Raw genomic sequence first — 72,089 nt, 5'->3', positions numbered from 1 at the left:
ACTTCAGGAAAAAATAAGAGCCTCGACATTAAATTGGAAGGCATGCTATCATTTTCAGAACAGGTAGTGTCTTATCACACACGTGGAATGGAAGGAACATCTGCAGGAAGGTTGATGATACTAAAGATGCAACCAAATGAATCCCATGTATAGGTTCTATAGAATATGGAATTAGTAACAAAAGAAGGGATGAAGGGCTAGACATACATGGGGTTGTAGAGAGCAATATAGAATCGATAAGAACAGGAAAAATGATGTCTGTCCCCTGAAATATTGCCCTCCACTGGTACAGCCTGAGATAGAGGCTCAGTTTTTGGCAACGTGTCCGGGTTCTCGGGCTGTTGATGAAAGCAACTGTGGCCATCATCCCAGCAGGCATTAGAGGGCACTAGCTTAGATAGAAAGTCACTTATTATGCTTTTCTGTTCTTATTTTTATTAGTATGTTTCCGTTGCTTATACTTACAGATTGCCCTGGATGTGTTGTTATAGAATCTCTTATTAAAAGACCATTCTATATGATGTAGAACTCTGGAAGCAGATACTGAGAGGAGTTACAGTGAAGTGACTCCACTAATTCTTTCACTTTTCTCAATGAAAGTTCATTCATTTGACCTGCCTGACCTCTGAGAGCTCTTAGTGTCTACTCACACTGAGATAGGATTTCTAGACTCTTCAATCCATCTGCATTCATTCGCGATTTTAATATGATACTTTTAGCCTTTGAAAATATCTTCCATGCATACAATATATTCTGATCATATATCTTTTAACCCAGTTTTACAAAAGTTTACAAACTTTGAGTTCACTGAATGTGGAACTGTGCTCTCGTCACCAGTTACAGAAATCAGCCACGGTAAAAATCAAAGTATCTAAAATTGTAGAATTGTGGACAATCTTGAAGTCATCACAACCTGGACTGATTTCCCACTCCTTTTTCTCCCCCCCCAGTCACCCTTAATGTAATTCACTCATTGCCCAGTGAGGTGTTTCTGTCTATCACATAATCCATGTGATGATGAGTTCTCTGATGAAGAAAACAAATTCTGCGCAGTTGTGCTCCGTGCTATGGATATGATTCTGTTAAGGACATGGTTTCTATTCTACACATGAAATTTCGAATTGCAACCCAGTTTTAAAGTGCCTGTGGGTGCTCTGAAGAGTGGAAAGGTTTTGTCATGTCTCTTCACGTGCTTGTATGGAATTCTACTGTCTGGCCCTGGATTTCAGAGAAATGAGGCTGTTAGTACTAGACAAAAAGATCTTTGTGAAACAGTGCAATTGTGACTGCAATTCCTATGAAAACAGGAAACAATGCACCCATGCCTTATATAGTCAGAATTGTAGGACTTCATTTGGAGTGGCTTTTCCTTATTTTCCCAGTAAGTTCTACTCAACTATTTGTTAGTGCCTAAACTTCCAGTGGGGCTATACACGGTCTCCACCTGTTTTAAAAACTCTGAGTTTCAATTACAAACTTAGGCTTGTGAAACACTAGAGTCTCTCAGTCCATGTTAATTCTAATGTTTAACTGTAAAACACATCAGTTAAATTTATCTTTCATATTGTATGTAATACCCCTGAGTGCTGGCACTTTTGGCTCTCATTAGCAGTAACTAGCATCCTAATTTTTCTTTTTCTTTCTTTCTTTCTTTTTTTTTAAAGTTCATTTTCTTTTTCAGTACCATGAAATACCAAACTGAATTTGATCCCAGACAGACTCTTGGTTTCAAACTGGATATGAAACAACTTTAAGAATCATGTATGAGTCAATTTCATGGAAAGCAAAGGGGTATATTTAAAATATTTAATCATTTCTGAAGTGTTCACATGCATCTAACTATTGGGTGTTGCATACTGGATAGTCACAGACCCAAGTAATCTGTGGAGCTATAAATTGAACACAACTATCCTGCAGTGTGTAATGTCCTTCCTAAAACACAGAATTATTCTATTTATAGCCACATTTATTGCCAAGCATATTGTTAAGCGGTCATATAGGTCACTGTCTCCCCACAGGTGTGTGTCTATTGTGGACATGCTCACAATTCATGAAGAAATACAATGTCTGGCTGGGTTTCTGGAGCTAGCAATGAAGTTGTACATGTGTTTTTATGTTACGATTTAAACTATATCAGGGTAACACAATACACCAGAGGAAAGGGGAAAGGTGGGCATGTGTAAGTAAAATTATGATCATGAAAAGCCAGGGAGCATTCCAGCTGAGGTGGTGGCTGCAGTGTTCAGAGCATGTGAACAGGGCAGTTGGCAGATCTAGTTTGCAACAGTTGCAATGGCAATGATGCAGGCTTCTATAACTTGGAGTTCAGAACGGCGTCTTTGAGAAAGTCTAGGATAGATGAGACAGGCTACAGAAGATTGGAGAATTATTTTAAGGTGATTACAATGTAAAATAAAATACATTTTATGCATAAGTATATATCTCCTTTCAGGTCTTTTGTAGACAGATGAATATTGCCTCATTGTAGAGCAATATTTTTAAAATACAAGTTAAATCAGTGGGTACCAATTCTTATTACCAACTTCCTTACAATTTTATAAAAGAACAAAATGAACTGGATCATTTTTAAGGTTTTCCTTTTTCAAGTACAAAGGAGGTATGTTCATCCATAAAACCAATGAAATCTCGTTATGTGTTAGTGTGTGGATGAATTTGGAAAATATCATGCTAAATGAAATAAGCCAGGACAAAAAGACAAGGTGTGTGTGTGTGTGTGTGTGTGTGTGTGTGTGTGTGTGTGTGTGTGTGTGTGCAGCTGCTTTCAAGGACCAAAGCAAGCTGTCAGATTACCTGAAACCCAGAGTTGTAGGGAGTTACTAGCTGCCTGATTTGGGTGCTGGGAACTGGAGTCCAGTCGTATACAAGAGCAGCAAAGCATTCTTAACGACTATACCATCAAATAAAAATAAGTAAAATAAAACACAGCATAGATTTAACACTTTGAAAAAATATTCTGTTACAAAAATTGAAAGCTTATATAGATCGGGCATCATAAAGAAGCTGTAAAATGGCCTCACAGCTAGGTGCTATCCTTCAGCTTTTGTTCACAACTCTAGAGATGGGTTGTACAGTAGTTTCTTTGTGTTTAAGCTGCCCATTTGCAGGTTTGAGACTTCAAGTTTGCTTTATACATTTTATCAAAAAAATGAGGCGTCTGAATATTTAAGGCAGACAAATATTTGGAAGCAACAGTTCACTAGCAAAGCAGTGGGAGCAGGGGCTGTCTCTGACTTTTATTTTTAACTGGATTTTGGGATCCTTTTGGGACCTTGGCAGTATTGGGTTGCCTTGTTCAGCCTTCAACTTGATATGCTAGGTTTGGTTAATATCCTTGGGACGCCTGCCCTCCTCTCAATGGAAACAGAGGAGTGGAGGGGGTGGTAGGGCAGAGGGGAGGCATGTGTGGGGGACTGGGAGAGAAGGAAGGGGGAAAATGGTTAGGCTGTAAAATGAATGAATGAATGAATGAATAAATAAAGATGTGCCCTGGAAGATAAACCCATGAAACCCTGCTGATATTGTTGAAGTCATTCAGTTACATTAAACACGATGAAACATAGGGCTACAAAAGTCATTGTTCCCTCTTGCAATGCCTAAAAATGCAGAGGGAGAAAACTAGAAAAGACTCTGTAGAAAATATCCAAGAGAAGGCAGAGTAGCCAAAGCCCTCAAATACAGCTGGTCAGAATATAAGATGGCGAAATTCTGTACCAAAATTTTGTAATGCAATTTGATATAAAAACCGACTCCCATGTAAAGGCTAAAATGAAAGAACATGTTCCTATAAAGCTTTGTAAATAAATGTTCATCCAGTTTTTTAATTTCTTTTTTCCTTTTTAAAAAATGATTTAAATTAGAAACAAACTTGCTTCACACATCAATCCCAGCTTTCTTCCCCCCAACCCCTCACCCAATCCCCACTCCACCCTCCAGGGAGGGTGAGGTCCTTCATGGGGGATCTCCAAAGTCTGTCATATTGTCTGGCACATGGCCTAGGCCCTGGCCCATGTGTCCAGGCTGAGAGAGTATCCCTCCATGTGGAATGGACTCCCAAATTTCATTTGTATGCCAAGGATAAATAGTGATCTACTACCCGAGGCCCTAAAGCTTGTCCAGGCCTCCTCACTGACACCCACATTCGGGGGGGGGTCTAGATCGGTCCCATGCTGTCCTCTCAGCCATTAATCTGGGGTCCATGATCTCCCCCTCGTTCAGGTCAGCTGTTCCCGTGGGTTTAACCCTCCCAGTCATGGCCCCTTTGATCATTACTCCTCCCTCTCTGTCACTGGGTTCCAGGAGTTCAGTTCAGTGTTTAGCTGTGGGTGTCTGCCTCTGCTTCCATCTGTCACTGGAAGAGGGCTCAAGGATGGCATCTAATGTAGATGTCAATATCATTATTGGGGAAGGTCATTTAAGGTAACCCCCCCACTATTGCTTAGATTGCCAGTTGGTATCATCCCTGTAGATCTTTGGGAATCTCATTAGTGCCAGATCTCTCCTCAAACCTATAATGACTCCCTCTATTATGGTATCTCTCACACTGCTCTCCTCTATTCTTCTCCTGACTCAAGTTTCCTGCTCCCCCATGTCCTCCTCTCCCCTTCTTTTCTCCCCCTCACTTTTCCCCATGCTCCCAATCCACTCAGGAGATCATGTCCCATTCCCCTTCTCTGGGGTACAATGCATATCTCTCTTAGGGCCCTCCCTGTTTCCCAGATTTTTTGACTGTGGGATTGTAGGCTGGCACTCCCCTACTTCATGTCTAAAATCCATATGTGAATTCAGTGTTAATACCATATAGGGTACATTCACTTTAAGTATTGCGCTATTTCATTAACTTACTTCAATCAAACTACCCGTTTTACATCTCTATATATCCAGGAAGAATCGAGATAGTACTTATATTGTTGTTTATTGGGAACAGTGACCCAGTTTCATAATATTAAATACTTCTGGATATTGGCTACCCAGAAATCTCCTTTCTTTTAGTATTTCAACTTGAAAATTAAGAGTGATGATTTATGCTAAATGTTTTTTATATATTTTGCCAACATGAAAAAGGAAAAGATTCTCCTTTGCAGCCATTGGCTGCCTGCAGATCTTCGACTAGAGAAGCCTGCTCATAGGCTACACCTAAACACATGTGTTTAATATTAACACTAAACAGCATTGTGTGTGTGTGTGTGTGTGTGTGTGTGTGTGAGAGAGAGAGAGAGAGAGAGAGAGAGAGAGAGAGAGAGAGAGAGAGAGAGAGAGAGAGAGAGAGAGAGAACAGGTTATGGATTTGAGAGTTGTATGGACATTATAAAGGATAGGAATGATGTAAATAGATTACATATGTATAAGATTCGTGAAAAATAAGAAAGGAAGGAAAACATGTAACTACAGACTAAGAGAATTTTAAACAATGGTATAGTACAGTAGAGAAGCTCTGCAGCAGTATGCAGAACCTGGAGATAGTGGATTCTGAGTGTTGCTGAGCTGCCCCCAGTCATTCCTTGGCAGTGCCTCTCAAGTCTCAAGCAACATGACTTTGTGAAACTGGTTCTTTGACTCAAATAGCCACATGTTAAGTTTTTCACCATTTTTTTCTCTGTTTGCTAATGAGGCCAATGCATCAGAAATCTGTTCTGCTTTTTATTCCCAGTAGTCAATCCCAAGTTTTTGATTTTAAGGGAGAACAGAACCAGGGTTGTCCTCAAGCATCAGAGGATCTTAAGCAAGGAACGGATCAGGATGGAGGTGGGGTGAGGGAGATAGGTTGGAAACCTGTAGGAAACAGGTGTAAAGAAAAGAGATTAATGTATGTTGCTTGGAACTTACCCTTCATGCTAGTCAAGGTCACCTGTAGAGGGAAGAGATCTGTAGTTGGAGCTATACAAAATTTACTTTCTCTGCTCAATTCTTCCTCTCCATGAACATATCTTTATTGTGGCTAATAACTACGAAACCAGTATATCGATTTCTTTTGTTTTAAGATTCATAATTCTGACCTTTATCCTTTATGTTTATGGCTATATGAATATTTCAAATTTCAAGAAAGGTTTATTAAAGTTCATAATTATAACAAGACTGTTGACTTGAGAGTACTGTGATTGTGAGAAAACAGAGTCCTGGTAGCCAGGGAAGTCCAAGCTACATTTTGAAGAAGGCCTGGGTTTATTATCTTGTGGCAAATTCCAGGACAAAGAGGTCCATGACTTGTTAATAAATGGCATCAATGACAGAACAAAACAAAACATATATAAATGCATGAACTAAAGAACACAAATCTATTGTGAGTTTTACTACCTACTAAATTAAATAATAAAACTCTAGGTTAATATTAGTTGGCTCCAGTTCTGCTGTCAATGCTATTTAAATACTGACATGCACTTCAGTACAACGTTACTCGTGTCTTTGATAACAAGTTACTGAGAGGGCATGAAGTTGGGAGAGAGATGGAGTGGGGGCCACTAGGCGTAGCTGGAGGGAGGTAATGGTGGGTAGGTATGTTCAAAATACATTGTATAAATGTATTAAATTTTCAAAATAAATATTCTCACAGATAATAATCATTTCTCAGCATTTCAAGTTTTGTGAACTGTACCATCTGATGGAGATAAAACAAAATAAAACAGATTGTGTGAATTTTCTCTACCGAAGATGTTTGCAGTCCATTCCCAGGGCATTATATATATATATATTCTTTCTGGGATTTTTTTGTGAGAATTTTTGCAAAATATATTGACTGACTGGATGTATGGTTTTACTTAAATACACTATGTGGTGTGAGTTTCTTTCTTTCTTTTTTTTTTTTTTTTTGGTTTTTCAAGACAGGGTTTCTCTGTATTGTTTTGCTGTCCTGGAACTCGCTCAGTAGACCAGGCTGGCCTCGAAATCACAGAGACCCGCCTGCCTCTGCCTCCCGAGTGCTGGGATTAAAGGCGTGTGCCACCAACACCCAGCTTTGAGTTTCTTTTTTTAGAGAACTTTTATATTTACTTTATGAGTGAGTGGGGGTGCATGTGTCACTACCCTTGTGTAGAGAGGTCAGAGGATAAATGGTAGGAGTAATTCTTTCTTTGTACCATGTGAGTTTCAGGGGATCAAAACCAGGTCCTCAGTGTTAGCAGCAATTACTCTTAATCACTGGGCAACCTCTCTTGCTTATGGTATGATATTTGAACACTTAAAAAACAAAAGCAATATAAATGTAACTTCTAGATGTTATATGATAGATTTATTTAGGCAAATATTTATTTGTATAAAATCCAAAAGTATTTTACTCTCCAAGACACATTTAAAAAAAATATCTTGACAAATTCCAGCAATGAAGTGAAGCTACAAATCTGACAATGTGTTTAACTCTATTTAAAAATTAATCATTACCATAATAAAGACATCATTATGGAATGATAATCTGAATGGTAATTAACATTTCTATTTTGTTGCTTCAGGGTCAACATGGTGGCCCAGACGCCTGTTCTTTCCTTTGCTTTGTGACAATCCATTTCTTCACGCTAAACATTCATAGCTAGATTGATTTGACTTTTGGCCTTTCTCTCTGAGCTGTATCTGAATACTCATGGTTAGAGTCAGGGCAATTAATGAGTCTATCCTTCTACCTCATTTTCTGCTCCTCTCTTTAAATGGTAATTATAGTGACAACACTCATTATTATGGGTAAGCATTTCCATTAGAAAACCAGTCTTTCTTCTATAAAAACAGTCTACAAATTTAAATTGGAAAAGAGAAAAACCAATAATGGAAATCTTAAGCTTGAGAACAGGGTTACCATGAGGTAGTATAGTATGAAATATACATGGAAAAAATTCTGGAAATGCCATTCCTGTACACTTGCTCATATGTAACCAGAGTTTTATAGTAAGAGCTCTTGTCTGAGGAGCCTAGGAGGCTAGGCTCAGCCACCTATGCCCAAATGCCAGTTAAAGAGATGAGTAAACATAAAAATCAGAGACTTGATCATTATGACCACATTGGGAAGAAAAGTTTATAAAGTTCTAAGTGACTGAGCTTAGAGAAATGAGTTATCCACACGCCATCAATGCAGATGGGGCATTATATAGATAAGTGAGGAGGCACCAGCTGATAGCATTCTTGTGTACAGAAATAAGCAGATACTCAAAATAAAGGGAGAAAAAGATCACAGTTCATTCCCTAGAAACTACAAGGTACTTAACAACCATGTAAAAATTCAACTTCATTGGATCTGATACCTTCTTCTGGCCTCCTCAGCATCCACAAACAATTTTATACACACACACACACACACACACACACACACACACACACACACATTAACCCATACCCAGGCACATATGGATAGAATTAACTTTATTTAGTAGGTTATAAGAAAAGACATCAAGTTGGGAGGGCTATGCTGGGGGGACTATTGGGACAGTTGGAGTAAGTGAGGAGTACACATAATCACACTTCATTCTATATCTGTATGAAACAATTAAAGTTTTTAAAACAGGTAAGTAGAGAGAAATTTGAGTCAGTATTGTTTAATGAATGCGCAAACAAGTAACAATAAAGTCAAGTAATGAAAAAGCAAGATAAATGTTTTTAAAAACTAAGGCAGATTGCTAGGATTTCATCTTTTAATTGCCACGAAGAGCAAAAGTTCTCAACCTTCTGATGCCGAGACCCTTTAATACAACTCCTCGTGTTGTGGTGACCCCCAACCATAAAATTATTTTGTTGCTCCTTCATAACTGTAATTTTGCTAAAGCTATGAATCTTAATATAAGTATATGTGTTTTCTGATGGTCTTTAGGGGACCTCTGTGAAAGGGTCACTCAACCCCCAAAGGGGTTATGACCCCCAGGTTGAGAACCACTTACGTAGGCCTAAGAGAAGACTTATGTTTTTTTTTTTTTTTGTTTTTTGTTTTTTTTTGTAAAAGTAGCTTCTAAGTACCTGCCACATAATCAATTTTCCACATTCTTTACAGGAGTAAGCCACTGAAACAGTCTAGAAATGAAATTACCTTTATGATAGGCTGAAGGTCAACCTATGGATGGACATTTTCTTTAGAAATATTAGTTAACACTTTAGATTGCTTTCAAGGACCATTTCTCTAAGGCAGTGATGGTTGGATTTGAAAGGTGAGATAGAAGATTCTATCAGCAATGTTGCAACAGCTGATGACAGAACAATGGAGAGGTCACAGTGAGTCCTCGGGGAGCGGTGAGAGTTCAGAAGGGAACTCTCTTTCCCCCTATGCTTCACTCCTGTGTTCGTAAACTCGTTACCTGGGCTTGCACATCTGACAACGTATGTCTATTGCTTTCAACTATTGGAGCTAATGAGATCTATATATTTAGAGACTAATTTTTCAAATAAGACAGATTGCCTACCGAACATGGTGCTGTCTGCTTCTCAGAACTTAATTTCTGAACATTTTTTTTTTAATTTAAGTTGGTCATGATGCGAGGTGTTCTGAATTTCTATACCACAGTAATAGTAAACATGCAGCTTTGGGTATACGTTGTTAATATAGATGATTTAATTTAGTTATGGTACGCATGTTATTGCATAGATGTGTCAAGGACAGCACTTTGTGTAGCTCACATCACCTCTACTAAATTTTTGTATTATTCATCATCATTTGAGTATATATATTGGATTCCCTGCTGAAAATGTTAGTAACTTTCCATTTGTTTTGCAGCTAGAAATAGCGCAGCTGAAAACAAAGACCATAACCCCATGGGCAGGGGAAGAGATAGTTTATGGCATAGTGAATTATGCCAAGGTCTCCAGGAAACTCCCAAACGGTCTTCTCTGGACAGCAGCTATGTAACACCCTAAATTCCTGGGAATGCTCTTTACTCTCTGAAATTCCTTGGGCAGAGAGTCCAGGGGTAGCTAAGAAAGAAGATGAAAATCAGGATTCCTTGCTTTTCTGAGGTCCTGGAGGCAGGGCTGTGTCTCAGCTTTCTTCATAGTTTCACTTGGGAGTTCTTCCAACATCTGCTGGTTGCCTGAGGAATGTTTCTGGAATAAATGAATAAATCTGTGTCTCTAAAAACATATTGTCTCGTTTTGACAATAGGTACCCTTGAATTTTTATTGCAACGAATATTTTTTGAGCTTCAGGAAGACTGACTGACATGATCAAGAGTACCTTTCTGATATCAGTTGGACATCTCTGAGTTGTCAGTATCTTGGGGGCCTCATTAAGTCACCTGGGATCAGCAATGCAGCTGTATCCAAATCTGTGAGGACAACAGGGGGTTGAGAAAAATGCCAAGTAACAGCTAATATTGCATGCTCCTAGTCCTGAGGGTGAGCCTTCTTTAGACTAAGTGAAAAAACATATTGGAAGAGATTCTGAATCTAAACCCATCAATCACCTAAATCTTATTCAGATGCAGAATCTATAGGGTAGATAGGCAGTGATATTTGTAACTGGCTTTGCATATCTAGTGATGTGGTTGATTAGGCTTTATGAACTTCACATTGAATATCAATAATGTAGAAAAAAACATACATTTAGAAAAATACCTATTACATCCAGAGCCCTGTCTCCAGTGAGGTGGGCATGTGTCTAGGAAATATAAGAGATGATGGAAGGAAGCAGAGTTGAACCTTGAACATTTGTATGTCTGCTTCCAAAAGTGTTTACTTTCATTTGTGTACATACGACGTATAAAAGTATCTGTATGTATTTTAGTGTGTTTGGTTTTCTACTAGTGGTGATTAACATTAAAAGAACCAAGTGAGGCATTAAGACAGTACTTGGGTAAAACACAGGCAGAGGCCACCAAGGGATCATCATCTCATTTTTTTTTTAGACAGTGAGATGCCATTGAGCTTTCTAGGGGCTGCAAACCTTTGGTATGAACACAGACCTTCTGACTCAGACACTGCTGGTCTTTCCTCTTCCATGTACCTAGGTCGTCTGGCTAGAGAACAAAGTCATAAAGCAATCCAGAGCACCACGGAGGAACCTCACCTACACAATTTCCTTCTGGCCTCTAACAAAACACACGCAGAAAAGGGGAGGCATAAAAAGTGGCTTGTCTTACACGAGCATCTCATTTGAGATGGAGCGTTTCTTGCTGCCAACCCATCGGCCCCCTTACCTCTACGCTTCCCCTCTGACTTCCTGTAACAGAACAACTACAGGCTGTTTGTGCCTGTACCGCAGCTCTCCAAAGCTCAGTTGGCGTCTTCAGAACTGTCTCACAGAGAGGCACAGGACACAAGTGAAGTCATCTGACGTGAGGCTGCAGTGCGTGTCTGAGCAGCGTGCAGACTCTTGAAGACCAGCAGAATGGCCGGTCTCCTCTCACCGTACCATGCCGGATGGATCCTTAAGTATGATCGGTGATGAGTTTGTGCTTGTGGATGAAGGAAGTTGCACACTCTGGAGGAACACTAAGCCTTGCTCATGAAGGTCTTGCTTGATTTGGTCACTCACAGATGAAAGGTTTAAACGAAACGAAGGGTGTGTGTGTGTATGTGTGTGTGTGTGTGTGTGTGTGTGTGTGTGTGTGTGTGTGAAACAGCGTCACAGCTCACATTCTCAGCTCACATTTAACTGTAAGAAATAAGCCTTATCCGGAATTTCCTGAGTCATGGTCACCAAAAGAGGTGGGAAAGACACAGAGTGCCATCCCCCCTACCTAGTGTCACTAGTTAGGTAGGGCAGCAGTCTGTCTGATGTAGTGCATAGTGGCATAGAAAGGAACCAATGACAGAGAGGTACTAGCTTGAGATCACGAGTTGTTTTTAGAATAATTTGGACAGGCTTAATGATCTTTTTGGACAGTGGAAAATTCTATAATTTAGGAAGACAAGTGATACTGACTGAGGATTGGGCTAGCTGTGTTACATACAGAGACAAAGTTGAACAAAGTTGTCTCTATATGTCCTTTTGTATACATACCTTATGCATGTACACAAAGTATATACATAACTTACCCATGTATACAAGTACCCATTTCACATGTATATGTATGCATATGAATATTGTATTATAGACCATAACTGAAGCTTTTGTATCCTAATCTGTCACTCCTCTGTCTCTTCCCCTCTTCATCTACTGAAATTCTCTATTTTGTTCTTGGATTCTGTGAATTTGACTCTTTAGATTCTGAGTTTAGGTGAGGTCATGTGGGGTTTTTCTTTCTGTGTTTGGATTATTTTACATGACACTATGTCCTCCAGGGTCATCTCCACTGGCTTCTAAGTTCGTTTATTTTGTTACAAGTGATTAAAATAAAAACAGAAACAATTATCTTAGAACATTTATATTCCCAAATATCAAACAATTAGATTCAAAGCTAGAAATTCTAAAACCTTATCCATGTGACCCTGAATCTGCTCACTAAGTGTTCTGAAGTGAACAGTGCTTCTGATATCCATTCCTTAGATAAAAGACATTAGGCTAAGTGATTAACTCCTTACCATTAAGATTCTGGATATATCGAACTGAGTTATTATTGCTGTTTCAAGTTTCCTTCATGGGAACTCTGTGCTTGTTTTCTTTGTGTATGGATGACATCTTAGACTCTGAATCATTTTATATACACAGCAGGAACATATCCATTTTCCTTAGCAGACAGACTTAAAATGAAGAACTATTAACTCAAACTCAGGTCAACAAATGATCTATGCCTTATCGGCAAAGGTTTGCATGTAAATTATCCTTTGGAGTCTCAGGGTCTCAGACAATTATGCTAATAACTCAGAAATCACATTTTATGGTGTCCAGAGGTGTAGCACGAAAAAATAAAAAGACCCAGAGGATACATATTTGGGTTCAAGATTCAAGCTGATGATCAGAGAAGCAAAGCAACCAGCCAGTAGCTCTTACCTCTACCTCAACTCAGACCTAGGAACAATCTTCAAACTTCTACTGACTTCACTGACTCTCAGATTCACTCAGACTGCTATGTTCTCCTCAATGTGGCTAGAGACTCTAATCAATGCCTTCCTATCCTCGATGTGACTGAAGAAAGAATACCAGCTCTGAGACCCTGTTCCTGTCTTAAATACCTCTCATGAATCCTGGGATTAAAGGGCGTGTGATCCCAAGTGCTGAGATCATCTTTGTGTGAGCTGTTCATCTTTAGGACTGGATATATTTTGTGTAGCTCAGTGTGACCTCGAACTAACAGAGATCCATCTACCTCTACCACCCAAGTGGTAGGATTAAAGGTATGTACCACCACTACCACCTGACTTCTATAGCTTGTGGCTGACTTTGCTTTCTGTACCCTCAGGCAAGCTTTAATCAATCATAAATAATGTATCACCACACAGAAGTGTGAGTGGTGTGTGTGTGTGTGTGTGTGTGTGTGTGTGTGTGTGTGTGTGTGTGCAGCCATATGCCTATCCCAACATTCCTGTGGAGTTCAGAAAACAATTTTTGGGAACATCTTGTTCAAGCATGGGCTCTTGTCTCTGATTGCTATGAACTCTATCCTTGTGTGTTAGCCTTCCATCTTACTGTAGGACTTCTGAGATTACAGTTGCATCCAACCACATCTGGCTTCTTACCCGAGTTCCAGGCATTAAACTCAGATTGTCAGGATCCCGCACTCTCTTCTACCAGATTCTGCATCCTTCCTGTGTAACAGTGCTTCTTCCTACCATCTTGAAATCATTTATTCTCTTATTTCCCACTCTAGTCTTCAGATTCCCCAAGGACAGGACATGCTGCTCTATTCTACTTACCGGCTATCAAAACCAACAATCAAGAAATAACAGAAGTGGTACTGCCTCGCACAATCTTATTCATCAAAAGGAATCAATCATTTGAGCTTCACTAAAAGACAAACTCATTGAAAGGCTGTCCGATATTTAAAGTATATATGGACTTACTTGATGTATGTGAAGCTTTATAATTTCCCCAACTGAGAAGTTGAGGAAATTCTTTGTGTGTGTGTATAAATTCTTCACCTTTGCCATTAGGTCTGGCATCCTACTCAGGGTTTTACTTTAGAGATGTAAAGAAACAAGAGTCAGGCTCAAGCCATTGCTGTCACAAAGATGATATGCCCCTGTAGTGGCTGTGTAGCCTCTTGACTTTACTGTCTTCTTCTGGAGAGTGTGGAAACACAGATCACCCTTAGTTACTTATGCCAAGACTGTGTGCAAAAGTGGTGTTTAGGTGCTGCAAGAATCAGGGATGCTTAACATAAAGCTTCACCACACAGCCTTGGGGAAACTCCATCTTTCAATTTTAGAATCTGGTATAACATGGTAAAACGAAAACTTTCCTTCTCTTCCCGCTTAAAAATTGTTGTAGTGCAATGCAGAAAATCACCGAAAGGAATACCTCTGCTGAGTGGACTCTCAGGCTCAAGACCTTCTGGAAGATGCTGCAAAGTAATCTGCTCTTATTTTGAGGGGACATTGGAAAATAATCATGAGTTTAGAATCAAGGAAAATAGCATTGTGTTCTGACCACGACTGTTCTACCACACCGCAGTACATATTTGATGAGGGTTGTAACATCTGGTTCTAAATGTCAGCCCGGACTCTGAGAAGATCATCACCCTTGTCATCGGACGTTGCATCATGGTGATGCATTTTCAGATACTTTCTTGTCATGGTAACAAGGTTTCTGCCACTGAAAGGCCCCAGTGACAATTGGATCTACAAACCACAGTTCATCAATTGATTGCAGGTGTTTCCCCTTGGAAAACAAAACGTGCATTGCATACTGAGAGGAGAAGGAAAATTGATTTTCAATGGCACACAATCTGGTGAGAACTGAAATGTGGCTTTGGGGTACAAATCCTCCAGCATTACCATATAAAATACATTGCATTTATAAAATGCCATACCAAAGATGCCAATACTAATAAGAATTTGTAAATTGAAAATTAATTTTAATATACTTAGAAAGGGCAGGGACAAACCCTTTTCCTAATTACTGGAAAATAAAATCTCCAACTATGTAGTCTTATCCAAACTTAACCTTATGGAAATCATTAATGGTCTCATTATACTTTGAAATTCTTTTTATAAAGTATTTCTTAACATCCATAAAAGAATGATCCGTTGAAAAACAAGCCTGTTTTCCATTTAGGAACCTACTGTTAACATACATAATCTTCCATTCCCCATGTTGAGAACATCATTCCATATCTCTATTGATTTCCTTTCTCATATTTGATGTTTGACACAGTTCTAGCCCGTTGGGAAGTCTTTTCAGGTCTGATTTTCTTCTTGGGCAGCATCGTTAGACTCTAGTGAAGGCCAACTCTGTTCCCTTCAGTAACCGTCTGCCTTCACTCTGCTCAGTGAGGTTTGCTCTGGAGGACTGCACTAACACAGGCTTCTCTCAACCTGTGCTCCATGCCTTAGGGTCTGAATCAGCCACTGTATATGGGAATCATCTCCAACCAAGTTGAAACAGGCTTTATCTGGTGTTATTTCTCTTTGTTTTTGTATTCTGAATGGCGTTTGAAGCTGGAAAGACTGTTGGCTCATTCTTACAAAACAGGGTTCTGTGCTACCAAGGCTACAAATGGGTTGACTGATTAATTGATTATTTGTATTTGTGTGTGTGTGTGTGTATAGTGTGCATGCCCATGTCCATGCATGTGTTTGCTTGTGAGAGTGCAAGGATGCATACTCCAAGTCATGTTTGTTGAAGTCAGAGGTCAGCCTTCATTCTCCATTATTGTCTTCTACGTTCTTGGAGACAGGAAGGGTTTTCTGGTTACTTCTGTATATAGCAGATTGGCTGATCCAAAAGTTTCTGAGGAGGGTTCTCTTGTCTTTACCTCTTTATCATGCCTAAGGAGTACTTGGATTACAGACATGTTCTGTTGTGTCTGGCTTTGCTGAGGTCCTGGGGATTCGAATTCAGGCTCTCATACTTGCCCAGGAATTGCTTTACCCACTGAGCCACATGCCCAGATCCTATACATTTTTAAAGTATACATGGGGAAAGATGCAAGTAATATCAAAAGTTTAAGGTAAAAATGTCCAGACGTGTGATCCTTACATGTTAAGGTCATTCTTCATGACTGCTCAACCCATCATTTCTGTGCCCTGATAAACTCAATTTAAAACTCATTCTTTCCACCATGACTTCTTGATGAAATTGACCCTCTTCCAGATTGAGTAACTCTTTCTCTGGAATTTTCTTCAGAGCCAGTTTATGAGTCATTCAAGGAAATAAGTCTCATTACTTTGTAATCACACCTCATTTCAACCCCAAATAGAATTACATAGCTTGATCACTCACTTAATTCACTAGCTTTGGCTCTAAAAGACTTCCATTATTTCCGAACATGAAAGCTGTCCTCTGAAGATGGAGACTCGTCAGCACTGACTATGTAGAGTAACTGTGACAGGCTCCGAAGAGGCTTCCAGCTTCTGGGTTTAGGGTAACCACATGAGGGCCTTGATACACCACTTGAATTGCTCTTGTTAAGGCACCAATGGCTGCCCTCTGGCTACACACAACAATAACTTTGTGGCCCCCGTACTTATCACCCATCTGACAGACGATAAAATAACTTGCCACCTTTTCCCTTTTTGGAGTATTTTAATTTTTTAATTTTTTAATTTAAATTAGAAACAAGCTTGCTTCACTTGTCAATCCCAACTCCCTCTCCCTCCCCTCCTTCCCCATCCCCCACTAACCCCCCCAGCCCTACACCCAATCCCCACCCTGTTCCCCTGGAGTGGATAGAGAAAATGTGGTACTTTTACACAATGAAGTACTACTCAGCGGGGGGTGGGGGGGTTTTAATCTTGAAATCTCTTCATTTTTTAACTTTGACTTTCTTCTGTCTTCATCCTTGTCTTCTTTCTCACCCACCACCTTTCATAGACAACAGGACAGGCGCTTATGCAGGGTCATCATTTATTCTGTAACCAAAGGGTTGTTCACTTATTCACTTGATTGCTAATTTCCGACTTGTCACACTGTGTAAGCATCGATTTCTTTTCCCTGCCATCTGAGCATTCTCAGTTGAATTTGAATTCTAGATTTCCATCTCAGGATTTTTTCTTTCCTCCTTGACTATCACCAACAAGGTACGACAAGCTCAGTAACTCAAAAATGAGCTCTTGACTCACTCTGCCGCGCCCAGATTTTCCTGTGGTTTTCCTTGCACACACAGATGGCAACCACATCTTTCCAAATGCCTTGGTCCCTATCCTTTACCTTTTCCCTCCCGCATGTTTCAGTTAATGGAACCTTGAATACTTTTCTTCTACGGCAGTTAATCCTCAGGACATCTGTTTTCACAAAATTCCCAGGACATGGATCCCTTCTTAATATTTTTAATGCCACCATCCCCTCCCAGAGCTACCTTTCTCTTGGAGCATTCTAAGGGCTTCATGACCTTCCCAACTTTTCTGTTAGCCCCTGGTACTAAGTTGTTATCGAGGTGTTCAGAGAGAATTTCCTCTCAAAATCTCTTTGGATAATATCCTCTCTCTTCTGCTTTAGTCTGCTTTATGTTGCTATGAGACTATACTGGTACCAGAGTCCTGCAAGGGAACATTCATGATGGCATCAGTAGTGCTGAAGCAGAAAGGGAATCCGCTGTACCTGGAAGCCGTCAAGGCATGAGGTTGTAAAAGGGTTTGGAGAGATGGCTCAGCAGTTAATACCACTGACTGCTCTTGTAAGAAATCCAGGCTTGATTCCTCAAACCAACATTTGTGATAAACAACTGTTGCAGAAGGTGAGATATACTTTTTAGCCTCCAAGGTCACCAGACAGGCAGATGGTGCGCAGACATACACACATGCAAGGCACTACCACACAGAACCATTTCAAAACCTACTGAAGAATTAACATTCTTATACAGTTTTAAAGGGACAGTGTGAGACTAGCCTGAATCTGCTTGCAAGGGGGGAGAGATTGCCTTTCACTAGGTATCATTTCTCAAAGATTCCAGACACCACCTTGTGCCTCTGGGCACATCATGAACATGGGAGCACATGAACATGGTAGACACACTCCAATGACGTCACCTTCTCAAACTTTCTCCCTCAGAATGAATCTATGTGTTCTTAAAATGGCTAGCAGGATTCTTCCTCTCTAGACCTCACTTTTTTGCCTGCCTGTGCCTCTTTTCCTAACCCCCCGATTACCCTCGGTAGGTTATGGCACAGGCCTTCACAATGTTTTATCAAACACGGCACAATAAAATTGGCTTTGTGTACATTTCCGTCAACTCTCTCAGCCTCAAGTATCTTTCCAGGACTGCCATCCAGCTGTGTCCCACAGATCCTCCAGGCATTTCCTAAGTGCCACTACGTCACTGAGGGTGACCCCCACCCCTCTAAAGCTACAGCCACCATCAGAACAGGCTGCCTCAGCCTGTGCCCCTAAAGCTGATCATTTATCTATTGTCTTTCACTGTACTGATTATCATTTTATGAATAATCTAAAACATTTTGCATTTTTTTCTGACAGTTTCACATATTATATAATTATGTTTCATAGTTTTATTATTCATTTATTTAGTTGCCACCAACAAGACATGAGCTGAAGGAAGGAATGGATTTATAATTATTTTTTTCCTTATTTTGTTTCAATTCTTTCCAAAGGCCTAGACTTATAATTAACACATCACCAGAGTTTAGTGAGTGTTGTGAAACTAAAGGAAAAAAATTAATAAATAACTGCCTCTTTGGTATCACTAATCTATGTCTGTCTGTGAATTCATACTTGTTTGAGGTCAAGGAGTGCCTTTTTTTGTTAATAACTCTTATTGAATGATTACAGCACGTTTATATGGAGGCACTCAATAAATGCTTCCCGAATGCTCACCGTTTAGAAATGTAAGATTTTCAATGTTCATGTCAATGTGAAGTTGCCTATAAATATATCATTTTTAGAGTGTTAACAACAAAATACATAGATTCATACATGGAAAACCAATCTTGGCTAATATAATTAGTCTTTATTTTTTTTACTATCAATTATGACAATGCAAGTGCTACTGTTGAGTTATGCACCATTTTGTTGATAGACACTTTGGTGTACAAAGCTTCAGACTGAATTTTCCCCACAGAATTGGCACATATTTTTTAGTATAAGCAGTGAGAATCAGTGGTGGGAGTTAAGGAACAGATAAAACAAAATTGAATATTCATAAAACGTGACAAAAACACTGGAAACTTTTTATCAACATGGCATAATTTTAAAAATAAAAGACTGGGCTTAGAACTAGGTACAAATGTCACTCCCTGACCACACCTTAGAGAGGAGGATGGAGAATGTAGGTAGCTAAAAACTGAGCAGGTCAGTTGTGAGATTCCCCAACTTCAGTGAAGATAGCAGATATAGACACTGTGCGAAGTGCATGGTGAAGGTTCTCACTATGCATTGAAAAAAGTCTCTGAAGCCAGGTGGTGGTGATGCACACCTTTAACCCCAGTACTAGGGAGGTAGAGGCAGGTGCATCTCTGAGTTTGAGGCTAGCCCATGTCTACAGAGTGGGATTGAGGACAGCCAGGGCTACACAGAGAAATCTGGTCCCGAAAAACAAACAAAAATTGCTGAATATATTATCTAGCAGTAAATAAACACTCCTGCCCCCTTTTCACTAGTCACAATCTTTTGTCCTTCATACACACCCCCTAGGAAAAAAACACTTTATATCATTTAGATGGAGCTTTTCAATAGATTCTCTATTTATTTACATATGTGTGCAGATGTGTACAGCTATAAACACACATCCATAGGTTTCACATTTAGGTGAGTATGGTGTGTAGTATGGTTGAATATATTTATTGTTTAATATTTGTATATATTAAATCTATCTCATTCTTTATAATGAATATATAATATTCATAAAAGCAATATTATGTCAGTGTTGAGAGACATTGAATTATTTCCAGTTTTTCAAATTTACATCCAAGGTAAAAGTGACTCTTTTAGGTAAATATGCCAGTGTTTCTTCAGGGCAATCCTTTGAGAAGCAGTACTGTTGGATCAAAGGGAGCCTGAGATTTGCATTTTATCTTTGCTGTAAAATTGGCTACATTTATGCTGCCAAAGACACACATAGAGATGTGTTGTAATCTATGTAAGACTTTACCCAACCTAATTTTGGTGGGTAAGAATGAATTCGTGTAATCTTTGGATTCTTATTTGTTTTTCATTCTTTGCTATTAGATGAGTTTATAGGATTTCTTTTCTATGTAACTATTTTTAAGTGCACACCTTTTTTCTCCACAATTTACCATTTTTTAAATTTCTTTCTTCTTTTTTCATTAGCTTAATAGTCTTTTGGGCAGAGAAACCATTTGGACAAAGTCAGCATTGGGAGGGGAAGAAGGAAATTAAGTGCATTCTCTAGCATTCTGTCCCCATTTTGTGAAATAGAAGAAAAGCCTAAAACCCAGAGAGGTTGGGCTAGTAATGATTAGCTTGGGCTTTGTACCGGAAGTCCCAGGGCATGTCTCAATTTTACTAGCCTTGTTTCAGGACTGATGTCCAACCTTGGCCCCAGAGAGGCTGACGTCCCCTGGAGTGAAGTCAGAGAAATTGTCTTTTCTTTTTCCCTCTTTCTTTATTTCTTGCTCCCCATATGTTAGTGTTGAGAACTGGAAGTTTGTGAAGTCATGCATTCTTCTAGCTTCTTCTCAAAGCCTTGTACAACCAGTTTGTAAGTGTCTGGGACAGAAAGGTTTAGCAGATCCTTGCTTCAGATGGCTCGCTGGGTAGGGGACCTGTGGCTGCTTTCCTCTGGTTACCTTTCCTAATTGGATTACCTAGTCCACATCAAAGTTAATCTTTGTTTACTTGTTAAGTGAACAGAAAACAGAATGCCTACATATCATATTCTCTCTCTCTCTCTCTCTCTCTCTCTCTCTCTCTCTCTCTCTCTCTCTCTCTCTCTCTCTCTCTCTCTCTCTCTCTCTCTCTCTTTCTCTCTCTCTCTCTGCCTCCCCTCTGTCTCTCTCTCAGACACACACACACACACACACACACACACACACACTACATGTCTACAAAATATTCCTTCCTAACTATTTTTACTCTATAGTTACATGCCTGTTTTCTGTCTCTAAATACAGTGTAACTTCAGTCTCATTGCCCCACCGACAAACCCCACCTTTACACAGAATGACATTGGAGAGAATTAGAAACAAAGATTTACTATGTAATTTTAAAACAAATTATTTTGGTTGTATATGTTTTGGCATTTTTCTTGCACATATCTGTGTACCTTGCATATGTAGTGCCCGCAGGGTTCAGAAAACAGTATAGGCTTACCCTGGACCTGGAGTTACGGGTGGTAACAATGTGGATGTAGGAAACTAAACTCCAGTCCTCTGCAAGTGCTGATCCATCTTAGCAGTCCCTCAATATGTATTCATTAATTACCTGAAGGTACATAAAGGTGTATATTTTGTATAGCCTCTTATCCCTAAAGTGAATTTCAGTATATAAAAATAAAGTCAGGTATTTGGGAAATGTTACCGCAAGAACATAACTGGCACTTAGGCATTATCACGGAAATTTGCTTAGACTTCAAACAAATCACCCAAACTCCCTGAAACGACCCCCACCCAAAACTCTTTGTTTCAATTGAATGCTCATAGCATATAGAAGTAATGGAACTGTTATCCTCTGGATGCATTAGACGGAAAAAACATACCTGTATGCATTAGTTTTGATTTATTTTACTGATCTGTTAAAGGTTTCAGGGATGATGAAGTGACATTTCTGGTCTGTTAGTGACACCTTCTTAAAATAACAAGCAGAAGATTTTATTAGTTGCTTGCATCTTGAGTCGTTTTTATTTATTCAGGATATGTTAAGGAAATTTCACCAAGAGATCTGGGTGACAAATGTACCAAACAAATGCGAACATTACAGGCTATCAGTCTGAAACTCATTTGCTCTGCAGCCACTTATAATGGCATGCTTTTAGTCAAACTACAAAACCTCAGTTGGTTCTATTTTTTCCTTTTTTATTAGTTGAGCTAAAGTAATAAATATCGTAGAGCACAAACATAACTAAGCCAATATTAAAACCCATTACACTTTTCCCCATGAAATGCACCTCAGGAGATACTGTGTGTATCCTGAATTTTTTGAGCAAAGAGAAGGAACTGTTGTTATTTGTGTCAGTGTGTATATGTGTATGTGACACAACTCGTTTTCAAAAGTATGTTTAGCGCAAGTGAAATATGACATTTAGATGACAAGATTACAAAGGGCATTTTCAATTAGCTCTCTTATTTTATTAGCATAATATTCCATAGGTTATAAACAGGATTTTTTTTGTAATTCTTGGGATGGAACTGAGGTTCTCAGCCCCTGCTAGGTATGCACTCTAGCAGTGAAGTTCATCCTCTATCCCAATTTTTTCTTATACATTGGGTTACAAATCCATTTCCATGCAGGTATATAATTTTATTTGAGTTTATTCATGACCTACACCACCTTCATTCCTATTAGCCTCTTAGTTCCTATAGACAGTTTTGGTTTGACACTGATATCATCTGTACATGTATGGCGTTATGTGTTTATATAAAATATAATACCTTCAAACTGGATAAACCATGAGATATTTGTCTTTCTGGTATTGAGTTGATACACTTCATATTATTTTTCCAGTTGAGTTCATTCTCTTCAAATGATGTGACCTCATTCTTCATTGTCTCTGAAATCATCCATTGTGAACATAGTTTTTGTCCACTTCTCTCCTGATGGAGCCTGAGGCTGGTTCCATAGATAATATGGAAAGTGCTGTATCAGTGTCATTATTTTCAACACTGTACCAAACCATGTTACCGTGAAGAGTTATCAATCTGTTGCTTTCATGTCTTGAATTTTGCAAGCAGAATTTTTTTAAAGTATGAGCTTTACAAGCTCACATTCTTTTCTATCGCTAACTCTTGATAACTTTCTTTTACTTATTAATTAATTAATTTTGGTTTTTCCGGACAAGTTTCTCTGTATATCTGTGGCTTTCATGGAACTCTCTCTGTAGACCAGGCTTTCCCAGACCTCAGAGATCCACCTGCCTTTTCCTCCTCATTGCTAAAATTATTTCTGTTTATGAGTATGTGTGTTCGTGTGTGTATGAGAGAGAGAGAGACAGAGACAGAGACAGAGACAGAGACAGAGACAGACAGAGAATATTACATATGTATGTTCAGGTACCTACAGAGGCTATAGATGCTCTTAACAGCTGATCCATATTTCAAGCCCTTACATGTTCTTTCTAGTATTTCTTGTAGGATCATACATTTAAAAACCATGGAGAGGAAAGTATCCAGAGTCATCTGAAGGGGAAGTCATATGTGATATATTCACATCAGCACAATCTTCATACTACAGATGAAGTAAACAACATTCACAATGTGTGTTTGGCCTTGTCTGCCCAGATACTAAATATTAGGTGAGAATTTGACCTCAGTTATTTTTGACTCCAAGCTTGTCACTTTAACCGGTAATGTCTACAGGGAGTATGTTTTAAGTGATGTGTACTGTACCACACATGTTAGACATGAGTTTAGTGTTTAATACAGTATTTACAATCTTATAATGATACCCCATTCTCTTAAGAATGGATCAATGCATGAGTTTTGGTTTTTGTTATTCTTTGGCTAGGAAAGTGATGATATTTTTTGTCTGGTTCTTTGGCCTACTAACTTTCACAGCCAGTGGCTATTTTAGATGTAAACAATTAGATCATAAATAGGGTAATCATTAAATCATGAATTACAACTAAATGGTGATTCATAGAAAGTCCATATTTATATCTACTTACCTTATAATCACATTTGTGATTTAAAAATGTTAAGTAATGACTCTAAGACTACATTGGCACATGTAGAATTATTTTTACAGACACAAAACTGGAAGTTTTTAAGTGAAATTCCAGGCACTCTAGTTCATAAGTTCATAAATCCAGTCGCTGATTTCTTTTCCATGTCATGAACTTGGGCCTGAGAATGGGGTGTTCTATGGACTACCATGATTCATTCCTTTCTTTCAACAGTTCTAGTTTCAAAAAAGTCAATTTGGTTTTTTCCCTTTACTTTTTTGGTGGGTATGCAATGTCTATACATGTAGCATCCTTTTCATTTCTCTTCTCTTTTCCTAAGTAAATTGGAAGCAGATATTGCCAGGCACTAGACATTTTAAAACTGTGTTTTGCTTCTGGGTTAAATGGGGAGGGCCTCATAGTCAGTGAAATCTCCAGCATACTTCAGGCTCTCCCATGCAATCCTATAATGAGAAATATCTATACAAAAGGAATCAGATGGCTTTGAAAAGGGATGGGAAGAAAACTAGATGACACAAGAGTGGTATGGATTGTATCTTTAAAAAGGCAAAGTATAAATGTTAAGAATCACATACAGTAGCTAATAAGAAGTTTAATAAATCAATCTTTAAATTCTCACAGAAAATTCATAGTACAGAGTGTGTATTATAATAATAGCTAGGGAAAATATATAGTATTTACTTTAGTGTGGAACATAACACACTTACAAAACCTAACTTTTTCTTAGCAGCTTAAGTTTAATGCCACTTATCATTTTCAGGGTTGAATTGTGTATGATTTTGAAAAGGCATGTTTTATCATTTCTAAGCTTATCAGATTTTTGTTGTTGTTAGAAAATTGGTTATTGGGTTTCTGTTTATATTAAGAAAATGCTTGAATTCACTCATCATCCCGGTACTGGAAAATAAAAATCATGTATGCAATTCTTGTTATCATATTAATATCCTTCATTTAGGAAGTAATACTATTTAACAAATATTCACTCCAAAGATATAGCATTTCTTTGCCTCAAACTGGAGTGAGTCTTTCCCAAAGACCTTCCTAAAATAACAGCAGCAGACTTGATATTAAGGTTGTAGACTCTTTTCTCCAATGTCTCTATAGTTATAGATAATGTGACTTAATGTATTTTTATTAATTTATTAATAATTAACATTATATCACCCTAGTGTTAGAGTATATACATAGTACTCAGTGATAAATGATGATTTACAAGACAACTGCCTGCTCTTAAGGAGATTAAAGTAAAGGGAAATAGGTTATAGAAGTATCTGTCTCAGTTTGCACTCTGTGTATAAAGAGGTATTGTAGCATCTTTCTTGGGGAGATGTCACAATATACCAAAACAGAAATAACCTCTACATCAGCTGAAAATGAGCCTCAAACAGGGGAATGCCAGGGGAAGGAAAATGTCCAAAGGGAAAATAAGTCATCATGGGAGCAGGGGGCTGTGAGTACAGCTGAATTCTGGACCCCAACCTTAGAGGATGAGATCACAGATAAGGCTGTAGAGGTTTGCTGGGGTGCATTATGAGGGATTTGGTCGCCACCCCATGTATTCTGGGCTTTCTTCCTTAGATGATCTATAGTAGTGAACTGGAGGGATTTGCGTTTCACAAAGCTCAATAGCTGAAGTAGAGTTAACGCCTTAGTGTGGTTTGGGATTATAAGGTCTTCAGATGCAGTAGTAACCTGACTAAGGGGTGACATCTTCCTATTGAGTGATGGTGGCCTATTGGAAGAGCAGATCAGTACACAAATGTCAGAGAGTGTCAGGAGATCTTCCTGCCTTGTTAGTGTTGCCATTGAGAAGGAGAGAAGTAAGCTTTCATGCATAGCAATCAAGTGATAAGATAAACAATGCTTTATAAAGTTAGGGAACACTAGACATGGGACATCTCTCTTTAGAAAAATTATGGTCTTCATTTGACAATGAAAACATACTCATTGCAGGTACATGGCTGTGCTTTGAAAGTTTGAATGGGGAAATCTAATGTATGGGAAGATATTAGCTGGATAAATTGACTTGGGTACCAAACATAATTAATTGTTATAGAATGTTTTTTTTGTACACTAAGATGTATCTTTGCCAAGGTGCCTTCTGATTGGTTTAATAAAAGTTCTGACAGGTTGGTATCTAGGCAGGGGGTATGGGCGGGACAGACAGACAGACAGACAGACAGACAGACAGAGGCCATCGGAAGGAAGAAGGACAGTATCTCAGGAGTCTTCAGAAACACAGAGTGAAGCAAGATAAACGTTCTGTGTTGAAAGACGTTACATCCACATATCAGAGTGTAGGAAAGAAATATGGTTTAATTTAAGATCTACGAGTTAACTAGTAACCAGCCCTAGCTATTGGCTGAGAATTTATAATTAAAAGTGAGTCTCTGGATGGTTATTTGGGTTGGCTGCTTAGACACAGAGAAACTCCGCCTGTAATTAATGGAATGAGGTGACCGATGATCAACAACTGTGCTTTTGTTGTTAGTGAAAAACAGTGAGATAGGGTAGGAGAAAAGTTTCAAAGTTTTGGCAATTTCATTGCTAACTTTTGTTCCTGTGTTCCTCCAAGGAAAGATGGAGTTTCTGAAAGTGCTTAAGATGTGTAAGCTAAGAAAGTAGACATGTATTCAGCCAAAAGTTAATTTAGCTGACAGTTCTGTGTGTGCAGTTGTGCTAATGATAAAAATTAGCTAAAATAAAAGCAAGCTATCTCGGTTTCAAGAAAGGCAAAATGATTGCCTAGCAGATAGTATGTCACACAAAAAGGATTCCCAAATTGCTAAGCGCTGCTTTCATCTGCTGCCTGCTGTCATTCTATACCCCTATCTATTAGAAAGTTCCAGAAGGCATCCTAAACTACTTTCTGTACTGCTCATTTCAGAAACTTCACTGAATCTCTATCTTCTTTATACCACACTTTTCCTGGAAAACATTGGTCCTGGAAACAATGTGGCTGGCTTTGAACACAGATGGGGCATTATAAGGCAACAAAATGAGGAAAAATAATAACTGGTCATAAACGCTCTGTCTATATAAGAAAGCAGAAGTGCACCCAATATTACAGTTGCTAAGTGTGACGAATAATGCTTATAAAATCGAATAGTTGATGCAATAGTGATTTATTAATTGAAGTGCTTTCGTATCAACCCACTTAAGGGTTCAGGTTGGCTACCGGAACCAAATCCTGCTTGGTGACAATGAGCAGCCAGCTGCTCACATTGTGAGGAACACGACTTTCCTGAGGTCTTACAGTGCACTTGAGCACATCGGCTCTTCCTCCCAGACCCCTCACATTCTATTTCTGTCTCTCTAGAGCCTCAGATGACAATCATGATAAATTGCATCACACTTTTAGGTGGTTTGTGATGAACACGCATTTCCACTGGGGACTCCAAACTCAAGCTCTGACAAAAACACTTAGAAATGTGTGCTTGTCTCTTTTCTCCTTTGTCTTTGTTAGAAATGAAAAGGAAGCCAGTTAGCTCCCCCAAATCTTCACTAAAAGTGCATAGCAGTAATACTTTCTGCCCAAAATCATAAGATTTCTATTACTTTGTATGTCTACACTGTCGTCTGTATTTATTTATCTTCATGGTCTTCTTTGTATATCCAGCTATTATAGTCTAGGCCTTCAATTTTTAATTTTTAAATACTTATTTACTTTACAGGTGTGAGAATCTGGCTTACATATATGTCTGTGTGCCCCATGCATGTCTAGTATCCATGAAGGCCAGAAGAGGGGGTTCCGTACTCTGGAAGTAGAGTTACACATGGTTGTAAACTCCTATGTGGGTTATTTGTAGTAGGGCCCAGGTCCTCTCTGCAAGAGCAAAAAAAGTACTCTTAAAATCACCGATTTAATTGTCCAGATCCATACGGTCTAGATTGTTAAGTGTCCCCTGAAGGATAAGGTCACCTGATAGAGCTTACTTGTGACCTGTTGTGGTATTAGGGAGAAGTGGAACTTTCAAGATTGAGAGGCCGGTGGAAGAAAGGGAGGCCACTGATGGCAGGCCTTCGACTTTGACAGGGCTTCTGGAGCCTCGCTCTTCTGTCTCTTTGGTTCCCTGACACCACTGGATAATCAATTTTCCCTGTCACACAAATCTGCTGTGATAGACTACCTCACTGCAGGGCAAGCAAACATTTAATGAAACCATGAGCCAAAAATAGTTCCTCTTTGTAACAAACTATAGAAATGATTCCTGAAAGCATAGTCGTGGTAGTTTCTTCTTTATAAGTTATTTCAGATATTTTTGTCATACCAATAGTAAGCTGGCAAACACATTACCCATATATTGTAACCATTATTGTTCAATTTTATAGTAGAGAAAAATTAAATGGAATAGAAGTTAGGGCTACATGGCTTTATTTTTAAAACAATGGGAGGTTTTCTCTTTGGAATATAAGAGTTCTCTTTGCACATAGATCGTAGTGGTTAGTTTATCAATAAGGTTTTTGGTTTTTGTCTGAGGGGTTAATGCACTTCATTGCCTGAAAATGGAGCCTTTTTAGCATAAATAGAATTCATAAATTAAGCCTGCTGTTTTGTCAAAGTGAACAGGACAGCCACCTCCGATAAGAAGCACAATGGCCTGCCAGTTCTCATGAGCAAATTTCTTGCTTTGGGTCATTTAAACTGTGAAGCATTCTTATCTTCCTCTCTCCTGAAGCTGCTCAAAACCTTAGCCCCATAATGTCTCCAAAATCCTTGCACATCAGCGTGTAAGCTTTGATAGCTCTGGAAGACGGGAAAATCTCAACTAGTAAAATGAGGCTGGCTGTTGGGTTAGTACTAGTCCCCTCACAGTGTCTCACAGTGAAGACTCCTCATACCAGCAGCTCTTGTAAGTGAAGATAAAGCCTTGTGAATATTCTGTGAGTATGAAAGCAGTGCGAATATTCTTCTGTGAGCTGTGGTTTCCTGACCTGCTCACCACTGGTTGTTAACCTGTGCTGTGGGTTACAACCCTTTTGGGGGGGTCACATATCAGACACCCTGCATATGAAATATTTACCTTATGATTTGTAATGGTGACAAAACTACAGTTATGGAGTAGCAATGAAAATAATTTTAACTGTACTAAAGTTTTGCAGCGTTAGGACGATTGAACACTACAGCTTATTTGAATATTCACTGATTTGCTTATTATTCCAAAGGTTGTTTGCTGTTAATTGGTTATGTTGCATGAGTACTTGGGGTTTACAAAGCTGTGGAATCTTCAGATCTAGCTCCTCTGGAGTAAAAAAAAAACAAAAACAAAAAGGTTTAGGCTTATTTTTTTTCCCCTATCATGTGTTCTTATACAAGTCCTCAGTCCCTTTTATCCTGAGAAGCCGAATACACCAGAACCTGATTGAGGACCTGTTGTCATCGAAGTAAATGTTCATTCAGAAAATTCAAGGAACTTTTTGATCATTAATAAATGGTCAACAATTATAAATGAAGAAAACTAGCAATGGATGAGGCCCAGAGGTAGAGGCAAAAGCACTAGTGAGAAAAGGGAGAAGATAACGTGAAATAAAGACTACGAAATGGTGTTAACTGCAGACTGGTGGTGTTTGCTACTGAACCCCGTGATGAAATTTTACCACTAAGCTCTGCAGGAAGCAGAGACATTTGGAAGGTCTTGGCTGGAAAGAATGGAGGATGCAGTCTTGTCAAATGTGAGTCCTTCCAAGGAAGGATTTGGACACAGACATTCAGAAAAGAAGGACGATTCGAAAGCACGGAGAAAAATGACCATCCGCAAGCCCGGGGGAACCACCCTGACAATGTCATGCCGTTGGATGCAGACCCTCTCTATTGTAATAATACAGATTTCTGTTTTATAAGCCACCTAGTCTGTGATTTGTTACAGAAACTAATAAAGCATCACTTTATTAGAGAGGAAACTAATAAAGTATCGGATTTGAAAAGCCAATAAAAGACAGTTGCTGGGCAAGTAATGTACTTCCACCATTATAGTAACTGTGCAGTAGAAATTATTTTGTCAAAAAAGCCAGCCCATTCTATGTGATGGGATGCCTTGCTCAACCTTGATGAGAGGGGGAGGGGCTTGGTCCAGCCTCAACTGATCATGCCAGGCTTTGTTGACTCCCCATGGGAGGCCTTACCCTTTCTCAGAAGTGGATGGGGTAGATGTGGGGGAAGGTAGGGGAGGAGGACAGGAGGGATGAGGAGCTGTGCTTGGCATGTAAAATGAATTACAAAAATAGAATACAATAATTAATTTATCTAGACATTAAGGGGTTACAAGTGAGACAACGAATACCTGAAGCATACACGGCGGTTGGGGGTTGGCGGGGAGAGGGAACATGCATGGGGAGTCTAAAGTCAAGTGGGAATGGCTTTTAAGGTTGGAGTCAGGGATTTAAACATTAGGGGAAGTCACAGTAGTGATGCTGATGGGGACAGCACATTCTTATATCGAATACCTTCTTTGTGTCAGGTGCAACATTAAGTGATGTAGCGCTTCTCTGTTTTCAGGGTATTTTTCTGTTATAGCTGTGAACTTGAAGTTCAGAGAAGTTAAGTCTTCTATTCGCTGAAGCTCTCACAAGCTAGAATTTTCAGCGCAAATGTAATCTGAACTCAAGTATGGGCCAACAGAATTGTGTGGACACCTGCTGTTCCTGTAGTGGGTGACGGATGTGTTCAAAGGATCAACTAACCTTAAGAAAGGTCATCTCTGTTCCATACGGCTCATCAAAGTTCTTGAGTCCGTATTAGATCTTGAAATCTTTTTATACTTCCGAAATCGATTACAGTCCATCATGCTATCCTGGAGACTTTGGTACTTAAGCCTAAGTACATTCCTCTGGCCTAAATATTTCAGGTTATTATGAATTTACTTTTGTCCCTCCTGAAACCTTGTTCAGTCACATGGAGAGAAGTTCACATTAGACTCTCCTCCTGTACCTAACATTTCTGAAACAGAAGGAAGGAATTGTGGCTAAGGTCTCTCCAAGGTCACAGCCAAATATATGAAACAGTCAGGAAGGCCACATATTGATTTGCATAAAATATGCCCAGAATTTGCATTCAAATGCATTTTAATCTGCATGAAAGTCTATTATTATGTCTTAAGAGTATAAATTTTATAATTGTTCCTCTTTTAAAGCTGTCACTTATTTTTTTGTGTGTGTGTGTAGCCACGCCCCCTCACTTCTTTCAATCCTTGGCAGGATTTCTGCCTTCTCTGGGAAGCCTTCTTTAGGTGATTTAGCCAAGGTGTGATGCAAGTTTTGGTGCTGTTTACATGGGGAGCTCATCCCAGGAATTCTCCATCATTTCTTGTGCTTGTGTCTGTGAGAGTGTGTGTGTTGGCATGAAGTCAGAAGACAACTTTTGGGAGCGTGTTTTTTCCTTGTACACTTGGATCCAAGGCTTGAACCCAGACCCTCAGGCTTGCCCGTCCATTCTTTTCCTCCATCCGAAAGCCCATTACTAAATTATCTTCCTCTTCCTGACTAATGCCTGTCCTCAGCAATTGCTTTCTACTGCTGACAAAGACAAATGGTATAAGACAGAGTTAGAGAGTCAAGGCAGTCAGTGAATTAAAGGAAAGAGAATGATCTCAACTCTTAGAAACAAAATAGAGGTGAATTTTAGGTGCTAGGATAAGCTGGGGGAAATTTCTGGAAGTATTAATGGGAGGTTGATTGGTGGGATTAAGTTCTCTATCTTCTTACTTAATAGGAAGGTTGGACTAACCTCTCCCACAGGGACTAGGAAAAAGGAGTTCTATTCTAAAGACTGCCTTTCTGGAATGGCTCTCAGGTCTTCTAGTGTTTGTTAAGTTGTCCATCAGAAAAGAGGCTGGGGGGCAGTGAAAGAATTTATGATCATAAGTTTTCTCAAGTTATTCTGTGAAAATGAATGCCAGGGCTGTAGTGTCCGGAATAAACCTGATTACATTTAGTTGGGCTAAAGTCCAGCAGGCAGAAATATAATCACTGACGATTTTATTCATAGTCATATTCCTATGTCTTCCCTCTAGTTACCCTTGTTCTTTAACACCTCTGGTCTGGAGGACTTTCTGTGTTTATTTTATTAATGTAGTGGATGGGGAAAATCCTATGGTGTCAGCTGAGTCATAGCTTCTGTCAGACATGGGATTCAAGGAAAGTAGCTGCCTTTCAGCACAGTGTGCATTATAAAGTTACCTAACGAAAGTTTCCTACCTATCAATGAACTCTGATCAGGAGTTAGTTCACTTTAAATGTGGAAGAAAGAACTTGGTCCTTTATTTTTTGCCTAAGTTTTCAAAAGAAAATCTTCAAGCTTTAATGGAACTGCTGATCTGCAGAAAGCAATGATCTTGCATGATCTCTAGAGTGGAGAAACTGTTGCGTCAATAGTGACACATTGGGAAGCATGAGATGGTTAATGGGCTTGTTCTTCCACTATATTTGTGACCTTGAGGAGGTTAACTCTCGATGGCTGAAGGTCCTCGTCTTTACAAAATGGATAATATAGAATTGTAGCATAGTTGAATTTTTATAAGAAATGGTCCATGAGCCACATTTAAACAATTCCTGTGTATAGAAGACCACAAGCAATCATGGTTCACTGGCCTTTCTGGATTCTGCATGATTCTAAATCTCCTGCTTTACCATATCATGATGAATTGGATGTTATTGAAGCCTCATTAAGTCATCTAAAGTGTTTGAATCAATTAGACATTTCAGTTAGGTATAGAATTGCAGGAAGAGTGATGTGTGAATTTTGGTTACAAACACTATCTGAATTTTTTTTTCTCATTCTATACTACAGATTGAGTCTTACTTCCTTTGCTTTCAATTCGGAAATGCACCTGTTCTCCAGGTATGACAGCCATCTGTTTGGCAATCTGATCCTTGGGTTATCTGAACTTTCCTTTATGATGTTCTTGAGAAAATGATAAAATAAACACCTGTTTCTTTACACAATCTATTGCCTTGGTTTTTTTCTGATTCTTTTTCCTTTTTCATCTTCTGTAGTTTTTTGTCTCTTAACTGATGATACAGTCATGCTCACAGCCTTTACATTTGTATATTCATATCGTCAGAAAAATGTTCAAGGCGATTATGGTGTATGTGAGCCACCCATCACATTCATTGCCCACTGAAGACTCTTTTTTTTTCTTTTTTCTCACCTTCCAGGATATTCTGTTAACCATTTGCCTCATTACTTCTAGTCTTTTTAGATATTCCTGCATGGGTAAAGAGAAAAACATTATGTCTTTATTATTTAATATCTACTTGTTTCTTGCAAAGCCACATAAAAGTTTGATCTTCTGTATACATGAGTGATTGAAAAATTTAGCATATTTCCTGGATTTATATTATAAATTAAGCTAAGTATGTGAGATCAGCTTATTTGCTTTCCTTGATTATTTGTACACTATCATGCCCATAACAAATGATAAAAATTGGATTATATGCCCCGGGAGAATTTGAAGAGTATAACAATTTTATTTCTTTTCATCCCAAATGCAAGTCTCTTTTATTTGTGACCTTTTGGAAAATTGAAGTGACTAACATACAAGCTGAACTTTTTTTTGCCAGTCTCTAATATAAGCAGTTCAAAATATCTAAAAAGAAGCAGATTTACATCTCAATTGCTGTAATAATTCTGAGCGCTTTGTTTGCTTTTGCATATGTGACACTGTTAATTTCTTCTGTTGAAATAAAACACAAATGTACAAGGGGCATCAGGTACTACCTGATGTCAATCAGCCTCTGTGTTGATAATTTGGGCACGGTTCCAACAGATGATAATCTGCAAGGTAATGACTCTACTTCTACTTCCCCAGCTGCTCTTACTAGTGGGTGATTGGTGAGTCTCCATCTCAAAGTGGGGGCAGATGCCATTGTTACACTTGCAAACTCCATCCTTGGCAGAGCTGGAGATGGGGTCTGAAAATGTGTTTTATGTCTGTGAGTTTCTTCTGCATGGCAAAGTTATGTTGGGCATAAAAACAGGAGCAACACATTGTTGTCTGGTTGACGAGGACACCTACAAGAAACTGGAGACCGTCAATCCCATTAAACACTCAGCGCCTTGGAATTTCCTTCACCTTGGTGGAGGGAGTCATTTGTGTCATACTTTTAAAAATCCTTCTGTCTTCCAAGAAAGAAAAGAAGAAGAAAAAAGAAAGAAAAGGAAAAAAGTCTTCAAGGACATAGCAGATAACCAAGCCAGTCCTCTGTATTACTGTGAGAGTCAAGTGCAACTCAGAACTTCCTGCTGCATTCTCCAGATAGTTATTGCTCATCAAGATTCAAGTTCCTTTTGTGACTGACAGCAAACAAGGAAGCCATCTGGATTGATTAGGAGTGCCTCTAACACTCCACATGCTTTCCTTTATATGGAGCCTGTCACCAACAGGACAAACAGGCAAAAATTGGTCTCATTAACATCAAGTCCTCCCAGCTGATTTTGGGAGTAATTAATATTCAACAAAAACTCATTTCCTTAAATGATCAAAAATAGGAGAAAGTTGATTCAAATCTGAGTGTCTTTTTGAGCACTACTGTATTGAGGAATCATTGCTATACAATAAATCATAAAACGGCCTTAGCCGACTCACCTGATGTCAGATGATCACCTAGTGCAGTTATCTTAATACAGCTTTCATTTTATAGTATCATATTTTTCAAAGGACTTTTTATGTTTTAAGCCATTTGCCTACCTTACTTTAAAATAGTTCAATCTTCTTTTTGGTGAGAATATCAGAAATCTTGAGTAGAAACTTCTTACAAAATGAAACACGTCCTAAATCCAACCATGGTGGATACTGCTAATGATTCCTTGTGGGTTTTTTTTTGTCTTATCTTCTAGACTTTTGGCCTCAGAAAAAAACATTCTTAAATTGCTGTTTGAGAATCTTCCTGAATGCCAGTTGCTTATGCACTTACTAAAGACATTTCAATTTGCATAAGGTCTGCATTCCATCAAATTGTAGCCTACCTCCTATCAAGGACATTATTTCTTAAAGTGGCTTTCCCTTTTGACTTTGGTTTCACTGGTGCAGTTTTCTTTGCTCAGTCACTCAGGTTTTAAATCTAGGTCACGATTGCCTGTCAGCTTCTTTCTCCAGGCTCTATGCTCCTTAAGTACTGGGATTGCCTTTCTTTATTCCCCCATGCCTGATGCAGCTTCTGCCACACTAGAGTTGTTGAATAAACATTTTTAGATTAAATGAATATATATATATATATGTTGTAACCTTTACTTGCTCTGCTACTCTTCTTATGATTGAAGAAATTGAATATGTGATCAAAGAGTTTGAATGAAAAAATCGAAAGTTATAAAACTGTATTGAAAGAGCAATCCGTAGGTCCCAGCCCACCCAATTTGTACAGCCCTCCCTTCCAACCTAACTTGAGTAATTGTGCTAGTCAGTTCTTTGTACTGACTTCCAGTTTTATTTTTTAGGTGCAATATATCCAAAAGTGTACACATATATCCTCTTTTGTTTTTGTACATGCATATGGCAAATGCAAATTATCTCAGACAGTTTTAACACCTACTTTCTTTGAAGTATTTGGAAGGTAAATATCGTTACAATTGAATACAAATTTTAAAGTCAGAGGATTACTTGTGGAGTTGAATTTTTCCTTCTACTATTTAGTTGGGCATTACTGCTGAGTTTTCGTTCCAGGCAAGGACATGGTTTTGCTACTTTATTTTAAACCTCATAAGGTATTGACACCATTCATTAACCATTTGGGTTACGGGCTGTTGATAGACATAAACTTGTTACCTCACTTATTATCTTAGAGGGTATAACTTTGTGCAGGTGAATCGTCAGATCTTGACTGCTGGCTTCGACTTCACAATGATGCCACTCTCAAGCTATTCTGAAGGGTGATACTAGATGAACCAGGCTTCTATGAAAGTCATTGTTTGCCTGTAGCAAGTTGTTAAGACAAATTATCCAAATACAGTTCTCTTTTTCCATAAAAATGTTAGTTAATATTTCACTGAACATCTCAAATGTATTTTCTCTATTTTTTGCATGTATTTTCTTCCTTTCTTTTTATGGTCTATTTCTATTCTTTTGATTTAGTTTCAGGTTCATTTACTGTTAACTGCATTACCCAGGATTGACCTTTTTCAATGCCTGCTGTTATATTAACTAATATTATTGTGAAACTATATTTTCTCTGTTCTTCGGTTTCTAGAAAGGATAAGGGGGGGATATTAATACTCATTTTATTAGTTTTTGTCTCTACTTATTGAGTTATATAAAAAGATGCTTTGGGATCTAAAAATTGTTACACAAATATCAAAGAGTGTCACGTGTACTGAAAACAATACAGATGTTCAAATTGAAGTGCTCAAAAAAAACTTAGAACATCTCAGGTTATTGAGAGCTTAACTACCTATTTTTTAAGTTGTTGATCTCACTAACACAATTACATTATTTTACTGATTGGGCATGGGTGCCTAAATATCATCACTGTGCACCCTTGTGTGTGATTGGGTTTGTATGTGATGTGTTGGATAGTAAAAGAATACCCTCACCCTCCCTGGGGAATAATATGGGGATTGGGTGGGAGGCTGGGGGTGGGGACTGGTGGAGGGACAAGGGAGGAGGGGTGGGAGAGGGAGCTGGGATTGGCATGTGAAGCATGCATGTTTCTAATTTAAATAAAAACATATATTGAGAAAAAAAAAGAATACCCTCCAGCTCTTGTCCTGCACATATTTGTAATTAGAAGGTGCTCCCCTCCATTCTCTTTCAACAAAATAAATAATTCTTAGGCTATTTGTCTTAGTTATATTTTCCATTTATTTCTCCTTTGTGCAGTTAGGGGACTGTATTGATTCCTAAGTCCTTTGCTCAGGAATTGCTATCTATAGCATGGTCTCCAAGTTCTCTTGGTACCTTTGAAGTTTCTAGTCACATTCCAGCGAATCAAATCACACACTGATGAATCTTTATCCAGTGGCAAACACTACATTTAGGAATATTATCAAGGACATTTTATAATGAAAGTTAAACTTAAATTCTATATCAAAACTAAATGTGCCAATCTCTTGCTCTCTGAACACTGTCCAGCTATGGGTCTCTGTGTCAATTAACATCCAGTTATGCCAGCACCATTTGTTGAAGATGCCTTTTTTCCCATTGTATAATTTTAGCTTCTTTTTCAAAGATCAGGTGTTCAAAGGTGTGTGTGTTAATATCAGGGTCTTCAATTTGATTCCATTGATCTACCTGTCTGTTTTTGTGCCAATACCAAACAGTTTTCAGGACTATAGCTCTATAGTAGAGCTTGAAGTCAGGGATGGTGCTGCCCCCTGAAGTTCCTTTATTGTACAGGGTTGTTTTGGCTATCCTTGGTCTTTTGTTTTTCCACATAATTTGAGGATTGTCCTTTCAAGGTCCATGAAGAATTGTGCACTGGGATTTTGATAGAGATTGCATTGAATGTGTTGATTGCTTTCGGTAAGACTGCCATTTTTACTGTGGGATCCTGCCTATCCAAGAGCATGTGAGACCTTTCCATTTTTCTGGTATCTTTTTTAATTTCTTTCTTTAAAGACTCAAAGTTTTTGTCATACAGGTCTTTCATCTGTTTGGTTAGAGTTACCCCAAGGTATTTTATGTTGTTTATGGTATTGTGATTTCTTTCTAGGCCCCTTTATTGTCTGCATATAGTAGGCCTACTAATTATTTTGAGTTAATTTTGTATCCTGCCACCTTGCTGAAAGTGTTTATCAGCTGTAGGAGTTCCCTGGTAGAATTCTTTGGGTCACTTATGTCGACTATCTTATCATCTGCAAATGGAGAAAGTTTGACTTCTTCCTTTCCAATTTGTATTCTCTTTGATCTCCTTTTGTTGTCTTACTGCTCTAGCAAGAACTTCCAGCACAATATTGGACAATTTCCTGGATAGATATCACTTACCAAAATTAAATCAAGAACAGATAAACTATTTAAACAGATATATAACCCCTAAAGAAATAGAAGCAGCCATAAAATGTCTTCCAGCCAAAATTGTCCAGGGCCAAATGACTTCAGTGTAGAATTCTACCAGAAATTCAAGGAAGAGATAATACCTATACTCTTCAAATTTTCCCACACAGTAGAAGCAGAAGGATCACTGCCAAACTCTTTTTACAAGGCTACAATTAACTTAGTACCCAAACCAAACAAAGACACAATGAAGATAGGGAACTACAGACCAATCTCCCTCATGAACATAGATGCAAAAATACTCAATAAAATATTGGCAAGTCGAATCCAAGAACACATCAGAAAAATCACACACCATGATCAAGTAGGTTTCATCCCAGAGATGAACATATGGAAATCTATCAATGTAATCCACCATATAAACAAACTGAAAAAGAAAAACCACATGATCATCTCACTAGATGCTGAAAAAGCTTTTGACAAAATCCAACACCCCTTCATGATAAAGGTTTGGAGAGATCAGGGATAACAGGAACATACCTAAACATAATAAAAGCAATATACAGTAAACCAACAGCCAACATCAAAACAATGGAGAGAAACTCGACGTGATTCCTCTAAAATCAGGAACAAGGCAAGGCTGTCCACTCTCTCCATTTATGCCACTATTATATGACCAGTTAGCCTTGTGGTATGTCTCCATTGTGTAGAGCATGCTTTGTAGCTGGATCAGAGTGATGATTACTTTTCTTCCCCATTAGTCTGCATGGTGCCTTCCAGCACCATGGATACCAGTTAGCATAGGTGAAGCTTCTAGCTAGGAAAAAGCTTCTCCATGTTCAATGATATAAATAAGTGGTGCCTTTAGCACTAGGGTTTTATTATCAGGTTGTGGAAGGTAACCAACTATATTTGAAATATTCTGTAATTTTGGGGGATGTTTGTGGGACCCTTTTGGCCAATGACTCAAGAAGATATAAACCATTGCTGGCACTTTTGGTATATGATACCTGTTTGGTATGCTTGCTTTGGCAGTACACATACTAAAATAGGAATGGTACAGAGAAGACTAGCTTGGCCCCTGTGCAGGGATGATACACAAATCCATGAAGTGTTTCACATTTAGAAAAAAGAAGATATCTATTTGGGGCATTTCCTCCCTCATTATACTGTGGCTCAATTTAAATTCTTTTTATAGGTATATACCAGAGGTTCTCAACTTGGGGGTGGAAGAATAACTCTTTCGCCTGGGTTTCTTGCTACATATCCTACATATCAGATACTTATAATATGATTTATATCAATAGCTAAATAACAGTTATGAAGTAGCAGCGAAAATAATTTGATGTTTGGGAGTCACTGCAGCATGAGGAATTGTATTAAAGGGTCTCAGCATTAGGTAGGTTGAGATGCACTGCTGTATACAGTTTGGGAATCTTCTACAATTTAGAAAGTTTTCTACAAAGCTTTGCCAAAGGCTTTTAGTGTTAATTATCCCACACCAAATTGCCTTCCTTTTCCCGTCCTCACATCTGTCTCCACATTTAATCCCTTTAGTTTCTCCTTTATCTCTTTTAGCAAACTATATTGTGTTACTCCTTCCTTTGAACACCCATCATACCTCCTGGCCCCTTGCTAATGACCTAACTTCTACAATTATCTGGATCAAAACACATGGAGACAGAGAGAGAGAGAGAGAGAGAGAGAGAGAGAGAGAGAGAGAGAGAGAGAGAGAGAGAGAGATTAAAAAAGTGGCATCCATACATAAGAAAGAACATGTAGAAATGTAGAAAGCTGGGCGGTGGTGGTGCACGCCTTTAATCCCAGCACTCAGGAGGCAGAGGCAGGAAGATCTCTGTGAGTTCAAGGCCAGCCTGGTCTACAAGAGCTAGTTCCAGGACAGCCTCCAAAGCCACAAGACAAAGCCACAAGACAAAGCCACAAGACAAAGCCTGTCTTGAAAAACCAAAAAAAAAAAAAAACCAAAACACGTAGAATATGTGTTTCCTGAGTTATGTCACTAGGCTGATTTATCTTAGCACTATCCTCTTCACTTACAATTTTCATAATTTCTGAATAGTTAGATTCCGTTGTGAAAATGTACTGACTTTTCACTGTCCATTCACCTGATGATGGGCATCCGTACCTAGTCTGCAGTCACTCTAGCAATGAGTAAATGTTTCCTTTTTTTACTTATTCTTTCCAGCATGTGCTATTGTATGTTGACAATTCTGAATGAGGTGTGATGAAATTCCAATGTAGTTTTAATGTATATTTTCTTGACGGCTAAGGATGGTGACAGATTTTGCAGTGTTTGTTAGCCACTTAGGTTTCATTTTTTGAGAACTCTGTTTCTCACTATGACCCATTTTTCTATTGGGTTATTTGTTTTCTTGATGTTCAGTTGTTTTAGTTATTTATTTATTCTAGATGCTAACCCTCTCTTAGGTGCATAATTAGCAAATATTCTTTCCTAGGCTGTAGGCTGCTGTTTCACTTGAATAATGGTGTCCTTTGCTATATAGAATCTTTTTAACTTATGAGATCCCATTTCTTGATTCATAGTTTAAATTCCTGAACCACTGGTATCCTGTCAGAGTGTCTTCCCTTGCGCCTGATTTTAGTGAAAATGAGTTGAGTTACTTTTCACTTAAGATGGCGTTAGCTGTGGGTTTGCCTTAAATTTCCTTTACTATCTTAAGACATGCCCCTTGTCAGTCTCTGGCTGAAAGCTGTTCTGGGGTTAACAGGAGTCACAAAGGGTTGAAGTCTGGGCGAAAGGGAAGCGTCAAAGGGACTACAGGAGAAAATTAATTCCGACAGTTTGGAGGACAAAGTGTTCCCACCTAAGTCCCAGCCTAGTGCGGTGCTGCGGTTCCCTGGTAGACAGCAGTTTCTCCCTTCCAGTCAGTGGAAGGTAAAGGATTGGAGATGTGTTATAAGGAGAGGCTCAGAGGTTCAGAGAGGAAGAATTAGGGGCATCCTGGGTCTGCTCCGAGAGCTACAGTCAGTGGGCTACAACATGGAATATTAAGAACAAACTTCTTGGTGAAATCTTCTGACACAAATGCACTGTGAGAAGTGCTACAGTCAAACATAGCAGCTTTTCAGTTGAGCTGATGAAGACGTTCCCCCTATAAATAAATTTTGAATATGGGACAATAAAAGAACAACTGTGGTCAGGGTTGGGTCAGAGAGGGAGCATGTGTGTGCCAACATACAGTCACGCGTGCCAGGGAGAAACTAACGTAACCTGTTAATTTCACCTTCTAGAAAGCATGAAGTGTCACTAAAGCTACCTAGATTGCATTTTATGCATTGAATTATGAATATGTGTCTCTTAAATTCCAGCTTCAGAGAATGTCCCTGGGAAGCAATCTCTTCTTATAGGAGGTTCTGTCTCAGACAGAAAATGGCCTTCCAGCCAGAACAGGGCATACAGAGTAGCCCATAAGTCTGTCATGCTGGTACTCCTGCTGTGACAGCTTCTGTCACCCTAGAAACACAGTGCCAAGAGCCACTTGTATCGATGCCAGGACAGTCTCTGGGGTTGTGGGTCAGGGAGCACATCCTGTTTATTCATGGGCCAGCATGAGGGATCCTCAATATTAATGTTCCAAAGACTGGGCTAAGAGTACAGTGGATCCCAGGACACCCAACAAGTCAGCTGGAGAGACAGAATGATGCACACAGCAGCCTTTCTATAACGACCCACTTATGATTTTACCCTTTTGCGGACATAAATAGCCAGGGCAGGAAGGCAACACATAGCTCCAGGAATCATCTTGTTCATGGAGTTGGTGGCTTTCATTCTAATTCTAAAGTCAGAGAAACGAGCTACAATTCAGCTGTTTCTTCATTATTTTGTTAAAATAAGCAAAATACAGGTCTTTCATTAATAATTTGCCCATGCTGAGGATTTTTTAAATTAACATATAGTTCTATGTAATATTTTAATGACAACAGCCCTAATGATAATATAATATTAAAATATAATCTTGTCCAGTAAATTAAAAAGATGAGTAAAGGAAAGAATCACTCTGAATAAACCAATAATCAGATTGGTGTCTTTAGAAGATATTTACCGTCACTGGAACTGGCCTGTTAATGGTGCCTTTTTCCATGAAACTTCAAGTCTGAGATAGTGAATATTTGTAAAAATAATAATAATAATTGAGGAGCTTGGAGTATGGTTTGCTGGTTAAGAGCACATGCTATTCTTGCAGAGACCCAAATTCTGTTCTCAGCATGCACATTTGACAGTTTAGAGGCTTATGTAACTCCAGCCCAAGAGGAATGTCTGTCTTCTGTTTGGCCTCTATGGGCATATACATACACCAAGGCACACATTTATCTACACGTAAGGTGAAAGGATCAAATGCATCTAAAAGCATAAATGAGTCATAAATCTGTGATGGCCTTAAAAATGGATGACAGCAGAGAGGGCACAGAGCCTCCCAGTGGTCATTTTCTGCCCACTCAGATTCTATTCTACCAGAATAGAAAGTCTCTTCCTGTTGGTAAACCTGACATCAGGCTCCACTTTGGTATGAGACTTAGATTCTCAGAAAGAGTTGTGCCCACCTTCCCCGGCCAGACCCAGCCTCTCTTGGACCCCACCTCAACCTGCTCTATCCAAGTCCTCCCAAATCTGGTCATTGTTGCTACTCAGTCACTCAAATGTGCTACATGAGTTTTGGCTTTATTGTGTTTAAGTGTTTGATCTTTTCAAAGCATTCATTTACATATGTTTCTTTCCATCTGAAAGAGCTCAGGAATCTTCCCCTGGCATCCTCTAAGAGTAGTTCCATCCAAAACAAAACAAGAGAGGCTGGGGGGCTATCTTCGATCTCCCCCTCCTACAGCCTCCTATTGTAACAGCTGTGCTATTCTAGAAGATTGTAGCATTGCGTATTTATCTCTTAAGCTCCTCTGAGAGCCTCTGAACCTGTAGAACGCCATTAATCTTTTCCTTGTAGATCATTAATATATGCTGAGTACTCACATTGCTAATGAATCAGCAAGAAGGCTAAATTACAAACCCTGAACATCACAGAATCCACAGCGGCACACACTGTACACTCACCTGATTGCCTTTCTCAAGTTGATTACTGGAAAGTCAGTCATTTCCTGAGAGTTAATCAGGGTTTCCCATCTGAGCTCCAGTTATCTGGCTTTCTTCCACTTATTTTCTGAGTTATATAAAACTATTATTACCATAAATTCTTTCAGATTTGATTACTGCAAGGTTAACAAACCTATTTTCAATCATATATTTTTTTCCTATCTGAAAGGAGCTTCTAGCTACTTGTTGGTTAAAATGTGATTTCATTAATTATGAGTATTATATATTCATATGTGAACCGGGTTACAATTCAACACTTTTTAACATATAACCCTCATTAAATACTGCAGAAGTCTCCCTACTAATCCATAAAAGAACCAATGTTTGCCTGTGGCTAGTAGCACTGAAGTTTGATTTCCAGTATCACACAAGCCTCCAGTTATCTGCCATTTTTTTTCACCTTGGTTTTAAGGTCATTTTATTACTTTTTTCTACACCAACTTCTCTAATCATCTTTCTCAATTCCCTAAACTTACTCTCTAGCTACCTACTTTCTCTCTCGATTTCTTCATTACGACAAGACACGCATAACATGAAATTTGTCTTCAGATCTATTCTTAATTCTGTATCTGGCAGTATTAAACACTCAGTTTCTCGTCTGACTATTGCTACTGTTGTTCTGTCATCAGCGATTCCTGCCATCTTTGAAGAAATACCTGTTGGGATCCTTATTCCCCTTTACAATTTTTTATTTTCCTTTCTAGATTTTAGTTATTCATGCATTCTTAATATCAGTTCCTTCTCAAGTTCAGGGTTGTGTGCCTTCACTGATTACCAGAGAGTGGTAACTTGCATATCACAAATTCTATTATTACTAAATAACATTTGCAAAAGCCTCTGACGTCTCTCGGGAGTTTGCTGTTGTCTTTAGCATCTATTCCAGGTCACTTTCTGTTTCATAACTTACCCAATGAATCACAATTTTTTCTTTTCCTCCTCCGTAGTCCCCTTGACATGATATTTAGACATCTTTTTCCAAAACGACATTGTGATGATATTTCCTCTTGATGTAAAAATCTTTCAAGTTCTGTATGATCTAGTGCTAACTCTTCACCATGGCATTGGACATGGGAGTACTCAGCTACTCATATTACAATATTGTAACTACTTTTATCTTGCAAACCCACAGACTCTTCAGCTCTTTCTGTACAGTCAGATCTTTAGGTGTGTGCACGTGTGTTCCCACCACTTGTAATTTCTCTGCCATCTCATTGTCTCCCAACTTTGGATCTTTTTAAAAACTCTAAATCAAAAGATATTTACTTTGGGAAATCTGCAGCTTCCTGTAGCCGAGGTAGAAACTGCTTTCTGCATGCCTACAGCATGTGAGTGTAACCCTGATGTCACTTTGTCCATTAGACATCTTCTATGTGCTCCTTTCTGAATCCCTTAGTAAACTGTGTGAAACCCTAAAGGCCAGGCATTCACTGATAACTTTATTTATACCAGAATCTAGAACAGTATGATGTATAAAAGAGATGATATATATATATGTATATATATATATATTCAACAATGTTCATGACTTATGACACATCTATATTTACAACTAAGTTATGTGCACTTGACCTATTTAAGCAAATATTGATTTCCACAGAAAAATGAGTTTGTTAACTGGAATCAATTTATTAGAAGTCAAATTTCCAGAACATTTGCTGGACAGTGCAATGAAGAAAAGCTCACCAAGTCACTGACTAAAGTTCTGATAGCTGCTTTGAAGACAGATTAAATATTTAAAGAGATATAAGTATTTTATAAAATGGTTTTTTTGATACTCCATGTTAGGCATGTTTTCCTTAAGTACAATTCTAATAAGAAAGCTTAATGAACCTATGTAATTTCTGCACTGGTTAGTTAAGAAGAGGCAGAAATACCTTCATTTGTAGTTAAAAAATAATTTTATATCTCGAAATGTCAATTAGCAGGCCCCTATTGACACCTGGTGGTTCGGTCCTTAATGAAATCATAAATGTCTCTTTAACAACCCTCACCGTCTTCCCAGGAGGCAGCCAGAGTGCCAGGAGATGGCTGTTGGATGCTGGCCACACGCCCCCCGCCCCTCGGCAGTGGGGTTCTAAAGTCCATGGCAGTGCTGGACAGGTGCAGGCAGGACACACAGGGCATCTGGCTTCCGCATCAGGAGCTGTGGACATCTGGAGCAATGTCAAAGTCGTAATTAACACACGATTGTCTTCTTCCACTACGTTCCATAGCCTCTGAATTCCCAAAACGGAACGCATCAACATTCTCTGTTGAGGCCTAGCCCTTCGCTGAAAAAGTAATGTTGACTGGGAAGCACTTTTACAGCCTCCCTTCTTTAGATGCATGAAAACTCAATGCGACTGCTTAGCTTTAAGCAATTTCATGTAACTTGGCTAAGAAATTTAAATTCTGAGAACATTACAAACACTTAAGAAAATGTGAGAAATCAACCAAAATAATTAACCTCGGATGTCTTAAGACAAGAGAACAAAAAGAGAAGCTAACATGATTCATGAAAAATCTAATATAACTACGCTCTACTTTTCAAAGTGAAAATATGAAAAAATATTTTATAAACTTGGCTACATCCTGATCTCCTTGTCTCTCCCTCTGTGTAGCTCTGGTTGACCTGGGGGACTTTCTGTAGGCTGAGGTGTCTTCAAACTTGCAATCATCTTCTGGCCTCTGAGTGCCGGGGTTACAGGTGTGCGCTGGGCGTGACATACACATCTCAAGGGAGGAAAGGCCCAGAGACAGTAAAGGGGAAAATCAGAATAAGAAAAGACAATGGAACATGAGCAAAACTCACGAAAGCTAGACGGTGCCATGTTACAGGCATAATTCGTGAAGAAGTTACGTCAGCAGAAACAACAGTGTAGTTCAACCATGAATGGCAAAATAACCCCCAGTTTAGTCAGAATAGCAAAAGCAGACATGCAAAGGGGTGGAGAGGAGTTCTGTGGAAACACAACAGCAGACCATCAGCTCTCTGCCTTCCAGGAGAAAGGGAGCGTTCTCAGAACAGCTGCAGTCAAAGGGCCGCACAAAGGCCGAGGACCTGGGGCTGGGCCAGGTGACTCTGGACCCAGGCAATGAGACTGTAGGGGAAAACTCTATTAAGAAACCAGACCCAAAAAGCTTACACAAAAGTAAGCTGCCGTTGGAGTACAGAACGGCGTTTTCAAGGGGGATGTTTTTACATGCCAGTTAAATAAGCATCTTCATAATGAAATGCATCCATAGATGAGGCAAAAAAAAATACAAAGCATAAAAAGGAATGAGCTAACGTGGTAGAGGTTGACAGCCGAATTCATCCAAATCATCCAAATGATACATTTAAAGTTGATGTTAGTGCAATTTTAACCCAGCAAGTAAGGGGACATCCTGGAGAAATAATAATCAATGGGATACAAGGGAAGATAGAAGAAAGACCATAACTACTCAAAGTCTACCTACAGGGCATAGGATCAGTTTCATATGAGTTAGAACATAATCGCATGGAGGAAGTACAACTATGAGGGTTTCAAACTTATTATAGGCATCATGAGATCATGAGCTATTCTTCAGTTTAAAGAGATTTCAAAGGAAATGATATCTTCTGGGGGTGGGGGAAGCAATACTTAGATAGACCTCCAGTATCCTGTTAGCATAAATTAATTTCTTAAATTAAGTTGGAATATAGTTTAAGAATACTTAATTTAATTTTGTCATCGTAAGATGTTCATGTCAGTCATGCTCAGCCTCTTTGTCCAGTGTCAACACACTTCTCAACCCACAGTTCTGCCATTTGCTAAGTCCCAGGTGTGAGGGCATGACTTGGTGTCCTCTGGGACAGCTTTATTTCCTTCCTGTTCGTCTCCTTCAAGCGTCTGATGTTTAAAACTATATATTATGCTGGTAATTCAATCCACTCTTTCCAAAACACATTGAAAAAACACAGCAGTTGATACATGAGGAAAATAAATAAGCAGAATGAAAAAGAGCAGACTCATAAATAATAAGAGACACTGGGTGTGCTGTCAGGGTAAGTTTAACGTCCTTAATAACAAAGCACCATCGCAGAAACTTTCTAAAAGGTCAGAAGCTGATCATATGTTCTCATGGCTAAAGTACCATTTCGGAAGAGTCGTGGTAACAATAGCTATGAAGATGACATCCTGTGGCAGCTGAGAACAGGGTGATATAGTCGTTGGAAATCCCAGGTCTAAATGTAGGCCAAACGTCATCCCCTCTGGGAGAAGTGTTAAATGCAGACACAGAACTAATTCTAGATGAAACTCACCCTTGCATTTTGCCTTTATAAAATAGTTGCCATTTAAAGGTTTATTGTTTTGTTTTTAATTGTGTGTGTGTGTGTGTGTGTAGTTATGAGTTGCAGATGCCAGTGAAGTCCAGAAGAGGGCATCAGATCCTCTGAGTGTAAGCCACCAAACATGGGTACAGGGAATTGAATTCAAGTCCTCTAGGAAATCAGGAGACCCTTTTAATCAGGAAGCCATCTTTCCACTATCTCCCCCTCAAAAACATTTTGAATAAAAAATTCCATATTTGTAAGTACTCACCAAGCAGATATTGGAAACAATGTGTCAATTAAACTAAAAGAAAAAGAAACATTGTAATCGTAGGTTGAATTGTGTATCCCTAACCCCAGAGTGACTGCTAAATGCATGGCTAATATATACATGGGGATATCATCTTGAAATGAGGATGTTACTATTTTTATAATGTCATATCCTGAGAGTATTCTATAACACAGCACTTTTGTACATTTTACAGTTATAAATTTTCTTATGTCATTGTTTTTGCTGTTTTTCAAATTTTTAGTGGTGAGCTCTATTGCTTTGCTGGATAAAAATAGAAGCTATATCTAGAGATGTCCTTAAAATATTTGATTATTTTGACATATGATGTGGATACCTATTGGGAGATGGAAAACTATGTCTGGGACATTTCCTTTCATGTGCACTAATATATTCTATATGTTGGAATATTCTTTCTCTTACAATCTGTTTTGATGTTCTTTTATGTTCATGATATGATTCTGTGCACCATTAGTTCTTGCTGGATTTTAGATTTAGTTAAAAAAAAACCTCTCATAGCATTGATAGTACAACTACAAACACAAAGTAGTTACATATACCTGCACAAAATTAGACCCATCATTCCATCATGGAGAGAAGAGACGCCCAAGAAGCCTCATTCATTCCTTAGGAGACAATGTCTCCTGGAGGAAGTGGTGACTCTCTGACGTTGCACCTACTAGAAGACGAGATGAAAAGAAGATCAGTCTCCTGGGTAAGGAAGGGGTCCACACATGGTAATGGGAATGTGAAGATAATCACAATTTATTATATATACATACACACCGTCAGGATATGAATAAAATTCTGTTAGAACTTCAACATTATCATTAGATATAATAGTAATAAGAATTGAAGATTAAAAGCTTGGTGTAGATAGTTATTTTCTTGGTGATCCATTACAATGAGTTTACTACAATACAAACTAGCCTAAGAGCTAATAAACTCAATCAGCAGAAGATCTTAACTCAAAGTCAAAGGGTACTACTTTTCACTTTTATTTCAACAGAATGGTAACTTTTCCACAATTTTCATTTATAATATGGTTAATATAGTCCTTTTTTTAACCTATCTAGCTTGCAGGGATGCAGTGCGGATTAATGAGATCATTCCTACAAAAGATTTTAGCTCCTTGGAGATGAGTGATAGGGGAGTGCTATTTTTACCCTGCCATTCATATATTACCTTGCTCACTCTTTCAAAACCTGAAGGTAGAATCAAAAAGAAACAAATCCCAATACACAGTGAAAAATATTTAATGAGATTTTTTTCACATTTTCCCCATGTCTCATACCTATGCTTCCCAGAGCTTGATATATTAAATTCATTTCAAAGATGATTTTGCATACCAGTTTGATGTCTTTCATGTAGAGATCTGGCTGCTTTGGGTTAGGTTTAAAATGGAATCAGATGTGCACTACTTCCATTTGTTTGAAATGAAGTCCACTGCTTTGGGCTGAATTAATGCAGATTCAAATGTATTAAATTAAGGGCTAATATTATGCTGTTAAATGAAAAAGAGCAATATTGACATCTACAGCTCAATTAAATTTTGAGTTCAATTCTTTGTTTTCTGATATTATTATTACTTCTTTCTGTTAATTTCAATGTTTAAGCACAACCATTAAGAATTGAAATATGTCTTTCTTACAAAGGCAAGGAAATGATAAAATTTGCATTGGAGTCTATTTATGAGAGTCAGACTATAGGTTTTCCAAGTGATTATTACCTTCTTATAATGCAGAAACCATCTTTGCAAACCTTGGCTATATTGGGTAAACACTCTTTCAAATTGTGTTACTTCACTTACTAATGCATCAGAGATTTTATTTAATCTTAGGATAGTTGGTTTCAGTGTATAATAATGTACATAGTAAGTTTATAGAGAGTATACTGGAAGATACCTGGAAGAATTTTAACATTGGTGCCTTTGTAAGAATGCACTCTTAGTGGTTAAAATATTGCCAAATTAAAACATCCAGATAATTTTTACAGTCTTGGCAGAAACTTTAGATGATTTTTTTCTGCTTCTGTATGTATATGGTGTGGGGGGGGGCATGTGTGCTCCATAACACACACATGGAGGTCAGAGGGCAGCGTCTGGCGAAGTTGTGGTACTTTTCATCCAGTTTGCTTAGGACATAGTGCCTGTGATTCTCTGTGGCTTCTCAGCACAGCAGCCCATCTCAGAAGCGTCTGATGACATTTCTGTCTTCACCTCCCAAGTCACAACCTGAGCGTTGAGGCTGCAGACTCACATAATGTCAGATCGCTGTACCCAGATTCTGGAGATAGAAACCCATGTCCTCACACTTGAGCAGGAGGTGCTTTAGCTCCTGAGTCCTCTCCCCAGTCCTGAACTATTTCATTAACAGTACAAGAATTTATGTTGGGTAGCACTTATGCCATTATGGGAACGTTAAGCACTTGAAGACAAGAAGACCACTTTTGAGTTGGTTTACAGAGAATAGAAAAAAGAGAGTCTAAGTCAAGGAAGCACGGGTGGGCTCAAAGGGTGATGTGTGGAAACAGAGATGATCCTCAGATGTGTTTGAGGGGAGGAATAACCTTAGGTGATCGGTGAAAAGAGCAAACTGAGAGGAGTTCTAAGTCAGTGATTCTGTAATGGAAATTAGTGTAAAGCTGCAAATAATTGGCCCACCTGCCCATTATGGGGGGGTGTCCTTTGAGATAACCCATTAAAGGTGCACAGTATGGAAACATTCTTTTGGAGGAGCTGTGTTGACTGTGTGGGTTGAGAGTCATTAATTAGAGTTGTTTGAGATCACAGTGAATGTCAGGATCCCTGAAAGTCACAAACCTCTGAATCAGTGAAGGACCCAGAGATCTCATCTGGGCACGGACTTGGTGTTTGGATGACATCTCCTTAACCAGTTTGCTTTAAGGGTTCAAAATCTGACTAGAAATAATTTGACAATATACATTCCTGCACACCCTTCACACCTTATCTTCACTCACCATAAACCATGTCGTAAAATGCAACTTTTTAAAATCATTTTTTAGCATTTTTTATAAAGAAATTCTCTTCAATTTCAGCAAGCAAAATGTTTCCAAAGGAGAGGGTTGTTTTTGAATAATAAATATAAAACCTCAGTGATTTCAGAATCATTTAAACTTCTAAAACATTATAAAGAGAACTGTAGAAATTCAAAACAGAAAAAAATAGGTGTTCAGTTCTTCTGACTGTGGTAATCTCTCACCTCTTACTTATTCAGAAAGATTCCTGTTGCTTTAGATTTTTGCCAAGTATATGTCTTTCAACTGGAAACATTCACACCTACAATATAATCCAGATGGAGAGTATGTGCTCCTGACTACCTCAGCAGATCTCCCTGACACTCTACAGTGAAGGCATTCAGGGAAGCAGCTACCTTGATATGGGGTTAAGAAGTATAGGGAACATTATTCCTCTCCTAACCATTATCTTGAAATACAGTTGCTGACCCCTAGCTGATTCATTTGCTCTGCAGAGAATTTGTCCCCACCCTATGTCTCCCAATCCAATTTGAAAGGAAAACCTTGCAGAGCTCTTCCTTGTGGAAATGCCTAATGTTTGCCAGTTAAAGGGCTAAAAAAGATTTACAAGTTACTCTTCATATGAAATTTTGCTTCTGCAACTGCTAGTATATTCCTGTGATTATAATATAATTTGAATTTGTCTCCATTTTCTGATGCTCTGATAGTTTTAGAGCTTGGTTGATCTTATGAGTTTTAATTTATTAGTCTGTAGATTATATATTTTTGTTGAACGTCTATAATTTAGCTGCATTTCTGTTGCTGTGATAAAACAGACCGCCAAAGTCAATTTGTAGAAGAAAGTTTACTTAAGTTTGCAGTTCCAGAGGGAGGAGTCCATCATGGTGGGGAGGTACACTTTAAAAATAAAAAGCTTAAATGTTTTCAACACAAATATCAGATAGTTTTGTGCTACAAATTATTCTCAGCAGGAAAATGTTCACAGAAGAGCAGAATGGAAAACGAAAAAAAAATCTACCCTTAATTATTTCACGAAACTACCATGTTCCACTGATACCACAGCCAGATGTTAAGGATGATTTGAAAAAAATCAATAATTATGGGGCATCCTTATGCATTGAAATAGCTCTGAAAACAGTTCGCTATTGAAATCTGGCAATGAATGGAGCAGATTATTCTTTGTGAGTTAGTTAAGTTTGCTTTACAGGTTTGGGAATGGGCTAACATTAGACAGTAATGAATTTCTTTTACATTTATAACTAGTATGGAAAATTACGCTCGTGAGTAGAGTCTGTCAAACCTGTCCCATACACATAATTTCTTAGAAAGCCATGGGGAAAATTTAAAACTAGAAATTAAGGCAGTGTTTCTTTAGAACTGTAATGCAATAAAAATAAGCTTCTGATGGAAAATGATCACAAAGGTATAAAAGAAAAAAACTGGGTGGCAACAAGAAGTCAACCAGAAGAATGACATTGTGAACAGAATATCCTGACCCTCCTTCTGTCTTGAGAAACCGTTTGATGGCTAGCTCAGGAAGTTTTGACAGACTGGCAGAGAACATGGTGAAGGACGAGGACTTCCAGCAGATTTCAACAAAGAAAGCTCAAGGGATGGGAAACAGTGTGGACCAGGACAAGACAAAGAGACAAAGGCAAAGTGATGTTTTAAGACAGAAGGCCATAAGGCACACTGTCCACATCCATTCTTCTGCTGATGGAAACCCAAGTTGATATAAACAATAGCATAATAAATGCATTTATATGTAAGCATCTCTGTGATGTGTTCCATCAAAGTCCTTTGGTGGGAGAGGAATGTCATGTTTTTCTTTTTCTTATTTGTGACTCATTGATTTTATATAAACACAAATGGAAAGAAGACTGTTTCAATGATTTAAAAAAAAACAAACAAGCAAACAAACCTGATGGGCCTACAAATACGGTAATTGTTCATAGGTAAGAAGAATAAGGTAACCTAGGAAATAATTGAATGTTGATAACACAAACGGACTTCAGTATACCATCTTCTGTAGTTGAAGTATACTCCCCAAAGAACCTTCAATGTTATTGTCATTATGTAGCAAATAATTGTGAAGGTCAGAAGTCAAATTTTTTTCTTTTTTCTAATATTTTCTAAACAACTTAAAAAAATATTGACTCCCTCCAAATCCTTCTAGATTCTTTCTACCTCTTCATGGAATGATCTTTCTAAAAAGAAGGAAAAAAATAGGGAAGGAAGGACAGAGAGGAAGAAAGACAAACAGAAAGAGAAAATAAATAAAGCATTGCACAAAAACAATATATACCCAAACCAAACAGTATAGCACATGAAAGGCATAGAATCCATTTGTGTTGGACATAGTACCATGCCTGAATTACGGCAAGTATACACAGTGCCACTCCATGGAGAAAGATGATTCTCCTTTTTCTATCAGGCATTACTTGCAAATAGCTTTCAGGTTAGAGACTCTGTGTCCCTTTGTGTGTCCCAAGCTTTTGTCTGATTTGAACTTGTGGAGGTTTTGTGCTTGCTATGACAAGCTACATCAGTGCTAATGTGTCTGGAGGACATGGTTTCCTTGGAAATATGTACCATCTCTGACTCTTGTAATCTTTATGTTTCTTACAGATAGATCACTGAGGCTTGAGTGGAGGGTTTCTGTAGAGACATCCCAAAATCTTTTATTCTCTGCACAGTTTCCGATTGTGGGTCCCTGTTTTACTTAGCATCTACTGCAAGATGCAGCTTCTCTGGTAAGCTCTGGGCAATGAACTGATCTATGCTACTGGGGTCCTATTCAGATTATCCATTCTTATACCTATGGGTTCTATCATACACAGGTTTATCTTCCATCAAAATCTGGTATCTGTTCTACGTTGAGGTTTTTGATCCATTTAGAGATATATTTTGTTCAGGGTGATAGATATGGATTTATTTTAATTCTTTTAACACACCTATCTAGTTTGACCAGGACCATTTTTTGAAGATTTTGGCATTTCTCCAGTGTGCATTTTTGACTTGTGTCTACAAAACAAAACAAAAAAAATTGTCTTCAGATGTGTGGAGTTGTGTCTGAGGCTTTAATTTCTCCCTGTTGATCAACATATTGTTTTTATGGTAATATCATGTCGCTTAAAATTAGAGTTTGTATCTTAGCTCTGAGAGAGAGAGAGAGAGAGAGAGAGAGAGAGAGAGAGAGAGAGAGAGAGAGAGATGAGTCCATAAAACACACAAAATCCATGGCCAAAGCATGTACATGGAGATCAGTTACCAAACTCAGAACCACTACGATGCCCTCCCGTAAATAAGTGGATAAAGAAACTGCGGTGTATCCACACGTTCACACTGTAAAGCGAAATGTCACTCTGCATTGAAGTTAAATGAATTATCGCTCCATGAAAGACACAGATGAAACATATTTTACTGCAACATGGAAGCTAATCTGTAAAGGTTGCATCTTGGGTGGTTGCAATTATAGAGAATAATATCTTACTGCTGGCAAAACTGTATAATCAGTAAAAGGGGAGTTGCTCTCAGGAGTTGGTAGGGAGAGTAAAGAGTCAATAAAAACTTAGGTATTTTTTTTTGCCTTTTTTATTTTTAAATTTAAATTAGAAACAAGATTGCTTCACATGTCAATCCCAGCTCCTTCTCTCTCTTCCTCCCCTCCTCCCATGCCCTCCCAACAGCCCCCCTATCTCTCCCTCCCCCAATCCCCGCCCATTTCCCCAGGGAGGGTGAGGCCCTCAATGAGGGGTGTCCATAGTCTGCCATGTGAAAGCACTCCATATGCTCTATGATAGTATCATTGAAGATGGACATGCCTTGTATCATATTTGCCTCAACCATAAATTCTATAATTCTAGAAGGTGATCTTTTATTCTGTGTGAGCTTAACTTTGTTTAATAATGCTTATGAATTTCTGCTAGCATCCATAAAATGCAATACATGTTTTCTTCACACACATGGTAGGATGAATAAATATTGACCAATATCTGTTATTTCTATTTAACGTTTTACCTGAGAAGGTAAGATGAAATATATCTTGGTACCTTTAAGATGATTTACCATGTGGAAAGTCAAAGTTTTAGAAACTTTGTTTTGTTTTCAACTTTGAAGGATTGGCATCTTAGAACTTTAATCCTTTATTTGGATTGTCTGTCATTTTTGAAAAGATGAATAACCTTTTACCTCAACTCTGAGATCCTTTCCTCCTTAGGGACGTGACTATGAAAGACACATGACATTTATTATCAATTGGCAAAAGTTAAGGTCTGAGTAACTGCAGAGGGAGGTCTGCAGTAAATCTAAATACCTTTTCAACACCTCTCGTGCCTGTTTTTCTTTGATTATTTTTGTTAGCCCTGAAGCTAACAAGGCAAAATTATTTCTAATGCCATTAAAATGTTCTTTTCACTTGAAATGTGAATGCATGTTTGTTCTTAGTGTTTCTCTGAACAGAACAATTGTCTGAAAATGCTGTCTGGCTTGTTTTTCAGAGAAAGGTTAAAGGAGAATAGACTCAAAACAGACACAAAATTCTAGTCTCTGCATTCTTCACTTTGGAAAACAGTTTTAGAGTTGAGTCACTTTAAGAAAAGAATGTGGCATTGACAACCACCCTTAATTTACCTTGTTCTTAAAATTTGTTTAACCAGTTGTGGTGGTACATGATAACAATCCCCCCAAAATAACAGCTAGTGAAAAGGGTAATCGGGTAATCTTTTATTACAATAATGTTCTATTTGGCTTTGGAAGTTTCCATTCTTCAGTCTTAAGTCAGTGTTATCAGTTGCTAAAAAGATTGTTAGATTAATTTATTTTATATGTATAAGTGTTTTCTCTACAAACACAATGCCCGTGTTGGCCAAAAAGGAGCAGAATAGTTTCCGGAACCAGTTTTAGACAGTTGCAAGCCACCATGGAGGTGTTGGAAAATGAACCTAGTTCTCTGGAAGAGCAGCGGATGTCCTTAACCCCTGAACCATCTTCCTAGCCCATTTGTCACCGTTTTGCCATCCATGCTCAGTTATGCTCTCCCAATATTTTCTGGAAGTTTATCTCATTTACTGAAAAGATTTTTCCATAGAAAAATGCTTTTCCATTTTACTTACAACTCTGAGACTGGCATTTAGGATCAATAACATTTTGTAATTTGGTTCCCACCTTTTGGAAAAGATTATGTAAGAGACTCTGTTGGTGGCAAACATCATTGTCATTTAAAATTCAATAGTAACTGTTGGTATTATTTACCATGAAGTAACTATTATGGTCTTTTATATAACACAAGTACATTTAACGGTGTAAGTCAGAAGACTCTGGTTTTTTATGTTTGAAAGCCTTTCTTAACTTCTGCACATTAATGAATGCATGGGTGTTTTGAAAGAATCTGTATTATATTTTGCCACCACCTCCTGCTTACAAAAAGATCCCTGCAAGGATTGGAATGTGTTTCTCAGTGGAAGTTCTGATGCCTTTAAAAACAGAGACTCTCCCTGTCTTGAAGCTATCAAAAATGCCAGCACTTTTACACTTGAGAATGCACAGAGTCATCAGGCCCATCTAATTTAAAATTCCCTTTTTTTTTCACAATTCTATTTCTGTGGTGCTGCAGCAGAAATAGCCCAGAGACTTGGTTCTTTCCAATGTGAGAAAAATCCCAAACAAATCTAAGTGACTAGGATCATCCATCCTTAGAATCAATGGCTTCCCATGTCAACTGCCCACTAATTTTGTGTTATTTGTTACTTTATGCCAACACTTTAAGGGTTAACTATTTCCTTTGCTTATTTTACTTTACAGCTTTTTCATTAGTGAGTTAGAAACCTGAGTGCAAGAAGTACAATGAAATAGTATACAAAGAAGAACATTTTTTTTCCTTGTGGAAACATTGGTACTAGAAACCATTCTAGTCCTACAGTGTCAGATTTTATTGTCAATGTCGCTATTATTATTTTTAAATTAATTATTATTATTGCATATGATGGGCAATCCATGTAGCACTGAACTATATTCCTAGGCCTGCGATGACAGCCTTGAAGAAAAGCCTTCATATTGATAGGAAGTTAATTAAAATTATAGTAATAGTAACAGCACCCACAACACGTTGCACACACATATATAATATGCACATGCATATGTACACACACATACTTTATTTAGTTGTGGCTTCAGTAATAGCGAATTATTTGTTTTTTTCAGGAGTGTGGACCCAGTGTGTCTTGCTGGCGTTGGCAGAGTAATCTACCACTCTGTTGGAGGAGGGCTGCAGTGACGCTGTGACATTTTCCTGCAGGGCTCATGATGGTTGCCGCGGCTGCAGCAATCCCCTTGAACAGACATGCCTGCCTCTCACAGTCATCTTTGCAACTCTTGGCTTCTTGCTGCTTCTTTCCTCACAAGTGCTCAGTGAGCTCTCACTTCTTCAGAACCAGTCATATTTGCATAAAATTGATAACCTGAAAAGGTGTTTGTCATTAGTCGAAAGGAAAAGATGAGTATAAAAGGGCTGAGGTGTTTTGCAGGTGGCCGGTTCTTTTCTTCTTGAGCTCCAGGGCTGGAAACCAAGCCTCGGACCTGGAGCTCGTTCAACGCACACTGCACCACTGGACTGAATCCCAGCCCCTAGGTTTCCAGTTCTGTGTCTGCTTTGAAATTGTCTCCAGAGTCGGGTTGCTGACGGTCTGTGTAGTTCAGTTTCTCTATATCCAAGGTTTGACTTGTAGTAGGCGAGTCTGAAGACTAAATCCTTTTAGTTATCTCTTCTGTTCCGTTTTGAAGAGGCATGCAAGCCAGCTGCCATGAGTAGGGAATAGAAGAAATACCAGTAGTTGAGGAATGGAGACGCAAACTTAAGATGCGCTTACAGTTGTTGGTGTCTTTTGAGATGGTCATGATTTGAGACCATGTAGTTCTCCAGATTGTTGAACCCACAGGGATTTCCTATGGGGTTGCTTGCTTGGAAACCTTCCTGGGCAATCCGATTAGCCTACAGTTGAAGCTCTCCCACACCAATGCTGTAGGAAATTACAATGCTGTGGGGAAAATACCACACACACACACACACACACATGCACGCACACACGCACCGACACACACACATACACACAGTCTTGAAATTAATTTTTCAAGCCTACATTCACCAATGTACACTGCAACCGATTATTTGAAAAATGATTATAAGGTTACCTTCACCTAATATTTTAAAGGTTGGACATAAAAGCTTCCTTCGTATAAATTGTACTTGACTGACTTTCCCACAATGCCTTGCTACTGAAGAGCTGCAAGGGTGATTATAATCCTAGCAATTCAGCAAGAAATAAAACCCAACCAATAAAAACACAGATATTTGCATATTCGATTTTGCTTTGCCATCAAACTTACAGCCTTTCAAGCACCACACTAGGAAGATACCTTTCCAAATCTCCAGCAATCAGTACAGACACTTTGATTTTTGTTGTTGTTTGGCTTTATGGAACAGGTTCTGTGTAACCCAGTCTGGCCTCAAACTCTCAATCTTCCTTTCTTTAGCTCCCCAGTGTTGAAATTACAGGTGCATAACCACCAGACCTGGGTTCAATTCAGGCATTAACTTCATTAGTTTTTAAACTGAGAACTGACACTGCCGTATGTAATTTAAGATTATCCATCAACATGAAACAGCTTTACTTTTGTCTCTTCTACTGAAAAGTTTGATGCGTAAGGTCAAATGCTTGAAACCGAAGTAAAATAATACAGCAAGCACAGCCACTTTGGTGTTTGGACAGGGATCTGTGTGCATGCACACTCCTCACACACAGGCATAGGCAGGAGTGTGTAGCTAGTATGCTAGGATAGACCAGTGAAGAGTAAAACTGCTTGTGCAGATGATTAACAGCCAGAGAGCAGTGTAGGGGCGGAAACGGAGGGACCATACTGTCCTACCTAACTTTGGGAGTCATTGAGAATCTTGCTCTCAATCAGGTCGTGAAGTCACACAATTACTGAGTACAGATAGTGTGAATGACACACAGTAAAGTGAAACTGAACGTCCTGTAAAATGCTAACAGTCACATATCACGGAATATTTATATTCATACTTAGAAATGACATTAGCCTAGCAAGCAACTAGGATCTAATCTGAATTATGTATATGTTTTAAAAAAGTTATGATGGTTTTGCAGGCTTGGGCCCAGGCACACATCCATAATAATACACATTTCTCTTATGATGTCTCAATAGCTCAAATTCCAGCAGGTAATATTAAAGTAATAGTTTTGGCCAGAATTAAACAGATACTTATAAACCGATGAATTAATACGTACAACAAAACATGCTGTAAATATAACTAAGAAGATTTCAAAACGATCTTTAGGAGTCATAATGAATTAAGCATAATAGAATGGCTCAATCTTCCTGTCAAGAGTCGATAGGCATCTATTTTCTGCTTTGTTCTATATACACACATTTTCCACTTGGGTGCAAACATGGCTAAGATCCTGGGGCTCATTTTAGAAACTGCTGCTGCATGGAGACAAGAAAACGATCATGGCAATATCAGCAGGGCTCTCTGCTTTTGCGTTATATTAGTTATTCAGTTTGTAAATCAATATGAACTACGTAGGCATGCTATAAGCCTAATCACCATGCAGGGCAGTTTGTGCATCGCTGTGTACACGACATATACACCAAGGACTGATGTAAAGGAGAATTCTTCCCTTAAAACTTAAAAAAAAAAAAACAGGTCTCACAAAAGAGATTGCAATGGAAGTTTTCCAAGGTGACAAATTGTGAGATCCTTTTTTTTTTTAACAAGTAGGAGTTGTTTTCTTTCCCTTCTGAGATTTGCTGTAAGTGCTTACACATAGTTTTGTGGTTTGGGACGAATAATGTGCTAAACGTTTGAGAAATTCTGCTGTCAGGTACCCTTTATAGCCAGCAATTCCTCCTTTCAGAGTTGGAGGTCTCCAGGAACAATTCTATCTACAAATTCCTGTCCATACTCCTCTGGGTCAATTTAGCTCTGACTAACACTATTTCCTTTAGCATGTCTGCTGGGATTTGAGACATCATTAGGGAAATGCGTGTGACTGTGGATGTGCATCTGGGCCACAAATCTGCACAGCCCTTACAGCTTTATGAAATATGAAAGGATTATAGTTAGATGTTAGTTACTTGCTAGTTTATATTCGGTTTTAAATATTTTTTTAATTCTTGAAACTGAAATATGATTACATAAATTTCTCCTTCCCTTTAAGCCCTCCAACCCTTCCCATGTACCTACTCCCATTCAAACACATGGCCATTGTTACTTATACATATATTCCAAAATATATCAAACAGCCTAGTAGGCTTTCTATTGGTTTGTACCTTGTAAGTAAAATACTCCCGTGTGCCAAAGAATATACACACAAATTTTTTTCTATCATTTTGCACACTTTCTGTTCCTCTTCACAACTATATACTTTGTGTCTATTAGAATATTATTGTAAAACAATTGTTAGAGTGCTTCAGTTTGTAATGTTCATTATAAGACAGTTCATGCAAATATCAAAATTTATGCCTTATTCTTCTAGTTATCGATGGCAATCTCTAAATCCTTCTGGAGCACTTGGATTATTTAATAGGGAATATATCTGCTTTTGATATAAGGAACGAAAGCCAAATAGTTTAAAATGAAGTCTTAGATGAATGTCTCTTATTTTCTAATTGCACACATTTTAAAAGCATATGATTTGTACAAAATGCATTGTTCATACAGATTGTAACACATTTGTTATTTTCCACTTTCTTTGATAATTTAGGATAAGTTAGGTGTTTTAGGAAAGTTTGTGTTTTCTTCCGTAACCTGATCAAAGAAACTGAACATAATGTGAATGAATGATGACTTCAACCAGTGGCCTCTCTGATCCCTGGCCCCTAAGCATTGTATGTTATATTACTTCATAAATTTATACTTATTGTTATATAAGTATTGAGGAATATTAGTCTACACAAGATAGGGATGTCATATGATATTTATTTAGGGAGAAGTCACTTACATGAGAAGCCGAGAACCCAAGGTCAGCACTTGTTGCTCTCCAAGACCCGACTGGAACCCCAAGCAAAAGCATCTCTTTCCCTCAGCTCTTTATCCCTGTACCTTCTACATACCTGTGACCACGCCCATTTGGGCATGGTCAGTATTACAGGTACCTAAGATCTCTCCCTACAATGTAAGTAATAATAATTGCTCGTAGTATACAACATAATACCACTTCATACCTGTATTTATTCCCTGCAGAGGTCAGAGGAGGTCACTGGATCCTCAGTATCAGGAGTTATGTATCCTTGTGAGTCATCGTGCATTAGAAATTTGAGACACACTCAGGTCCCTCTGGAAGAATGGCAAATGCTCTTAACCACTGAAACATCTCTTCTGCCCTGAATACAATATATTTAATACATTACAAGTAGTTAAATTGGCCCTGCAAACAAATACATGTATCTCTTGTAGATCAATTTAGAAAAATTCTAGTTTTCTTGAGGTATTTTCTTGGTAGCTAATTCAAATTCATACATCTTAGATGTTGCTGAATTGGAAAGAAAAACAATACATTTTGTCACTGCATCCCTGTGAATTGTGCTTCATTAATTTATTACCCTTTTCCTTACAGAAGCTTCTCAGTTTCAAGAGGTCCCATTTATTAGTTGTTGATCTCAATGTCTGTGCTACTGGTGTTATGTTCAGGAAGTAGTCTCCTGTTCGTTCAAAGGTACCTCCCATTTTCTCTTCTAAGATGTTCAATGTGGCTGGATTTATGCTGTCTTTGATCCATTTGGACTTAAGTTTTGTGCATGGTGATAGACATGGATCTATCTGAAGTAATCTACATGCCAGCATCCAATTATGCCAGGACAATTTGGTGAAGATGCTTTCTTTTTTCCATTGTATAACTTTAGCTTCTTTGTCAAAAATTAAGTGTTCCTAGGTGTGGGGGTTAATATCAGGGTTTTGGATTCCATTGGTCTACCTGTTATCCCTGATCTCTCTAGGACCCTTATCATGAAGGGATATTGGATTTTTTCAAAGGCTTTTTCAGCATCTAGTGAGGTGATCATATGATTTTTCCTTTACAGTTTGTTTAAATGGTGGATTACTTTGATGGATTTTCATATGTTGAACCATCCCTGCATCCCTGGGATGAAGCCTACTTGATCATAGTGGATGATTTTTCTGATGTGTCCTTGGATTCAAATGTCCAGTATTTTATTGAGTATTTTTGAATCAATGTTCAAGAGGGAAACTGCTCTGTAGTTCTCTTTCTTAGTTGTGTCTTTGTGTGTCTTAGGTACCAAGGTAATTGTAGCCTCGTAAAAAGAGTTTGGCAGTGATCTTGTGGACTTGCATGGATGTACTTGAACATACAAAGACACAACGTAAGTGAATGTAAAGAGTTAAAATTCAAAAAGAAAACCATGATTCTATGATTGTGTCATTGTTGCTGAGCAGTTCTGACTTTTCTTAGCAATCGATAATCACTGTGATTTGGAACATCCTCTGAGTATGCTCACTAGGGAGGCACCCGTGGGAGTTCCTCAGCTGAGGAGGGTCCATGGCTAAATAAGAACTCTCATTGTGAACAGACACGTGGATCTAATGCAGTCAATTTAAATACAAAACATCTGAAAGCATCAAAGACCTCTAGAAAGAATCTAGGATCCTATCTTCCACTTTCCCCTGATCCTCTTCTACAATATCATAGCTCTCCCTCCCACCATCACAAATTCAAAAAGAAAGAAAAAAACTTTGTAACTGACTAGGTCCCTGTAACACAGAAAAAAATTAGCTCCACAAATCAGTTCTTGTTGTTGTTGGATAAATTAAAATTGGTTATACGATGAAAGTCAAGCTAACTTCACCAAACATACATCTCCAGCCTATGATGTGTGGTCCACATATGGCAGCATGAAGCCAATGATAGTTGTGAATGCTGCCTAACATAAAATAGTAAGCTTTCCAGAGAAGGGGAGAAGAGGAGGGTGGAGGAAGACATGAGGGAGCAGGAAGATTGAGTTAAGAATAGAGGAGAGCAAGAAAAGAGATACGTTAATAGAGGGAGTCACTATAGATTTAAAGAGAAATCTGGCACTAGGGAAATGTCCAGAGATCCACAAGGAAGACCCTAACTAAAAATCTAAGCAATAGTGAAAGGGCTATCCTAAATGCCCTTCCCACATAATGAGATTAATGACTGTCTTATATGCCATCCTAGAGCCTTCATCCCGTAGCTGATGGAAGCAGAAGCAGAGACCCACAGCTAAGCACTGAACTGAATTCCGGGAATCCAGTTGTAGAGAGGGAGGAGTAATGACCAAAGGTGTCAAGAACAGGCCGATAAAATCCACAGAAACAGCTGACCTGAGCAAGGGGGAGCTCATGGCCCCCCGACTGACAGCTTGGAAACCAGCATAGGACAGAATCAGGCCCCTTGAATGTGGGTGTCATTTAGGAGGCCTGGGCAGTCTATGGGGCCTCTGGTAGTGGAACAGTATTTATCCCTAGTGTATGAACGGACTTTGGGAGTCCATTCCCCATAGATGGATAATTCTCAGGCTAGACCCTCCCCCAAATGATATGACAGACTTTGTTGATCCCCCATTGAAGGTCTTACCCTTTCTATGGAGCAAAAGAGGGATTGGTGGGGGGGCTTGGAAGGATGGGAGGGAGAGGGAACTGGGATTGATATATAAAGTAAGATTGCTTCTAAATTAAATAAAAATCAAGAAAGAAAAATACAGTAAACTTCCTTAAAATATTATGATTTTTTGAGATTTGTTATTTGTAAATCAATTGTGTGATTCATTGTGAATTTTGTAGATGATAGACATGATATTGAACCGTCAGAAAGTCTGACACATCTGCTAGACAAAATTTCATGAACACCAGTTACCTCGGATTATCAGCTCTGGTGACTCTCATTGTTAGGTCATCATTTTTCAACATTGGTCACTAGACAAGAAACTGTCATCTTGGACACTTGGAACAATCAAATGCTCTCAGTTGTGTAGTATGCATGTGCAAACCCCTGATGCCATAGAAATGGGCCACCAGATGACTTGACTGTGGCTATAAGCACTATGAACAAGCTCCTAGGTGACATTCTGACAGTGATTTCCATCGTGTTTGTGTAAGGTAATATCATTCATCATGCTTAAAAACTTAATAAGGCTTGGTGACTCTAAGGTCAGATTTTTCAAGGGACTGTTAAGGATCCTTCATCAGCCGGGCGGTGGCGGTGTATGCCTTTAATCCCAGCACTTGGGAGGCAGAGGCAGGTAGATCTCTGTGAGTTCGAGACCAGCCTGGTCTACAAGAGCTGGTTCCAGGACTGCCTCCAAAACAATATATAAACCCTGTCTCAAAAAACAAACAATGAAAAAAGGAATCCTTCATCAAAGTCCACTTTGATGGAAACTAAATTCTTAGCAATGTACCGTGAATGTTTTCCATAAAATATAGATAGGAAGACAGACAACAAATACAAAAATACAAACATATAAATATATGCATACATAGATATATAGATATATTTTTCTCCTTTAATTTTTTCATTGAAAATGTCTTTAAAATTATACATATTAATCACATGTAATTTGATAATTTAATACATAAATACAGTATCATATGAAATAATGAATAAGGGTGATGTATTGCTGTATCTCTAAGTATTTATGAATATTTGTATTGAGAAACTTTGAACTCTTCCCCTTTGACATTCTAAAGCATATGAAATGGTTGTAAATGATATGATGAATCTCTAGAAGTTGAAAGGACTATCAACTGTAAACAACCTCTGTTTTCTTCCCACTCCTATTCTTCTTATGTATTCTCATTCTTTTTTTGATAAAAAATATCCTCACTTTTTATAAATATGTAGAAGTAATGGGTTATTTGTCTTTTCATGCCGGACTTTTCTTATTGACCATTAACGTCCTCTGGTTCCATTAATGCTGCTGACAATGTCAAGGCCTAGCATTTTAGGGTCGAATAAGATCACATTTTATGCACTGCTGAATTCCTTTTACTCACTCATCTGTAGAGTGACACAACAAGATTCCATAGCTAGACTATTGTGAATATCCTGGCCAGCAATGTGGGTGTGCATGAGAGATCACCAACACACAATCCTGTTCCCACTGGGGATTCATCAAGTAGAGTGATTTGTACCTCATATGCTACCTTTTGTCTTGCTATTATAAGAAACCTCTACGTCGTTTTCCAAAGTGGCTGTACAACTTCCATTCCTACCAATGATATTAAAGAATTCTCCCTTCTCAAAATTGTACCCGCCAGTTGTTACCTTTTGTCTGGCTGTTCTGTCGCATATGAGATGACTCCTCACTGTAATGTCCATGCAGAGTCTTCTGGAAACGAGGACCACTGCACACATTTTCCTGTACGAGGTTATGTGTATGTCTCTGGAAGCTCTTTGTTCAGGTACCTTGTTCATTTTAACTGGATTATTTGTGAATTTGGTGTTGAGAGGTTTTGAATCTCTTCTTATAAGTTCTGGTGCTAATCCCTTTGTAGATAAATGGTTTACAACTGTGTTCTGTGATTCACCAGGTCACATCTCCACGGTGTTAATACTCAAAGCTTTTGTTGATTATAAAACTGCTGCAATGTCTTTCCTTTTTGGATTTGGGCTTTCTCTTCTTCATCCCTCTTTCCCTCTCTTCTTTCTTACTTTTTCCCTTCCTTCTCTCTTTGAAATAGAATGACAAGATAATAAAGTGTTAATGCATAGTTCTGATAAAAAGTGATCATGATCTTAGAGATAAAAATAAATCAAGTAAAATAAATTTTTATTTTGCAACCCTCTCTGCTAGCTCACTCCTCCAGCTTTCCCTATACCTTCTTGGCCTGCTTAATTTCATTTTTCATTTTGCAAAATTTCAGTTATAACCTATTCTTTTCTCAGCCAACTCCATCATTTCATCTAGTGACTAAGTTTCCATAGCATGACTTAAATGTACATTACAGAGTTTCCAGTTCCGTCACCTTTTAATGCCTAAGTACTCATACTCATTTCATCCCTATGATTTTTCAGATGGTCCAAGACCTTCAGTAACCTGAAATCAAAAACCCATTTGCATGAAATTTCTATAGTAACAGCAGGAAAATTGGGAGTTGATGGATGTTAAGTGCCTAAGGATGGTAATATAAAGAAAAAAATAGTACCTATTTGTAATATAGAAATAGTTGTTTTGCCTTAAAATCTGTTTTACACAATATTATAGCAAATTTATTTGCATTTCTATAGACTTATTGATAACTAAAAACAGCATACCCTTGATCCCGTTCATCTTTGATGGATTCCAGTTCTCTGTCTTCTTTTTGTGACGATCCACTGCTAAAGGGTTACTCAGAGTTTTTAGAACATACGTGATCCACTCATGGGGGTGACAGCATGATCATTTATGTGTTGCGTTTTCTGTAGATAGACTACGTAATATCTAAAATCCAATATAATTATAGAGGCCATGGCAATGGGCAAAGGAGGGAAGGACCACAGAACTTAAATATTAGGAAAAGATGAAAGAATTTCTGATAGCTCACATCTCATTAAAAGTTAAGAGTTTGCATGCAGCGCCAGACAGAGAAAAGAGGGAGCATGATAGTGCATCCTCTTCACCCAGAAGAGCCTGTGGGTCAGTGGATTAATCTGGACGTGTAAAGTGTTCTGCTACCCAATTCTGGCACAGAGCTACTAGTGCTGTATCCCTTCTGCTACCTTTTGTGACTCATATGGCTATGAAAAAAAACAGTGCGCATTCCAACAGAAGACCCACAGTCACCACATGCCAGAGGCTTCCATGGGATGATGTTTAAGCAATGAGAGACTTTACAGGCAAACCCTGTGACATCACAAGCAGCCTCCTCTTTATTTTAACACTATCCAGTTGTCCTGCGTGTGTTCACACATGAAGAGGTGCACGCCTATGTGTAGGTGTACATGCACACGCGCATGGAGGCCAGAAGAGAAAGAATCTTACAAGGAAATAAGAAGCCAAAGCCAAAGCACAGAATAAAAGTGGCATCTGCAGAATGTGTGAGTTGGCTCAACAGGTAACAGCAATTTCTGGGCAAGACTCAAGACCTGAGCTTGATCTCTAGAACCCACGGTGGAGAAAAGAACCAACTCCCAAAAGTAGTCCTCTGGCTGGCACACACGCGTGCGGGCGTGCACACACACACACACACACACACACACACACCACCATCACCACCACCAGCAGCAGCAACAATAATAATCAATTAATTAAAACAGGATTCACTATTTTAAAAGGTAGGCCTTAAACATACTAATCATATCATTTAGAGTGTGGGTTAGTGGAATTTGCATCCAGTTGGGCTACATGGTCTTAGAGTCCAGCTGAGACCTGGGCATCACAACCGTCATTGTATGCTCACTTCCTGCAGGGAGTGTCTTGCAAAAGAGACTTCATTACATGGTGTTATTTAAACCGCAGGGAGAAGCACAGACAGATATTGAATCTTTCCACTTTGCTCATAGGTGTTACAAAATTTCGTTCTGGTGGAAAACAGCCTTTTTAAAAGTTTCAAATTTAGGAAAAATGTTGATTGAATGATTCATTCATGAAATCTATGAAAACTTAGGTTGTATACACAAACCAGGTAAACACACTGGCAAAAGAAACACTCAGTTTCAACTGTAAATCCAAGAATCCCAACAAATCATCACCCTTGTCTTATTCCCAGCATGTCCCTGTTTTGTGTCCCCACATCAACAATGGCAACATACTAACTCAGTACCCAGAAAGGAAAGTGAAAACCCACAAGGCTGGCCCCTCAACAATGGCAGCATACTAACTCGGTAACCGGGGAAAGGTACTGGAACACCTGTAAGGTTTTCCTGTCATGTCTTCAACATTTTCCACGTGATCTGTTTGGTCTGAGCTCTGCTGTGTTCTGGACACCTGCATGTTTCTCAATTTCTACCAATACTCTAGTCTCTCCCTGAAATATGTCCTGGTTATAGATCCCTTGAGTCTTATAAATCCTCCCAGATTTGCAAATCAGCTGTTAATTTGCTTGCAGAATGAAGTAGAAACTCCCTTGAATTTTAGGGAACCCCTCATTATCTTGCTCGGTATACCTCAATCAGTCAGTTACTGGCAATCATTGCCCAGCCTCAGGATGCTGTATACTTTGACTCTGTGTCTTTATACAAAGATTTCTCAACTCAGAATCACTTATCCATATCCCTGCTGGTCCACAGATAATTAGCTGATTATCTAGAAAGCAATATAATATGTAATGTATTCAGATAAGATTTCAGCAATACTCTAATTATGCTAAGTATATGCAAACTAATGCCTGCATATACCATCACATAAGCAATAGCATTGTGAGTACTTATGCCTTTGTAACCTTAACATGACTTCATACTTCTGAAATGTAAGATCTGATACAGTGTCTGCTTTATAGTGAATAGATATTAATGTATAAAATACTGGAACTTTTAAAAGTAGGATATAGAAACAACAATATAATGTTAAGGTATGAAGATAGTATTTTTAAAAGTGATACCTTGTGATTCTTTTAATAAAAATAGCTATAACATGTATACATGTTCAAAGCAATATATCTAAGTGACTATTACAATTATGATACAATCACAATGACATCGTTTTATCTTATTTGTATGCTTTAGAATTGGAAATGCAAATAAGTCAACCTGAGTACTCAGAAAGTTGGTAAACAAACAAATAAAACACATATCCACCCCCAAAACCCCAAGGAGTTTGACAGGAATTAGGAACAAAATGGCTAAGTCCTCCTTTATAGAGAGCTAGCAGAGGTCAGCTTTTCATTTAGATGACTTGAGATTGTCTCTGAAAGGGACCAAGGAAAGATGATGGGGTAAGGAGTGGGCATGGAGAGATAAAGAAAATGAGAAGGGTTATAAGTGGTAAAGAAGGAAGGGTGGACGGATAGCAGGAGGGGAGGGGGAAGATTTAAGAGCAGTGTGGGGATTTTTTTAAATGAGATGTCAGTTTCCTGTAGAAGAAACACTATGTATGCTTGCTACTTTTATAAAAATGAGTTTTTAGTTCTCTCAAAAAAAAGTCCAAAGTGGAGAACAGCAACAAATACAATGCCAGCAACTTCTGACAAAGACCAAATCCTGGAGTGCCCGCATTCTGAGAATACTTCCCTTGAGTGGCAACAAAAACGAGGAAAATCTGCCTTCCAGCGTCTGAGAGCACCTCCCTTCAGCTGCCCTGCCCTTGACCCTTTCCCTTCAGCTTCCATCCGGGTTCTCTCCAGGTTCTTTTTCATCTGTCAGAGCTGTGGATTGTCAAGTGTGTGCGTGCACATTCCACTGACGTGGTAGATGGGAAGATGTTGTTCAGCTCATCTTCAGCTGGTCTGGAGTCAGTCATGCCAGTCAAAGGCATCCTCACTTTCAAGCTTCCATCAAGTACTCAGATCGCAGAAGTACGTCATGGGGAGTCTCTCTCAGGCACTTGCCTCACGTCACCACAAACACATTGCCTGCCCACAGAACACCGACTTAGAATGTCTGTGTTGTTAACAAGATCCTCAAAAATTATTCTACCTGGCTTTAAAGTCAGCTCTGGGAGAGACTTTGTATAAATTATGCCTGTCCCCGTGTTTTAGAAGGTTAATAGGGGAAAAAAAGTAGAAGGCCACCTAGATTCTGTAATTATTATTTGCTAGACAGGTTCATTCCACTCCATTCTGGGGATATGTGAGCCATTCTGAATAAGCAACTGGTAGTTAAAAAAATCTAAATAAAATTGGAATTCTGACAGAAAGTTCTGGCAAATAAAGAATGGACACAAAAGAGGCCGCCAACAGACTTACTGCCCACACTTTCTGTCTCTCTGAATTTGGGATATCTTTCAAAAGGAAAAAGAAAACTGGGCAGTCTGTGTGATGTGCTTAAAGGTGGGCTTTAGTGTTGATCTTTTTTTTTCATTTCTTTTATTCTTTAATATTATTTATGAGTAGTATTAGTCAAGCATTTACAAATTGCTATAGCTAATTTTATTTTTCCTGCAGTAACTTACACAGATCACATTATTAGAGTAGATAATGTTCCCAAGATGTTCCTAACTTAATCTCCTGAACCTATGTATTGGGTTCTTTTCTTTCAACTTGACACAAGCAAAAGTTATCTTGGAAGAGGAACATCAACTGGGAAAAAATGTCTCCATGAAATTGGCCTGCAAGCAAGTCTTCAGGGCATCTTCTTATTTAACTATTGATGTAGAAGGACCCAGCCCTCTGTGAGCTGTGCAACCCTTGGACAGTTGGTCCTGGCGTGCACAAATAAGCAGAATAAATAATCCCTGGGGAGAAAGCTAATAAACAGTATCCCTCTATGTCTTCTGCCTCCAGGATCCTGTCATTGTGAGTCCTGCCCAGATTTTCTTCAGTGGTGCACTGTTACCTTAAAGTGTAAGCTGTAATTAACAATTTCCTCTCAAAGTTTATTTGGGTCATGGTCTTTAGTGCAGGCATAGAAACCTAGAATGGGTACTGTCCATATGCTGTCTTATACAGCAAAACAAGGGTGGCTTAGTCAATTGCCTTATAGGCATGGGATGTGAAAATTATGCTGAATTACCCAGATTGGCAGATTGTCATCATCGTGTCGATCCTAAGAATGAAGTCTGGCATGGTAGGTAAGGAAAGAGTGATGGGGGTAGGGTATTAGGGAGACTTGGTTTTGTATCTAAGTGCACTGGTTATTGCTTTCAGTTTTGTCTTTAGAATTTATTTTTTGACAGCTACATCACATTCAATGAGGAGAAATTATAATTGGGCATGCATAGTTACTCATTATAGACACGTATATACACAGTTAAGCATGTTCAAATGCATGTAAATACTTTATTAACTATACAACTTCTGCTTTATATTCTGTAAAAAAATTCCATACATTATTATGCATAAATAAGAACAATTGAAAAATTAAAAAAATATACAAATGAATACATAGGACTACATGCATTCTTATCTGACAGAAAATATGCAAAGTCATTCTAAGAAAAGTTGTGAACAAAAAGAGGAGTTGATAGTGTTCGTAAAATAGAAGCATTCATCTTTATTTTAAAACTAAAACCAAATTGGGTTTGGTATTTTAGCAAACATATGTTTCAGATTGTAAAATATTTGTCACACTGTGAAGCTAAGAAAGGAAAGGGTAATACATCTTTTTTAGAAAACAATTTTTTTTATTTTTATCAACTCTTATTTACATATCCATCTCCCCATTCCCATGCTTTTCACCGATCCCCCAGCCCACCCACCCCCCCACTTCCCAGGGATAGTGAGACCCTCCACGGGGGGATCACCGCAACTGGGTTTCGGGAGCATGGCTCAGTGCTCAGCTGTGGGTGCCTGCTTTTGCTTCTGTCAGCTACTGGGTCAAGGCTCTAGGAATGGAAATCAAGGTAGTCATCAGTCTCATTCTAGGGGAAGGGCATCAAAGGCGGCCTCTCCACCACCACCTAGATCCTTAGTTGGGGCTATCCCTGTGGATCCCCTACCATTTCCTCTGTGCCAGCCCTCTCTCCAAACCTATACTGGCTCCCTTTATCAAGGCATCTCCTTTCTTGCCCTCTTCTATTCCTCCCCTGTCTCAGTCCTCCTCTTCTCCACTTTCTTCTTTCCATCTCCCTCCTCTCTCTGCTCGTGTTCCCAATTTTCTCAGGGGCTCTTGGCCCCCTTCCATGTGTTTTTCTCTTGGGGCCCTTCTTGTTTCCTAGTTTCTCTGGCAGTGTAGATTGTAGGCAGGTAATCCTTTGCTCTACATCTAACATCCATATATGAGTGAGAACATACACTGTTTCTATTTCTGTGGTTGCATTACCTCACTCAGGATGTTTTCTTCCAGTTCCATCCATTTGCCTGAAAATTTCAAGATTTCATTGTTTTTTTTCTGCTGAGTAATACTCCATTGTGTAAATGTACCACATTTTCATCATCCATTCTTTGGTTGAGGGGCATCTAGGTTGCTTCCAGGTAGGTTCTGGCTATTATAAACAATGCTGCTGTGAATATAATTGAACATATGTCATTGTTGTATGAATGGGCACTCTTTGAGTATATGCCCAAGAGTGGAATTGCTCGATCTTGAGGTAGACTCATTCCATTTTCTCGAGAAACCGCCATACTGATTTCCAACATGGCTGTACAAGTTTGGACTCCTACCAGCATTGGAGGAGTGTTCCTCTTTCTCCACCTTCTCCCAAGCATAGACTGTCATGGGTGCTTTTTTATTTTTGCCATTCTGGCTGGTGTAAGATGATATCTCAGAGTAGTTTTGAGTTGCATTTCCCTGATGGCTAAGGATGTTGAGCACTTTCTTAAGTGTCTTTTAGCCATTTTAGATTCCCCTATTGCGAATTCTCTATTTATTTCTGTACCCCACTTTTTAATTGGGTTGTTTGGTGTTTTGGTGGCTAGCTTCTTGAGTTCACTGTAAATTTTGTTAATCAGCCGTCTGACAGATGTGGGGTTGGAGAAAATCTTTTCTCATTTGGTCAGCTGCTATTTTGTCTTGTGGGCAGTGTCCTTTCTTTCACTATTTGAAGATGGTATGATAGTTTACATAAGTGACCCAAAAAACTCTATCAGGGAACACATACAACTGATAAACACCTTCAGCAAAGTGGCAGGATACAAGGGTAACTA

The 72,089-nt window shown here is 38.6% G+C and overlaps 1 long non-coding RNA gene and 1 other non-coding gene across 2 annotated transcripts; both read left to right on the top strand.

Annotated features, from left to right (window-relative positions):
• The first annotated feature begins 32,552 nt into the window (after nucleotides 1-32,552).
• Nucleotides 32,553-58,117, top strand: LOC121135135. Its single transcript, XR_005872324.1, has 3 exons — nucleotides 32,553-32,604; nucleotides 53,003-53,127; nucleotides 56,576-58,117. It is a non-coding gene; the product is annotated as an uncharacterized LOC121135135 (long non-coding RNA).
• On the top strand, nucleotides 38,708-38,816 carry LOC121135197. The gene has a single exon (XR_005872416.1). It is a non-coding gene; the product is annotated as a U6 spliceosomal RNA (small nuclear RNA).
• Nucleotides 58,118-72,089: the final 13,972 nt, after the last annotated feature.

This window comes from Mesocricetus auratus, unplaced genomic scaffold (assembly GCF_017639785.1).
Source record: "Mesocricetus auratus isolate SY011 unplaced genomic scaffold, BCM_Maur_2.0 Super-Scaffold_100031, whole genome shotgun sequence".
NCBI lineage: Eukaryota > Metazoa > Chordata > Mammalia > Rodentia > Cricetidae > Mesocricetus > Mesocricetus auratus.
Note: the sequence above shows the minus strand (reverse complement) of the source record. Positions and strands in the feature narration are given on the sequence as shown.